Raw genomic sequence first — 72,089 nt, forward strand, 5'->3', positions numbered from 1 at the left:
ACTTTGTTACACTTTTAACTTACTATAAACGAAGAATATTTATGTTGTCTGCTATAATATAAGGAACATATCCTTTAATTGGTTTATCTTATCAAATTTTATAGTTGGTTTTATTAGTTCTGTAGAATATTAATAGAAATCATGCTTGTTACTTATTTATTGGTAATACCCCATTCGAGCAGCAAACGAAGGACTTTTCTCACAAATTTTTCCTTTAACCTCTGTGTTTGCTTTCGTCCAAAAGGTGTGTTTTAGTATGGAAATTATCCTCGTACGCTCCTCGGTGAGATGGTATGTGTGAGTCCGACAAAAACGGGTTAAATGTTGTGGCGAATTTGTAATTAGAAATTGTCGCTTGGCGCATTTCGTTCTGTTTGCTTGTCCCGCTGTTTGTTTGTTTGTTTGCTGGCTGGTTTAGAAGATTCCCTTATTTTCGCTTACGGCAGGCATTAAATATTTTATTTAAGTTGATTGCTCTTCTGCTGTAATTGCAAGGACAACACATTTTGGCAAGTGTCCAGCTATTCTCTTTTACTATGGGTTTTGATGGATTAATCAAAGAACAACAAAAGCAAGGGCGATTGAACTATTTATTTGAAATTAAAGTAAAATTACAGTTAAAGAAAAAACTTTAACTATCGATTTTTCAGTGCGTAATTAATCGAGTGATTTACAACGACCGCTCGCCCACTCCTTAAATCATTTTTGTAATTCACTTGCACTGCGTTTCCTCAGCGACCTCAATATTTTCATTAAATCATTTATTTTAACAACGGCTCGGCAGCAGAAAAGGCGAAGGAAGCGAACGCTTTATGAATGATTATTGGTCCTGCAGAATCCAATTCCTGGCTTCCCTTAATGCCAAGGATGCGATAAGCAGCCTCGAGTCGAATCGGCTTCTCTCTTGGCCTGAATGAATTTATGGCAGCCCCGCATTAACTGCCTTTGTTCATCTCCATGTCTGGTATACCATACTCGTATAATGCTATTTCGTTACTTTCAACTTTACGATCATAAATGTCCCGAAAGGGTTTGATTTATATCACAAACTTTTGCGCAAATGCTTGACGCCGTACGAATGTGGTTGATTTTTTTTGTGGTGACTCAAGGTTAAAGTAAGATGAGTTCAGGGCTCGAGCTATAAAAGTAAAATAAAACATGTATGTACATTTATTTATGCCCCTGCTGAGGGAATAATGCTTCTTTTTATCTGACCTTTACTAGTGAATAAAAAATGTATTTAAAAACAGCTATAAAAAGAAGGATGTAAGCCAGATTTAAGCAGTTTAAATAAAAAAACCTTTCACTAAATTGATTTCTTTAATGTAAGAATGAACGTCCATATTAACGCGTCTGTTTTTTTTAACATACCATTATGGCGTTCCAATTTTCAGATTAAAAATTTTTGCAACAACTAAAAAGAAAAAATCATTTCCAATTCATTTTAATACTAACAAGCTTTATAAACTGTTAAACTAATCCAAAGTTTTCGGCAATAATATCAAAAAAATAATTTTTATTCAAATGCTTATGTACACCTCTAAAAGCTTTTTAAAACCCAAGAAAAGTTGTGTATTGAAACTAAATTGATAAGTTTTATTAAATTAAATTGTAGTATTTAGAAAATTCAAGGACTAAATTCAAGGTTACCAATATAATATTACGATTGCCATGAGAAATATTGAGATACATGGAAGCAGCAGTCTTATAACTACCAGTACTTGCAGTACTTGCATTTTAATCACACTTGAGGTGGCCAGTTGACGTGGCCAGGATCCGTGGCTTATGGGCGTGGCATGGCCGCTCGAAAACATTCCCGAAGTAATATATGGCCCGAGCGAGCGAGGTGGGTCTGCGTCTTGGTTGGTGCGACTGCATCTTGAGGCGTCCTTGCGAGGACACCGTCATCATCGCCAGCAGCGTCGTCATCATCTGCAGCCAGACATCCTGGGAGTCCTGGGAGGGGGACTCTGATCTATGGACTCTGGCGGTGGCAACGCTTTCGTGTTCGACTTGCCGGCTGACTGTCGTCCTCTTCCGCCTTCCCAACACTTCTCTCCGGGAGAATTTTCTTCGGGGGGAAAGCGGTCCTACGGCTTGGAATTTATGTGCATCCCACATGGAGCCTGCAAGCCGGGCTTTTGGGGCTGTTTTCTCGGTCTCGCGTCTCTGAATTTTTCTATTTCCCCCTTTTTGTTGCCCTGCTTTTTGCTTTGTTTTTGTATTTATGGATTTTCATTGGCGCAGCAGCTCGTTGCAGGATGAAAAGGGGGGCGGCGTGTCAAAACGCAAATGATTTATTGAACTGACAGCCAGCAGTGAATTTTGTCGAGTCAAGTCGCAGGACAACGATGCGGCATCGTCGTTTGCTGAATGCGACACCGTTGAGGAAAAGGACGAGGCGTCCTTCGAGCGATCTCCTGCACCTTGTCCACCACCCCTGCACTTTGCTATACACAGGGAAAAACATTTCAAATAATCAGAAAACCAATCAAATATATATCTTTGAATTAAATAGTGGACTTTTGACATGTGCTGTCATATTTTATTATTTTAAAATATATATTACTACATATAGTGCAAATAAAGATGAATCTGTTATTATAGAAACGTATATCCTTTACAAAAAAATACCAATATAAAGCCATAATTTTTTTCTGTGCAACGCTTTCCATCTTTTCCCCACCGCTTGGCTACATTTTCTAGTTTTGCCGCCATTTCTTGTTTCGATGTTGTGCACTTTTCCTCGTCTCGCTTTTTGTTGCACGAGGGTGGAGTTTTCGCTCAACTCAACTGAAAACTGAAAACTGAACACTGAACAGTGAAAACTGAACCGAACTCAACTGAGGCCCTGGCGCAAGAAATGGCACCGATGTGAAATGAAGTTTTGATTTAGTTCAAAATTTTTATCAAAAGAAACGCGTTACTGCTGCTGCTGTGGCTCTTGCTGCTGCTTCTGTTTTCCTTTCGCCCCCCTCCTTTGGCCCCTTCTTTGGGGTTTCCCTTGCAGTTTTTCTAATAAATCACAGCATGGGTTGTCTCCTGATATGGGCGGACCTTTCGGGCGTAATGGTATTTTGATTTATGTCTCCGCCAACCATAATGCAAAAGTTCGCAGCTACACACTGCCACGCATCCGTGAAGACACACCTATAAAATAAAATACCTAACGCTTTCGAAGTGCTCGCCAGTGATTCAATATGCTGAATGCTTGACCAACCGTGCGTATGCGTGATATCAATGCCGATCTATTGCCCGATTTCTAATCAAGGAATACCTGAAAACTCTGTAAGAAAGAGATTCTAAAATAAAGAGAGAGATTATATAAATTTATATTCTGATTTCGATTCTGATTTGGATTAAATATACGCGGGTTATTCCAAACCAAAATTGCCTATTTTTGGGGTAAATAAAGTTCGAGATACTAAGGATTTCCTTTTTTATTGTTATTTTTAAAACAAAATAATTATCACTCTTTTTGTTAGGAATATATAAATATTAACTTCTTTTAGATCTTTTGCTTAAAATGTTATTAAAACAAATAGTAAGTTAAAGTAAATGTAAGTCTATCACAAAACCTACTTTTAAAATGTTAAAAATATTTCATAAATTTTATAATCTCATACTTTTAACTTCTATCCAGACTTTATAACTTACTAACTTGTTCTTTATTATCACAACCGCCGTTGATCATCTAGGCGTTATAGAAATCATCAACCCATTCTCAAGTGAAATAATTACAAAATGGCAATTACAGGAACAGACTTTCCACGACTCCCAGTCCTGTCTCTCTGTCCCGCAAATCCGAAGATTTTTCAGTTTTTCTTGGCAAAAAACGCAGGGCAGACAGCTCGAGGAACGCCCACCCACCACCGGATGAAGAATCGGATTCTTATTCGGATTCTGATTCGGATTCGGATTCAGATCCACACGACGATGCGAGGGACGTCATGATGGCGATGGAGCAGCCGAGAACAGAAGCCAGAAGCCAGAAGCCCGGGAAGGACTAATGAGACTGCCACAGGACGCAGGACGAGCGCCTGCAGTGCAAAAGTTTAGCAAAAGTGTCAGAAAATGTGAATGCGATTGTGTGGGTGGATGGGTGGTGGGTGGTTCATGGGTGGTTGGGTGGTGCGGAGTGGGTAATGTGCCGAGGTAAACGGCAGCAAACGAGATGAATGATATCCAGACGAGTGATGCATGAGTCGCTTTGGGGGTAAGTGGGTGCTTCTGGGTGGGTGGTGGATTCCGACGCTTCATTCGCCAGGATGTGTGCGCTACCAAAAAAAGGGGGCGGTGGGCGGTGGGCGGAAGAAGCCTCCTCGTAAGCGAGACGCAGGCGTGGAAGCAGCAGCGAATGAGCATGCGAAATGCACACAACCATTCACGTTTATGTACACACACTCACACACACATACACACCAACACTAACACACGGGCAGAGGGAAAACATATCCAACTCGAATCTTGTCTACAATAAATCAAATTTTATTACACTTTTCTTTATGCATGCCACAGGATATATGGCAAGCGTATGGCTCACTGATGAGCACACACACTTACACACACACACACACACACAGACACTTGCTCAGGGAACTGAGATTTTCGCAAGCTCATTTAGTGGGTTTCGTCCTTTGGCGGGAGGATTTGGGGTGGTGGAATTATCACACGGATTGACATCGTGGCCACACATCGCAAAAGAGTTTAAGAGTTTAAATATAATACATGTATATTTAATAGGAAACTTAACTTAATAATGAATAAGTATTTTTTAATGCACAATTATACAATAAGTAACATATGAAAAAAAAATTCACTTAATAAATAAGTTTTTTTTTATAATAGCTTATTTTATAGGGGAGGGTGGTCCCATACCGACCGGTCGTACCATACCGACCCCCCCATGTTTCTCAGAGATGGCGATGCTAGCCGAATTGTCGGTAACTTCAGTGAAAAGCTGTTATAACACAGACATTTTGGAGATAGATAGCCACTTTGACTTATTTTGTTTCACTGCAATTTTTCCGTTTGTTTTGTTTCAACGCCTGTGACATTTATTTTTGAGCTTTACTGAACTTGAGCTTAAAGTTTTTTTTCTCCGCATAAAAATCGGAGAGTAAATATTTCTGATCGTTGATAGTCCTAGCTTTCACTCACATAATTAGAATTACATCGCTCTTCGCGTCTTTAGTTAATGCCGAGCAGTTAATCAGAAAAGGTCGTGGTGGTCCGAAACCGACCGCGAAGTGATGGTCCGAAACCGACCCCCATTTATTGGCAGCTTAATATGTCATAGCATATTTTTTTTTGGAAAATATGAAAAAGTAAACAAGATTCAGTAAAGAAAAGTAACAGAAACGGCAAAAACATCAGACAGCAAGCGAAGAGACAGTCATCAACGAGCGGCTTTCGAAAAACAACGCGAAAACAACACGAAAACTTACTATGAGAAACAGGACAACTCAGACTTCATCAATTGACTACAGTGCCCTTTATTTCATACATTAATTTTTATTTTCTGGAAAGAACCTTCAATATATTTCTTAATAAACGTCATAATCATTAAATTCTATTTTATGTTATTAAATTTTTCTGTTAAGAAATAGGGGGTCGGTTTCGGACCACTACTTTTGAGTACGACCAAAAAGTGGAGTTTTATATTTTCCTGAATATCTAACGCTTCAAAGCACCTACGCACTTAATAATCATTTAGATGTATAGTAAACTGATCCCTCTACATAGTAAATTTTTAATCTGAACTGAAAAATTGATTTTTCTCACCTTTATCGCCTTTGCCTTTTAGGGGGTCGGTATGGGACCACCCTCCCCTACACAAACAAATATCTAAAATTATATATTTGCTATAGTTATTTTACCTTTTAATTAAATTTATTAATAAGGTTTTCATTTTGATCGACGTTTTTTCTTATTTTATTTCCTTACATTTAAAGCCATTGAATGAAATAAATGTTTGTTTGGTTAATATAGACATTTTGTTTTCTTCTGTACTTCCAGATAATTACCTAAATCTAATGTTCAAATATGTTGAATTACAAATTTGGGTTTTTTTATGCTGACATTAAAAAACGAATTCTATGCAACGTATTGGTTTATTTTTGCGATTGAATATAAACGAACGGTTTGCAAATTTTACTCGGTAAAAATTAAATATAAATTAACGATTATTATGCCTTTCATAAGTCTCCATACTTTTAATTTCTGTTAAAACTTTCCTCCGTCTTGCGATCTTGACATTTTGGCCATGTAAATTTGATTTCCTTGTCTATTGCCCCGGGGCTCAGGAGTTAACTTTGCCCACACACCCACGCCCACTTTCGCTCCAACACACCCCGCCCACTTTCGCCCTCCCACCCACTTAGGCATAGAGAGAGTGTCAGTGTCGGCAGTTTTGTTGGCTTATCAAAGAGCAAAAAAGTAAACCGTTATGTGCGATGCATGACACTTTTCAGAATTTATGTGTTTGTATCTCATTAAGCGGAGCAGCGGTGGAAAAGCGGACGAGTTCGGGGGGTGGGAGGTCAACCCAAAGGTGTCCCGTGCGCAACTTTCGGAGGCAAGAAAAACCGCGCCCTCCCCCCGAAACCCCCCATAAAACGCCCGAAAACCAAGCCATCAATGAAGCCAAACTGAAAACTGAGGCGGGCCAGAAAAGTTGTTCGGAACATTTTCCAAAAATTATCTCTTAACACAAATGTGACACCCAGCACATGTCCCCCCTCATCCCCCACTCCCTCGAGGCATATCATGTATGTACAGTATACACCGAAAAAAATAATATACCTAATATGACATTTTTGGAATTTGAAAACAAAGATTTTATTGGTTTGACAACCATTGAATTGGTAAATGAATGAAAAATACAAATTATGAAATGGTAAACCATTGCACAATCTTGAGTATGAACTAAAATTGCTTAAAACTAACTGTAAACAAATAAAATAAATTTTTATTGAATTAAAGAATGTTTAAACAAAGTCATGTGCCTAAAAACAGATTTATACTTAAACAAAACTCACGATCATAGAATGACTGTAAAGGATATACATAGGTTTTGTTTTCTGCTTGTTTTTTTTAATTTGATGACCCATTTAGGTGATTTTCTCTCGGTGTATGTAAGAGCCCGCCCACAACGCGCACACATCATAAATTTTAAGTGAAAATGAATCCTTTGGCAATTGAAGTTTTCGAGGAGATTTTTGCTGGCGTCGGATCGTCATCAACGTCGACCGAAAGAGAAGGCAATAGACGGGGGAAGAGAGGGAGAGAGAGAGGGAGAGGGGGATAGGGTGTGCGTATGGGCATGAAGTTGCTATCGGAATCTGGATGTCGTTGTCTTAATCCTTTGTTGCCCATAAATCAGCGAATCGCGTTCACATTTCGCGCATGTTCCTGTTCCTGCATCGTCCTTTCCCCCTCCCCTCCTCCTCCCCCTCCCCTAATTCACCACCCAGCGGAGTTAACACAACCATTTGCCCCATAATTCAGGTTTAATTAACTCGGCGTGTTTATTAGCAAATATTAGTTTACAATTTGATATGCCATGTTTTCGGGCAGCATCGTTCCACAATTAAATGGGATTTTGGCTAGCCCCAAAACTCGCCCGATTGGGGAGCAATTGAAAAGCCGGGCTAATTGCAGATTAGGCCACTGCCCAAGGCTGGCTAAAACAAAACACAGCCATGATTAGCTTATTGAGCAACTGCTGGGAGATGGCCAACCATTTGGGCATATATTATATAAAAGCATATTGAAAAACTAAAGTCATAGCTTAAAGCAATTCCTACAGTGACCTTTTATTTTTGAATATTTTGTTTGAAAAGTAAATGTGCTGACTGTCGTATGAGTGGCATATAAAGTCATGCTTGGAAAATTTAAAAAATATAGTTGTTGCGTCCTATTATATATTTCTTATATTCTTTTACCAAAGAGTGGGGATAAGTTTATAGAGATTTATTTATAGTCGCCTTAGGCTTTGGAAACTTACCTTGGTTATTATTAACTAATTGTATGAATAATATTATAACATAATCATAATAGTTGGGGACTTGTCTCTCTTTCACTTACTTTTTTTTGGTTTGGCTTGTTAAAATGTTTACTTGCAATGAAAAAAATATAATTACTAATTATAATTCTATTGCCGTCTATTTTTCAAAACACAGAAACTTAGCTCCGAACAGTTGTTTAAATGATATATACTGTCATCAGTTTAATAGAAAGGAACAAAGGAAACACAAGCACTTGTTTTAAAAAAAATTTTAATCAGATCCCAAAAAATTAATCCCACCCACTCCCATAAACACCAAAAATAATCTTTTTAAACGCTTAAATCGGAAACATACAACTCTTTATTGAACTCTTCGCTTGCTTTCTATTAGTTGGTAACTTCCTTTTGAATTGCAGATTTTTGCACTAATTTGGAATCAAAGTTTTCAATTAGATCAAGTCCAGATTCGGTTTATTTCGCTTTTCGCGGAGAGAGAAAATCATGTGGGTGTATTTTGAGTGATGCGCCTTTATTGCATTTATATAACTTACACTTACGATCTAAAGGGGCGGGGTGGGGGGTTTACAGGATATATAGGGGGTTTTGGGGTCGTGGCGAAAAGGAAGCGAACGGTTTCGTTTTAAAAATAATATCACAAAAACTCAAATACAAGTCGTATACATAGTTGCCATATATCATAGATATACTATAAGTAACTCCCGACGAGAGGTGACGACAATAATGATTGTTGTTGATAATGATGAAATGTTTTACATTCTGCAAAGTTCCCTCCTCTTAGGTTTAAATCTTAGGTTAGATATTCAAGATTCTTAGTTATTGTTGAGATTGGAGTTGCTGGTATACATGGGTGTATATGTATATAGTTCGTAGGTGTATATATATAATTTTAAAATTGTTTCCGTATACATGCGTTGCTGTGGCTACATTTTGATTTCGACGTTCTATATCTTTACGTAAATATTGATAATCTTTAGACATATGGAAGGAAAGTGCTATTGGCTAAGTATTTACATTTACTGACTGCATTATCTCGTATAAGGGCTATATATGCATCGCTAAAAGGTTCCTTCGACCGTAAAATGCATCCATCGATGAGGTTAACTTTTTAAGTGTTTAGTTTTACGTATACTGCGTTGCGTTTGTTTTGTAATTGCTTAGACGTAGTGATTTAATGGTTTAGTTTAGCCTATTAGATTTAAGTATTTCGAATTTTTTGGCACGCTTTTATTCTTTTCTTTTGACCAGGAACTGCGGCATAATAAATAAATAAGTAGTTTTCGACTCGTTTCTGAGTGCACTCGAATCCGATTTGCACTCCGATTCCAATCCAATTTGCACTCAATAGTGGCGCTCACTCACTCTCTCGCTCTCTCCCCACCCACCGGCTGTTGCTGTCTCTCTCGCCCCCATCCAACCCCAGTTTGACGAACTCGTGTCGTCGCCTTTCGTCACTCTGCTCGTATCGCCGTCTCTGTCCGACGCGTTTTGATGGACAGCAGTTCGTCAAAGTGGTGGTAATTGAATTTCCAGCTGGCTAGCCCGCTCTCGCTCGCACGTCCGACTGCGAGTGTCCGATTGGGAAACAATAAAAAGCGGACCACCGTCGCCGTGACGTCACTTAACAAGGGGAAGCCAAAAGAGAGAGAGAGCTGAGAAAGTGGGGAACTGCTTGGCGAATTCAGCAAAGTAGGGGAAATCCCTGCGCCAGTGTGGGTGTGCAGCGCTGCAAAGTCTGCTTGAGATTGGCGAGAGAGCCAAGTGGAGAGAAAGAGCGTAAGTTCTCTGCAGATCAGAGAATGATTTTGAATTGGGAATTACAAATCGTTTGCAGATTTCAGGGACATTTTTGAAATCAGTTTGGATGACTAGCGACTACTTTTAGCGAACAGATCACTTTCAGATATACTTTTTGTTCATTAACAAATATCCTCTGGATTCACTATTTTTCAGTTAATATTTTGAATACTTCAATGTTGAATAACATTGCCTGATATCGGATTTCGCAAAATTTTACCTTTAAAGTTCTATCAAATTAATAAAATTCTATTAAATTAATAAAATATTGCTGTCTGTTTTGCTTATGCTTTGGATGCGCTGTTTTTTAAAGAGTCACTATATAGTATTCTGATATAGTATAAACTCAATGCCATTCATTGTGAGGATCTATAATCTTTTACAATTTTGAATCAATCTGTTCGCTAAAAGAGTATTCACTGTCCCATTATTCCTATAGATGACCTGACATCTCTGTACGTTTTTAGAGTTGTAGTAATTTTTCCGAATCCTTAGCTCACTTTTCTCGAACCTGCCGGAGATCCTTAGGCGTTCTTGGAGGACAACTGCTTGGCCAGCTCCGTGTACTTGAGGAACTTGGACTGGGGGCTCTCGTCGTAGGGATTGATGGTGGGCGACGGAGGCGGCTGCTGGGATCCTGTCGCCGGACTCCTGGAAGCGGACCTCTTTGGCGAGGCCATGGGCAGCGACTTGGGGCTCTGGGCAGCCGGGGACTTCAGCCGGGGGAGTCCTCGCCCGTGTCCTTCACGAAGTGCACCTTGGACAGGTGGTGGCGATAGGCGCCCTTCGACCCAAACGGCGTATCACAGAAGGAGCACTTGATGATCGAGGGATCCCCGCCGGAGCCTCCGCTGCTGGCACTCAGAACCGCCTCGTTGCACGCCCAGCTGAAGGCCACCAGGTCGCTCCCGTTCGCGGACGCGGACGCGGATGCGGATGCAGACCCTGCGGATGCGGATCCGCTGCGGGGATTCGAGGCAGGGGGATCCGTGGTCTCGCACAGTTTCTGCAGGGCAGCCAGGGGATGAGCCTTGGGCTTCTTCGCCGAAATGCTGCTCGACGTTGTGTTGTTGTTGTTGTAACAGTGTCCTGGAAACAGGAATAGAAAGGAACATTAAAATCGTGTTTTAAGCAGATAGAAATGAGCAAATGACAATGCCAAGTATTCTTTCCTAAGCTCCTAAGCTTATTGCAAAAATTAAGTTGCAAGAACAATAGGATTATTTTGACTTCAAATTCACAAGCAATATTTTTAATAAAAAATATTTTTAATAGCTTGTTTTCTGAGCTATTTGGGCATAAAAAAATATTACAGAAACTACCATGTATGCATTAAACAATTTAAAAGGTTTTTTACAATTTAAATTTTGTACGTTAGTGACATTAATAAAAAATCAGGACAAAGAAAAACCCTAAGATGATTTTACTCTAACCAAGAAAATATTTTTTCTTGTTAAAATAAAAAAATATACTATATCATAAAAAAAATAAACTATTATTTGTCTCCAGAAAAATGTCACATGGAGGAAACTCCAGCCTTTAAGTTTCGTTCTCCACTAGTTTCAAGCATGTCCATTAGATATCTCTCCACTTACCCGTATTGTTGTTGTTGTTCTCCACGCCGCTCAGCTGATCGAACATGGAGTTGAGGGCCAGCAGGCTACCGTTATTCGGGGCAGATCCCTCTTGCTGCGGCGCTGGAGACTCGCTGGTGGAGCGGGGACTCTCTCTGCTCGCCTCCATGCTGAACTCCTTCTTCACGTGGATCTGCTGCCGCGGACTGGAGTCCCCGCCCACTGCGGCCTCCGCCTCCGGGGGTTCCGCCTTGATGGTGGGCGGTGGCGGAGGGGGCGGGGCAGGGGTGTCCGGGGTACGGCGGGGCGTGGCCTGCTGCCTGTCCGGCGTGTAGGAGGACTCCACCCGACTGGCGGAGCTCGACTCGCTGGCACTGCGATCGCGGGAGGCGTACGAGGATCGGAGCAGGTGCATCGACTGGGCGTCCATCAGTGGCTTCGTGTAGTCGCTGCTGTCATCGATTCCCAACCGCTTAAGGATGCTGGCTCCTAGTGGGGTTCCAGTTTCGGAGTATCCACCCGGGGTCATGGTTCTGCCCGCTCGTGACTCGAAGCTCTTCTCGATCAGCTGCTCCAAGGCATTCAGCACCGAGGGAGGCTTCTCCCCCTCCCAATCCCGCACTGGGACTCTGGAGGCGCTCTGCTCCTGGGTTGGACCGCCTGGGAGGGATCGGGATGCTCTCGCCCAGGCACTTCCTTATGTGCTCCACAAACAAAGCGGTTTCGATCTTACTGCCGCACTTTTCACAGGTGATTTTCGTGGCTGCCGCGAAATCCCTCAGGGGTTTCAAAGCGGAATCCAAGCTGGAGTTCGATCCGGAGCGCTCCAGCTCGAGGAGCTTCCGCACCGGGAGCGACTTCTTGCGCTTCTCGTTGCGGTTCTGCCTGCCTCGCTTGGAGCTGCCCGAGTTGGTGGCGGGGGGGCGAGGAGGCGGAGGCGGAGGAGGAGGAGGTGGGCGACTCCTTGTAGTGCGACTGCTGGGCCATGTGGCTGCTCAGCTCCTTGAGGGTTCCGAAGGCCTGGTCGCACACCTTGCAGGTGAGTACGGCACTCACCGATGGAGCAGGTCCACTCGAAGGAGGAGCAGGAGGAGCACTTGGATTAGTTGGAGCTCCTCCGTTCGAGGGCCTCTCCCGCTCGTCGCCCGACTTCCAGGAGATGATCTGCTCCTGCGAGATGATGTTCGTGTAGTGCTGCGTCTCCTGCATGTGGCTGGTCATCTCGGCCAGCGAGCGGAAGCTCTGGCCGCACCACATGCACTTCAGGATCTGGCGCGTCTGCTCCGCCCCCTTGCCCAGCCACACGTCCTGGCCGCGGACCAGCTTCCTGGGCAGCGGCATCGTCTCCTTGATGAGCATGTTCAGCTCCGACTTGGAGGAGTTCGAGGAGCTTGACGTGGAGCTGCTGCTGGAGGAGCAGGCCGAGTTCGATGCGGAGGCGGGCAATCTCGAGGGGGGCGGGGCAGAGGGAGCTCCGCCTCCGCCTCCTGCTCCTACTCCCGATCCTCCCGAGGGAGAGGGGATCTGGACGCCGCAGTGCTGCGTCTCCTTCATGTGGGTGGTCAGACTGGCCAGCGTGGAGAAGCTCTGCTTGCACCACACGCACTTGAACACGTCCTTCGCGGCATCGGCTCCTTTGTTCAGCCAGTGCGACTGCCAGGCGCTGTGCCTTCCCCCTGAGCTGGAACTGGACCCCACTCCTCCTCCTCCTCCCGCTCCTCCTAATCCAGAGGAGCTCCTGCCCACCGGGGGCGGGGTTTCCAGGCGGCTCATCTCGCTCATCTTCTCCAGCGCCTTGCTGGCCTCACTGGGCGCCATCTTGGAGCTGCCCAATCCACCAGTTTTGGCCGCCACTGCCGCCAGGTAGGGATTTATGGGCGGCATCCAGCTGCCGGGTGGCAGGGGCGACTTGTAGTCCGCGGAGATGCTCCTCGGCATCTTCCTCGCCGGCGGGGAGTCCTGACCCTGCCGCTTCCTCGTGCTCACCGAGAGGTCCAGGGGTCCCTGGCCATCCTGGTCGGGCTCCGCCTCCTGCTCCTGCTGCTCCTCGCCCTCCTCCTCCTCCTCCTCCCCCTCGCTGGAGCGCCGCTTCCGGCTGAAGTCCAGAGCGGGCGACTCCGGCTCCCCCCTCCTCCGCCGCCGCCTGCTGCGTCGCCTGTTGCACCAAGGAGGCGGCCGCCGCCAGGGGGATTCGTGAGGAGCAGGTGGTTCTGCTGGGCGGCGGCCAGGTAGGCGGCCATCGCAGCGGACTGCGGGGGGCAGCAGGGCGGCTGCAGCTGCGGGGGGAAGGGTTGCCGTCAGAGGAAGGCCCACCGAGTGGGGCGAGATGGGCGTGGCCGTGGGCGTGGGCGTGGCAGCCGGGGTCAAGCGATCGTTGGCCGAGCAGTGGGACTCATTGGAAGGACACCGCACGTCGCCGGATCCTGTGCCCACTCCAGCTGAAGCATTGGACTCCCTGGATTGGCAACGCGGACTTGCCAACTCGCTGGAAAGAAAAGAGAGAGAGGGGAGATTGGGAATGAGGAAAATGCCAATATGCCAAACAAGTTGAACGGATCACGACTAACTCAAAATCCAGTTAGCTCAATAATCAATGTTAAGATAAAGGTTAGTTGTCATTCATAGAAATGTGGGACTCGGTGTTAAGGTAAATAAATCATCCATTTTTAGAGCTAAAATATTATTGAATAGTTCCCGCAGTGTAAAATCCATAAGTGATTCCTAATTAAATAGCACTAAATGAGATCGAATATATACATTAAAGCTATTAGCCTTACACAAATTATCATTAAAAACATATCATTTTTACCATATTGTATCTTATTTAAAACTGTTGTCAATTTTAAGTAGTTGATACACGTATGTAATTCAAACAGACACGATTAATAATATTTTAATACGTTATCCACATTATGAACAAAAAGTAAGAGATTAATAATATTTTAATACGTTATCAACATTATGAACAAAACATACAAAGTGTTAATAATCACAAAGTTTTATTAAACATTAATCGACATTAAAAAAGATATGTTGATATTAGCAAATGCCAACTTAAAAAGTGAAGTTATTTTCAGGAAGGGTTTTAACAGGGCGTGAAGATGATTGATTTTAGACCATTCATACAAAGTGTTTTTACGAAGCATTTTGGCAACAAGTACCACTCAAGTTTTAAACTTTAAAACTTTTAGTTTCAACTTATTAATCTTTACTAAACATAAAATTGGTTGGTTTAACTTTTAAAATGCATTGCACACTTATTTTATATGTCTAATTTTTAAATAACATTTGACAAACTAGTCAGCAACAAATGTTTTGCCATCAAACTTTTTGTATTACTAACGAAACATGCCTTTTTGTCACCTTCATAAATAATACCAACAAACAGTATCAACATGAAGCTGGACCCCAAAGGTTAACAAAATGTAAACGTAACACTCCTAAACTAAAATTTGCGGTCAAAAACATATATCCAGACTGTTTTAGTTAACACATATAACATATATAATTAAAAGTACGTATTAATTTCAGTTGATTTTGAAAACTAATTCAGGGACCCTTTCAATACTGTTATTCTAATTAAAAAATGAGAAAGAATAATTTGACATGGAAAATCACTGACAAATTCCTCCTTCCACATTTTAATCACATTTACACTCCTCCCTCACGAAATAAAATAACGCAACTCCGAATGGAAACCCAAACAAAACGCAATAAAGGGGCGATTCGGGGGCGTGTATTATAGAGTATAGCTTTGTAGCTCACCTTGCACTCAACGCCTGGCGATAGATTTCCAGCATGACAGCCTCGTGTAGCATCATTTTGTGAAATTATTTGGGGCTCCGCTCTCGAAGGTTAAATTACTAGATTACTTGGCTGTTTGGCAATTAATTCCGGCTGTTCATTGATAGCGATGGATTTGTTTTATATTTTTCGTGTGTTGTGCCTCTGTTTCTGGTTCCCTTCTGTTGTCACACTTCACTTCAAACATACGCGAAAAAACACTGATTTTATTTTCGTTCACTAAATAAATTCTTTGGCAACTCAGTGAGTGTGTATGTGTGTGTGTCAGTTTCGTGTTGAGCTTCTATCAAAAACACACACGTCAAATAAATCAAATGTCACAATGGTTTCTGGATGGGCGGGGGTGGCGTAGTGAGGGGGAGGAAGGGGGCCCAACGGCTGATGACGAACGCGTGAGTGTGTTCTGTGTTTGTGTGTGTGTTGCAGGCGTATTTGTTATTGTTGTTGCGGTCAAACTGCCGCCAATTTCACTTCCTTCTGCTGCCTCTTCTCCTTCGTCGTCGGTGTGTGCGTGTACGTGTGTGTGTGTTGGTGGGGCTATTAATTTAATGATTTACTGACGGCTTGCCACAAGATTTATGTTTATTTATTTCGACGCGCAGAACTTTCGTTTCTCGTGTTATTTTTGTAAACTGTTTCTGGACTTGCAATTTTCGGGCGAAGCACCGTTACTGCAGCTTACTATTCCACCCTACCGTTCAGAGGGCTGGCGGAAATGAAAAATCCAGCAATAGCAATCTCGGAAAATGCAACCTCGGAAAATGCGACATGATTCCGTTCAGCCGCAGTCGACGACTAAAACATCTTTTTGACAACTGAAACGTCGACGTCGTCGAGGGTCGAAAGAGAGCGCGAAAGAGCGACAGAGCGCCTGCGCTCCCCTTATTTTTGATTTAAGAGCAGGCCCTCTCTTTTTGCTTCACTGGAGGGGGGCGAGTGACAGGTGTTTGTGTTTGTGTGTGGGGGCCGGTCTGGCCATTGTGTGTGTGTGTGGGGGGAGAGGGGGAGGCATCTGGTCAAATGCTGACTGCGCTGCCGGCGTCGACGTCGCTGCCGCTTAAATCAAGGTTATTTATTGAAATTGAAAATGAAGCAAGGCGGGGGTGAGTGCGGCGAGAGAGAGCGAGAGTGGGGAACATTAAAGAGTTTCCATTTCCAGCACTTGAAGAGCATTAATTTCTGCGCTGCTTTTTTGCTAAAAAGTTATTCTTGCCCCCTTCGTAGGCCATCTCCTTCTGGCATGCGTGACCCAGGGAACAATTGTTGCATGCACACCGCAAGAGGATAACGGGGAATTCGTGGAGGGGAGAAGGTAAGTGTTCTGAAAGGATGTGTGGTAGAGAGGAATGGGAGATTTCGAATTTGAAGCAGAGGAAGAGCTATGATTTCTTCGTGATCCATTCCTAAAATGAGTGCTCCCTCCATCCAACCCCCTTTTTCAGGTTTCTTTTCGCCTTCCCCGCTTAGTAATTATTTTCCAATATTTGTGCGCAGACAGCCATTACGCATCTTTATTAGTTTTGTGTTTCGTCTTCAGCGTTTGAAACTTGTCAAGAAAAAAATGGAAAATGGGAAAAATCGTTTTATTCAAGAAAAAATATGTACATATGTACATTCGTTTATTTTCAAACGAATAAAAATGTAACAAACGTAACTTTTAAAATTGTATACATTTGGTATGGGGTCTAACCTATGAAAGAATTTAAAATTTTCTACGAAGAAACCCTTTACTCTGATAAACTATGTATTTCAAATGAGGTGTCAATTTTTCTAAGTCACAATACGTTACGTAACACTACACGGACCTAAATCCCAATACTATCTCTTAAAGTTTTCAAGATCTCGACGCCTGGCTGAATCAATTGGTCTGATGAAAGAAAACTTTCTGATGTCTGTTACGTATTTTTCAATGAATGCAGTACTTTACGAGTAACGGGTATTACAATTACGTAAAGCTCTTGAGCAATTTCGATTCTTGGCTCGCACTATTTAGGTGGGATTATTCCGTCACCTCTCCCGTTTGCTCTAAATCAATAGAATATGTGTATGTATATCTGACTGAAATCGGATTGACAGGCGGTGGAATATCGCGACACCTGACAATTGTGGCCAAAATGCAGCACAAACTGCTGTCGGCCATCAAAACTTGGACACGTTCCACGAGCTCTTGTGTGCGTTTTGGTTTTTTGTGGAGTAGAAATGAGCCGGCTGGCCCACAATGCTCCAAATGGAGGTGGAAGTAGAGGGGCACGATTTAACACTGGGTTCTTATCCCACTCTGTATGTTTTTTCTGAATATTCCAATAAACAAAATATAGAAATTTCCAAGCAAATAATCAGAATCAGATACAACACTATATTATAATTTCTTTCAAACCAAAGAATACTTAACATACGTACCCACAAATTGATACTTTGATAGGATAGATATTCCCCAACCCCTGTTAATGCCAACTGCAAGCCACATGCGCAATCAGGAGATAAGCGGACCCGATGACCAGGGTTGCCAGCATCATTGGAAACCCGATGACGAAGAAGTGCCAGAAGGTTATCTTGTAGCCGTGCTGCAGGGCGATCAGGGCAATGATCTCGTTGGACACGGCGCCGAACAAGGATCCATTGCCCCCGAAACAGGCGCCGAAGGTCAGGGCCCAGAACATCGGGGGAAGTGGAATGTGGTCCTTGACGTCCATTTGGAAGCACAACCGCAGCATGAAGATGGTGACTGCGGCGTTGTCGATGAATATGCACAGCAGGGCTGTGGACCAGAGTATCGCCATCATGGTGACGGCCAACTGGTGTTCGATCTTCAACCTGGTCAAGAGCATCACGGCCCGATCCCCCAGCCACTCGAAAAGTCCCAGCTCGTACAGGACCTCCGTGAACACGAATATGGCGGCGATGAAGAGCAGGATGGTCCACTGGATGATGGCCAGAGAGGCGTCAAAGTCGTGGTTGTCACGCAGGATGATCAGAAGGATGGTGGCCAGAATGGCCACCCAGCCCAAGGAGGCGCCATCTGCGGCTTGGGGAATCGAGTGGAGCATCATGCAGATCAGTGCGAATCCAAGGGCGATGCAGCACTTGATGAGGAGGGGCTTGTCCCTAATCCGACTCTCCGCCTCCAGGTTGGCCAGCGTTTCCGGGAAGTTGTCCACCGGCTTGAGCCAGTGTTTCCCGTACTCCTTCTTCTTCAGCTGCTCTATCCGATCCTTGGTTTCCTGGCTGGGTGGCTCCTTCTCCTTGTTCTTTTTCTCCACCAGTTCGGTCTGATTTTGGTCCAGGACGAAGATGGTCTTCCTGTGGGTCACGTAGACTATGGCGAACACTACGAACATCGAAACCAGGACTCCCGGCGCCATGTGCACCACAAAGTTGACGAAGTCCACTCCTTGGGCCACCACCGTGGGATTGGTGGTAACTATCGCATTGGGCGGGTTCCCCATCGGGGTAAGAGCTCCACCCATGTCCGCGAATAAGGCCACCACCACCAGGACGTAGGTGGTCCGCAAGGACATCTCCTCGCACAGCCGAATGGTCATCGGGGTGAGAGCCAGTGCCATGATGTCGCTGTTCAGGAGAGCGGAGAGAAAGGCGGTCATCATGCTGAGGAAGAAGATGAGCCACCAAGGACGACCCCTGGAGATCCTGTAGGTCCACACGATGAGGTAGTCGAACACCCCAGTGGTGGCCATGATGTCCACGATGGTCATCAGTCCGAAGAGCAGCATCAGGGGTTCGAAGTTGATAAAGGAGACGATCTTCTCCACACTTGGTCGGTGGTTCAGGGTCGCCAGCGTGGCGATCGCGGTGGTGGCAATGATCAGAGCCGCGAACGTGTGGTCTATGATGTCGAAGATGATCAGCAAGTAGAGGACGAGGAGCAGGAGGGCGCCACACAGGACAGCCATGTCCGTCAGCAGAGCTCCAGTGTCCATCGTCATGTGAAAGGACACCGGCGAGTCGCTCCTGCTCTCCAGGGAAACCACTGCCTGGGCGCCCGCGCCACCTTCCCGCGGGATCCTGAAGTCCTTCGCCACCGCCTCGTACACATCGGGATCGCTCTCCATCGCGATGTTCCACATGGCGGTGCGACTGTAGGTCACATTAAGGTCCGAGCTGCGCCACTCCACCCGCAAACCCGCTCCGTAGCCCCCGTGGTGCTCCTCGGGATAGTTCGTGGAGTAAACGTTCACGGGTCCTTGGAGCGTGATCCTCACCGCCTCGTTGGGCAGCTCCACCTTCCTCAGGGCGGTCTTGTTGGGCTCCACGGTGACCATGGTGCTCTGTGGCTCCACCGCCGCGGCGAATGTGAACACAATGCAGGTGCAGACGAACCAGATGAGCAGCAGGATGCCCATCTTGACGAAGTGCACGATCTCCTTGCGCCGCTCAGAAGGCCCCAACGGCCACCCATGCTCCATCCCGACGTTGAGTGCTCCGGAGAGCTGGGTGGCATTCGACCTGGTTCGGCGGAGGTATCCATAGGGCCACGCCCTCCTTCGACGATCGGCTGTCCGCCTTGAAGTGATCGACAGAAGAGAATTACTTAGAATTTTCATTTGATATGTGAGTCGAGCGCAAGTGTGTTTTAAATAAATCTGTTTAAAAATCAATCTGGGGGATAAACTTTTCAACCCTTTGCATTAAAATTATGTGGTAAATTGTTAGAACTGTAGAGTTACAATCTTTACCTATGGATCCTTTGTCATCAAGGAACTATTTTCAAATCAAAAATCTAGGTATGTTATTGATTTTATATAGATTATTATTTAAAGGTTGAATGGAATATAAAGTATGCCAATTCTTCATATGGATCTCAGATGAGGTAGTATTGCCCTATAAACTTGTGAACTTGAAAAATGTAAGTGTACAGAAATCTAACACTTTGATTTTATTTATGTCTCTATTCTTGTAATCCCCAGAAAGCACAAAATCTGTAATGGCATATACGGTTCCTAGGTTATTAGGTTCTTTATTGAATGAAAATCAGATCTTTTTTAGAACCTCATAAATTCAGAAAATTTGTTTCCTAATAACCTTAGAAATAATATATAAGGAATACGTTACGTTAGGTTGAATACAAATGTACTAGAAAGAATTCAAAGCTGCTCTTTTTTAGCCGAATATTGAGTTACTAGAGAATCTTTAACCCTTGTTTAAGCTCAAGATTTTTCGATTTCACCACTGCACAAGGCAATCGCAACCGCAGTAGCAATCACCTCGAAAGCCTTTTCCCCTCCTCCCGGAAAATGGGTGGCCGTCAGTCAGATGCCGCAATTGCATCCAGCATCCAGCATCCAGCATCGAGCATCCAGCAGTCAGCAGTCAGAAGTCAGCCTGTGGAAGCTGCCAATTCGCTGCCACAAATGTCATGTAACGCGTCCGTTTTTCTATTGCAACAGAAACAGAAACATTTTTCGAGCCTGCAAAAAGTGCTGGCTTTGTTGTTGTTGTTTAGGCAGCGGTTAACGTCACAAATCGAATTGACACACGATTTTTATCACAAGTTGCAACTTCCGCGCGACTCCGCGGAATCATTTCCATGCCCCCACACATCTCCTGTCCTGTCCGTCTGTCAAAAAATGCGGAATGCAAAAAATTCCTGACACCTTTTTCCGCGGTGACGGACGGGTCCAGACGACAACCGAACCACAACGACGGGAACGGCGACGTCGCCAGAATGCCATAAAAATGCAGGCGCCAGCTCCTTCTCCACTCCATGTGACCATGTGCCCCTCCTCCTGAGCTCCTCAAAAATCGTATTCGCCTTTAAATTTAGACACAATTACGGATTCGGTTGCTGGGCACTCGGATTCGTTTTGCGGCAGTGCGGAGTACAGAACTCAATTGGCTTGAGTGGCGGCTACCTGGAAACTCTGTCCACCCAATCGAGGTGGAGTCAAAAGTTAAATGGAATCTATCCAACAATTTGCACACACAACAAATTATGGTTTTGGCAATGTTTACGAGTTCGGGGTTCAAAGTATCTGTCAGGGTTTTGGCCAAATTTTTGGAATATTTCTGCACAGCCGCGGGTGATTTTTTCCATGTTTTTCTGAGATTTTAATTAATTTGGCTTGCACCTGAAGATTGCCAAGGGAAAGGAAGTGTAGTTATTTGGAAAGACCATGCAAATATTGCACTCCTTTTCAATACTTTATTAAATGAAAAAAATTACAAATACATATATCGATAAATCAATCGCAATGGATGAAATAAGTTGTATTGCTTGCATAAGTTGCCCCTTGTAACTTTTCTTACGACAAAGATATATTTTAAAGAATATTACATTTTTAAACGCTTTCTAATAACGTAATCATCAGCGAATAAAAATGCTCATAAACAAATCCTACTTTGTGCCGGATTTGCAGCCACAACTTACAGCAACATTATGGTGAGCTTAGCAAACATGTGCCACCATTCATCAAACGGCGAAGGACTCGGAGTCCTTTGCGGATGAGCCATCTCGCTCTTCCGATCCATCTCCCTCCCTCCAACTGTCTAGCAGCTTCAAGCCAGACAAAAACACAACTCAAAATACAATTCATCTGCATAAACATTTGTGGAGCAATCGAAAAACAAACAGAACCAAACAGAACCCGTGCAACAACAACAAAACAAATAACCCACAGAAAACCCAGAGCTGAGTTCCAAAGTGCAAGTGAGTGATGCAGATAGATGAATTGCCACTTCCCCGGACCCTGCCCCATTTGGGTTCCTGCAACACCACTTTGGACCCCATCTATCGCCCAACAAATTAACAGGGACACGCCAAATCAAAAGCCACACGACGGCGGAGCTGAGAAAAAGTTGATGTTTTGGTAACGGATAAGAGATTGATCGGGGCCAAAAAGGGAATAACATCTTCAAATGCTTAATTGTTAAAAATATTTGAAAAATATGTAACATATATTTATTTGGAATACTGTGTGGTATTCGATTTATAAAATATATGTTTAAGATGGCAAATATATTTGGTTTAATATATTAATTAGTTAAGTATATTAATTTAAAGAAGGGTTTTCTGTGACAAAAAAATAACAAGGCTTTTGTTATTTAAAAGAATTTAAGTGTTATAAGCTTTAGAGTCAAAGGCTCAAGTGGTCTAAATTGTTTCAGCTCGACTATTCTTAAGCAGCTAGTCCACATTTTTTTTTTTTTTAAGACAGTACTAACTTTTTTAATATAAATATTTCCAGCAATTGAAAACAAACTGATAATCCTCTTTTTTAAGTGTAGAGTTAACGATAGTTGTGTGGCCGTTAACTACGCAATTGCCGTTGCCAAAAAACAATGAAGAGCCCAGTCGAAGGGGGAGAAAGTTTATGTTCGCACTGCTGCCTCAGAATGTGATGAAATTCAAATGGCGAAAAGGACGAGGATCAAGGGTAGAAGGAGGGGGAGGGAGGCGTAGTAGAGGTGGGAGGGGATTGGGAATTAGGCAGTGGGAGTGGCACATAACGAGCCCAAAACACTAAACTCCGAAACTGAATGAATGAGTGTCAAGTGTGATATATCACCGCAAAAACAAGACCATAAGCATGAGTGATAAACGCTGTTGAGCTTGGTTAGCGTTTGTTTGGTAGCAATGCAACGCACAAACACACACACACACCCATCACACACACACTGTCACAAACAGTATGTCAGCCACACACACACATATGCATGCAGTCATAGACATGTCAACATGTTGATGATGGTAACTAACTAGAGCAAGAGCCACCATGAGACTCCTGGCCAAAAGCGGGAGTTGGGCAGGATGGGCTGGATTCCGATTCGGATTCGGATTGGGAACGAAAGCGGGAGTGGGAGTGGATGTTGGCAGTGGGAGTGGAAGGGGAATGGGCATGGTTATGCCACTGAAACCGGCGCTCCAGGCAGGAGTTGCGTCTAGGCGCGATAAAGCGATGAGGACAACAGCCATCGGCGGCGGGGGGAGTTGCAGTAGGAGAAGGGAGCAGCTCTAAAAACATCCTAACTGTCGCACAGTGCAACCAGAAATGCGAAAAACAATTTCAAATACTAACTAGTTTTATTTTAAAATTGTATTTATTGCTGGACGAAGACTAATTACAGCACAACATTCGATACACAATACAAAAACTTGAAGAAAAGCTTCCTGCTTGCAACAAGTTTGTTTTAAAAGAAAGAGTTAAATCTCTTAAGATTTGAAAATTCTTAGTTTTGGCAATATTCATTGAAACTCCAGACTAAATAAACGTAAAAAAAATTTGAAATTCAGACCTGTAAATCCAATTAACTATGGACCATAACTATATGTATATTCAAATTAAATAATGTTTAGTTCAAATAAGAATATTTCATTATTTTAATATACCTACTATTTGGTGTTTTTTTTTTTTTTATTTGGTGTATATATATACTATATATATACTTGATATTCTATAATGTACTTCGTTACTTTTCTCTGATAAAGTGAAGGGGAATTAATTTCTTTCGGGGGATTTTCAATTTGCGACCCGCAAGTCTGCGTTTCTTCTATTTTGGTAGCATTTTCACTACACCCAAGAGCACTGTGCCCATTGAATGTTGTGTGCAACATACTGCGGCAATCACAAGTGATGAACTGCAAAATGTCACAGGACATGGGGGTAGGGAAATGTGAGGAGGGCGGGAAAGGGGAGGCGGATCGGGGAGATGGATTTGGGAAAAGAGGAACGCGCTGTGGCCGCAGTGCGATGATGCCCTCTGCTCCCCGTGTTGTTGTTCTAGTTGTTGTTCTAGTTGTTGGTGCTGTTGTTGGCCTTGTTGCTCGGTGGCTGATGTTGATGCTGGTGTTTTGGCAAAAAGGCGTCAAGGCGTTTAAGCCGAAAACAAAAACTGGCAACTAGGAATTCATTGGCCAAAAACAATGCAATTAATTTCACTTACCCGTCACCGTTATGCTGCCGCTTCGTCGGTGAGTGATGATGATGCTGCTGCTGTGTCGTCTGTCTCGAGTTGAGTGTTGCTGCTGTTGCTGTTGCTGGTGTTGCTCCATATGATGTTGCTGCCACTGGCGGGCGATCCAAATCCAGTCCGGACTTTATACACTCGTCCGAACTCCAAAGCGAGGCGGAAGTGTCAACGAGGCGAGGCTTTTCACCGAGCGGTGATGAATTTCATAGTTGTTGATTTTATGATTGCCGTTTGTTGCCTGTTTTTTTGATGCTGCCAGTTGTTGTTGCTGCTGCTGTTGGCCAGTGATGGGAAAGGTTTTGTTTCCTTACTAGGTAGGTTTATATATCGGGTGTTTTTTTTAGAGGTATAGAACTTTAAGTTGCAATAAAACCACGATGGATTATTCGATTGACATGAATTTTTTTTTTATTCGAAAGATAATCTTGTGGCAATTCATTTAATATATGATTTCTGGCATATGACCGCCACGGCTGGCTCAGATGTAGTCCAATCTGGACTCCAATTTTCGATGACTTTTCCCAACATTTGCGGCTGTATATCGGCAATAACACGGCGAATGTTGTCTTCCAAATGGTCAAGCGTTTGTGGCTTATCCGCATAGACCAACGACTTTACATAGCCCCACAGAAAGTAGTCTAGCGGTGTTAAATCACAAGATCTTGGAGGCCAATTCACAGGTCCAAAACGTGAAATTAGGCGGTCACCAAACGTGTCTTTCAATAAATCGATCGACATCCGAGCCAGCCGTGGCAGTCATATGCCAGAAATTATATATAAAATGAATTGCCACAAGATTATCTTTCGAATAAAAAAAATTCATGTCAATCGAGTAATCCATCGTGGTTTTATTGCAACTTAAAGTTCTATACCTCTAAAAAAACACCCGATATATATTTTATATAATTGTTTCGATATATTCCCTTTTAAATACCGTTGACATAAGCAATAGATATTATTATGATACGCAAAACTGAGTTATTTGGATTGAACATAAGAGGGGAGATATACTATTTAATTTTTTTCTGTTCCTTCCCATTTTAGCTTCTTCAATCAACAAATTGTATATCTGATCCAATGGAATACAAATTAGTACCACTGCTAATAGGACCACCTATGCCTTCTCATCACTGGCGGTTGGTATCATTTCGAGGCAGTCTCTCACATGTTCCCTGGCTTTTTACAATTGTCAACTTCAAGTTTATTGCCGCATGTTGTTGTCTTTCTATCCTTGTTGCTGTCAGCAACAGTTTCAGTTTTCTTTTTCGCCCGTGTTGTTGGTTGGCTGGTTTGTTGGTTGGTTGGTCGGTCGGTTTGTTTGCCGTTTAGCTGGAGAGCCGCATTATGGCCGCATGTCAGATGGAACGGTGGAGCGTTGTCACGTCGTGAATCCTTCAGCGCCGCCGCTTGACACCCATCTGGCCATCAGGCCATCTGGTCAGGTGCCTTGTCCCGTCCCCCGATTTGCGGTCCGAAGGCGAATCTGAGCCATTTGCATGTGGCTTCCGACCGTTGGCCTCCGATTCTGGCCGTGTTGAGCGACCGCAATGAGCCGCCCGATTGTTGCCGCTGATGTTTGTGTCACCGCCACTCGGAATCATCGTTCAGAGACGGTCTAGGTTTATGAGGACCTCCAACCCGATGGCATTTGATTTGTCAAACGTGAGAGATGATGCTGTGATGGTTCCATCAGACATTGAAGGGAGTACTTATCGCTTGAATGGCCAAAAAGGGTGGCACATAAATGGTAAAATATCTACTGCAAAGATGTTAAATAGCTTAAATTTTTGGGCACTACAATTAACAATTTTTTGTAGTTTTCTTTATTATTATTCCTACGCAAATAGAAAAATTCCAAGTTTTTTACTACTAGCATAGCAAGTTTAGCTTATGGTTAAATAAGCCACAACATCTGATAAGTTTGTTGATTTACTAGAAAAGCTTAGAGTACGAAAAAATGTTTCTTTGTTTATACAGAGATAATATCGTGTATACATTGGTTTGCTGCATTTTGTCTTAGCTTTGAATTCAGGCAATATAGTGAAGCTATCAAAGTCGTAGCTAGCCAAAGCATTTTATTTTAAGGAACACAAATATTTCTTAGCATTTCTACCAGTAATACAGCCACAACAAAGCATCCTCTTGGCTTGTGTTCACATAATATTTATAGTTAAACAGTTCCTCCCCCAAGACGAGTATTCATTTCAATCACAAGATCACCTCCGCAGTTTCTCAAAGAGGAACTGGGAGAAGGGAAGGTGATTTTTGACCAAGTCGAGACAACACAAAAAGGTGACAAATGGAGCGGCCGACTCAAAGTAATTTCTTTCAATTAGGAGGCTGCGCAGGCGCAACTGCACTGCTTGCTCCGCGGCTACCGAATGTCCACTTTTGTCCGCCACTGCGACATTGACATAGCGCGTGGACATGAGCGGCGCAGTGCGGCAGTGCGGTACAGTGGGCCCTCCTCGAACGGACACAGCCCACTCTGGCACGAATCAAATCAAGCGAGCGGTGTCAGTTATTAATGGTGCACATTTTGCGCCTTAATGGCTAATTCAAAGGTTGACAGATGTGCGTAATTTATTCGCACCTCTCTGGAAATCCCCTTCTCCCCTCCCTCTGAACATTGATCCTTTGGAGCGGACCCGCTTCTGTCTTCCTGGCCGCTTGATAAACGATCCTCGCATTGTGGTGTTGAAAAATGTTGCAGCGCAATAAGCCACGGGAGAATATGATGAGGCCATCACGATGCCGGCTGAAGATAGCCAATGAGACATGGCCACAAACGAAGAAGGATGTCCATGACCACCGATCACAATGGACCAGAATCAGAGGAAACGTTTCTTCCTGATGAGGCTTGACTTGAAGTAGTTTAATATAATTTAAAGCCTGAAGCAGATTAAGTTTTTCACATTCATTCACAATGAAATTTATGCAATGAAAGCATAAAAACATGCCTAAAATAAAATTATTTTTATGTTCACAGTCTAATTCCCATTTTATTAGCATTACCTACGACGAACCTTCCATACTCTCAGCTTATTTTTCAATTTGGGTTTTCTTTAAAATGACTGCGAATGTTCTGCTTCCCGTGAACTGCAGGAATATCTAATGAATCCCGGAGTTTGCGGTGTGTGGGGGGAGCGAGCTGTGGAAATGCTAATGATACTATCAGGGCCAGTTGAGGGTCCTGTCCAGCCACTCGCAATACACTCGAAGTGAAAACCAGAGCATACAACTTAAATTAAGACACTCAAAAATGATTAAGAAATGCGCAGGAGAACAAAACGAAGACGAGGACGAATGAAGCCGGGAAGACGTTTGCCACAAAGGGGAAGTGAGCATAAAAACCGATGCGAGAACCCAACGAAATGGGAAACGAGCAACGAGAAACGGGAGCCGGGAGCCAGGAGGACCCAGAACTAAGGCCAAAACCCGGAGTCCGAGCCACTGATGGAGCAGATGATATGCCCGCGGGAATCGTTGCTTCTCGGGAAGACCGAGATGGAGATGGAGACGGAGACGAGGCCAAGAAAGGAGCCTCTGAAGGAGGAAAAATGCAGAAGGCAAATGGTAGATGGTAGATGGTAGATGGTGAATGGTAAATGGTAAATGGCAAACGGAATGCCGGGCGAACAGGGCCCAAACCAATGGCAAATGAGCCAGGCAAGAGGAAAACATTTTGTAATAATTTCATTTTGCAAATGACGTGCGAGTAACGAAACAAAAGAAATTAAATTTAACATACAAAGGAACTGCTCGAATAGGAATGAGCTGCCTTGAGATGAAACCGGCAACAGGAGTGGGATTGGGTTTGGAGTCGGGAATGGGAATGGGAATAAGAACTGGTAATGCCACGGGCTGGCGCCTTATGCATTATGAATCGGATATCTTAGGAGGTATGCCCTCCGAATCCAAGGAGGAAGGGGGACGGGGAAAAAACTATTCCTGCAGATGAAGTGCCGAACGCGAATTGCTTTTTTAATGTCAACCCGAGTGCAGGGGGACATTGAGAATTATATTATGAATGAAATAGAGGCGGAGCAGCAGAACAGAACGGAACAGAACCAGAGGTGCAATAAAATTTTGCTCACTAATGTGCCCAGGACCCAGGACTCTCCTCTGACCCCGTCAGATGCCACTGGCGATAGCCGGCAGACAGACGTTGATAAAAACTCATTTCAACTGATGGCCCGAGTCCCAGGCCGAGTGCCCTCTGCCAGCTGCAACATTTTTTCTAGCCAGCCACACTGGTCCAAGTACCTGAAAACATGTGGGGAATATTTGTAGCACATTAAAATCAAAAACCTGAAACAAAAGGTTTAATTGACTTAATTTTAAAATGAAGCAAATAGTTTCATATTTGTTATTTAATAATAACGACTATCCATAGCTTACCATTTTCGTGAAATTAGGAATCTAGCTTTTGGAATTTAGGAATGCTGAAATGTGTGGTTTGGAAGAAAAAAAGCTACTTGTCTGGCATAGGTTTTATTGAGCTTAAAACTATTTTTAAAAAGAATAAATACATACTAATATGTAATAATAATGAGACAGTATATTTTTTTGATATCAATTTCTGCGAACAAATAGTAGTATTGCAAGAGGGGAAATTACATGCTTTCAAGATTAACAATGAATTGAACTTTATTTTTAAAGATTAATTACAAGTGATTGTGTTAGTTAAGCTGGTTTTTTCAATCAATATTTATTAAAATATTGTAATTTATTCTTTATTATTGACTAATATTAATTAGTTTTGACCTGATGGCGAACCACTGTGCGCTGGCCGCCAATGGAGCGTGGACTCCTTTCTCTTGACGTACGAATGCTGGCGAACACTTTGACGAATCCTGACATGACGAGTGTGAATGCCCAGAGCCAGACACCTCCTTGGCCACCACCAACCGGGTCAGAAGACCACTCCCCCACCTACCACCCCCTTTACCTCCCTGAGTTGCTGACGTTGGCAACGTTTCTCCGGGTCTCGTCCTTGTTTCTGGTCGTCGTCGCCGTCGTTGCGTTATATTTTAATATATTTGATACAGACCATTACTTTTAACGATTATTTTCTAAAGTAATTACGTTTCAAGTACGAAATATGAAGAAGCGAAGCGGGCAGGGTGCCTCCCCCTTTCACCACCCAATCCCCGCTCACATGGGCAGTAGTCGCATTAAAATGAAATGCTCACACAGTGCAGCCAGTCGACTTTTGGAGAGCTCAACGCGATAGCTCTGCTAACGACAGCATTACGAGGCCCAACCTTGCGACCCCACCCCCTCCTCCTCCTGCCACTCTCCCTCCCACTTCGACAACTACTCCCCCCAAAAACCCCTTTGACGAACAATGATTTTAATTCGTACCTCGAGTGGGAAACCGAAAAGAAACAAAAACGGAGAAGAACTCCTCATCAAGTTGGGCTCGTTTTTATGGCCATTTTTAATGAATATTGCTTTCGGCTTTTAATATTTGTTGGCAATGCTAAGAGGTCCTCGGATGAGGTGAGATCGCCGGTAAGCCGATGCCAATGTGGGGGATTACCTGAAAGCCTGAAACCCGAGGCTCCTAAAAACTAAGCTCAAATGCCTAGAGCGTATAACTTTATTAACTTTCAAATGGAATAATAAGCAGGAATTTGGCTTGTCCTTTCCTTTTTAAAATAGTTGCAGTGATGACTAAGGATCTAAGCTGCAGGTGTAAAAAAGATAATGGGTTTTATTATACGCATTTGAATAATTATTAACATTAAAAAATCAAAAAAATCTAATATTCAAAGAAGTAGATTCAAAAAGAATCAGCTTCTTTAGTTACAATTACTGAACATAGCATTTAGTCATTATTGACTCTTTCGCTTTACAAGATAACAAGTTAATATATAGAAATATGAGTTATTTACAATATGAGTTTGAAGTGTAACTAATTCAATTTAATACATCAATAGCTCAAACCTCTGAACTAAAAGGTCTTTTCTTTAGTTTACATTTAATGACTCTAGAGTGCAACCAATCAATGAATGTCTCGCAATATGAAATTATTAATAAAATACAAATTTTTTGTTCTTTAAAGCACTAAATCGATGTAGGCTATTGTGGAATAAGTGCACCAACCTTGACGTCCACCAATCTCTCAGCTGGAGAGCCAAGCGTGAAAACTCCGAATCGCCGGCCTCGTGGCGAGTTCAAGCTGAAGGTTCAAACTGCAGACGGAGTGGAAACTATAAGGGAAGTAATGTGTTGGGCTGGCGTGCATGTCTCTGACTTTGATGCAATGGGATGGCTCCAATGCCACACAAACGGGGCAGCAACAATGAGAATGTGAAGCAAGCAACTAAATTATACCGCTGAGAGTAATTTAGGTTGCTTTCCTTCTTTATTATATGTACGACGGCCAGTAGATGGCCCGAAAAACAAAGTCGACCAGAAAAAACTGAATATTTGGTGGGGTGTGGGCCTTTCGGGGGTTGGTTAACCCCTTTAGACCAGACTTTGTTCAGCATTTCATGATGTATTTGCCGGCCAGTCAGCCAGCCTCACCTCAAACGTCCATGTCGATGTCCATTACCTCGGCACCTAACCTTCCACTCCACTCCACTCCACTCCTCCCATCCCCCTTCCATCAATTCGAACTCGAACTGGATTTGTTTTGTTTTTGTTGGCCTGTGGGTGATTTACAGACACTTTGACGTCCGTCCGGTGACGCTTGACCCATTAGTGGGCGAATCCCCGAAAGAATCAACCCTTGAACGAAGTGAGAGCGGTGGACAGAGGGGCAAATCATGGAATCATTGTTCACGATGATGTGCAATACATTATCCATTCAAAGGGACCTCAAAGGAGATTTCTGGTTTTCGGTTTGGCCGCTCCTGTTGTTTTTCTTTGTCCCCTGCATTTCGGCTATGAGTGATTCCAGCTGGCGTGGGTCCATCTGGGACATATTCATCAATAATTTAAGCACACTTTTGCACCCGTTGGTTGTGATGGCTGTTATTCCTGTTGTTCTTGGCTGTGCATAAAAATTGCATCAAACTGTGGGCTCATCCTTTGGGGATGGAAGGGTGGAGTTCAACCACTCTGGGGTTTTCGGTTTCGGAACTTCCGATTGTTTTGTTTTGCAAATGGTGTGTATGTTAATCGTCTGACACCTTAAAGGGGAGCGTGTTTATTTTCAGTTCTAGTTTAGATGAATAAAAAATAAGACACAAAGTTGATTAGAATTTTTTCACTTAATGTCTAGTTGTTCCGATTATCAGTGTCAATGAGAATCATATAACAGGGTATATCAAAAACCTATCCACCTTTCAATTTTGGTATCTTCAGGAATCAACAATAACAATCTCTGATTTAATATGATCTGAACAACCTCTTTGACTGGGCAAATGTTTCATTACTAACAACATTATACTGATAAACAGCTTACCACTACAACTATTGGTTTAAGGCTTCAAAGATTCATCAGTTCTTATCCTCAACCGATTCGTCCTGCCCTCATATCATCATCACACCCCAAGTATTAAAAAATAAAATCAGTTCAAAAAGCCAGACAGGTCGCATAACAATTGTGCTTGAACTTTGACTGGGCTTCGGGCCGTGGGGTTCAGAGTTCGCGATTAAGGGGAGATTTGGCGTTTGGAGGAAGGACAATATCGATGGTCGTTGGCCATCTTCGAGTGCAATTGGCTAATTGATTTTGACTCGTTTGTCGCTCCTCGGTTCACACGTTCATGCCGTCATTACAGGCGAATAGCTAACGTTAGCAGGACCTTCGGCTTGTCATTATTTGTCCTTGTCTATCTGTGATTGTCCTAGCTTTTTCTCTTCTTCCCTCTTCTCTCCACTTCCCTTGGCTTTCCTTTGATTTCATTCTATTGCTAATTTCGAAAAGACGCAGACACAGCAAACCGATACCGGTCAAAAGTTATTAGTCTTCGGGGTTGCTCATTGATTAAAATGTTCTCGGGAATCGCAGGGCCCCCTGGTCCATCAACTTCCATTTACAATTGGCCGGAGGAATGTGTTGGCCCGAGTTTTTCCTTTAACTGAAATTGTCATCAAGTGTCCGAGCAATTTTCGATGTGTGCAAACAAGTGCGAGTCTCGAGTTGATGTTGCGTTCCCCTCGTTCGCTGTGCACTGCTTTTAATTACAGTCGACAACAACCCGATTCGCATTGGCCAAGTCCAAGTGGAAGTCGAGGTTGGAGTCGAAGCCGGGGTCCGAGTGGAGGTTCAAGACATCAGCGTCATCCGTTGCATCATCAGCAAAAGTGGCAGGAGCAGAAGCAGAAGTAGAAGCCGCCGACTGGAAAGACAGCTACAAAAATCAGTGTTGTTCTAAGCAGGCAGTGGCGGGTATTAAAAGATTGTCAGGGAATAAAATGGGGATTTGAGTTCCTTAATTCAAAACAAATTTTAAAAAATTTTAAAATAATTAATCATGTATAGATACCCCTCTAAAAAGTGGTAAACTGAATAAACATAGCTAACTTTGTGAGTTTAAACAGGTTTTGTAACTCGAACAATTATGTCAAATGTTATCTCCTTTAAAGGGTTTACAGAACTAAACAGAAAATTATATTACCTATCCAATTCCTAGTACACCTATTAATCTCCACCACAGCACTTGACAACAACCAAAAAGATAGATATGTGTTTTCAATTTCGATTCCAGTGCAATCTTTGTCTTTCGGTGACTTCTGATGGGAAACCAGAGGAGAGAACCTCCGCTGGTTACTTTCAAATGCTTCACTCGTCTTAGGAATTCCCACAGAACTTGCTTCTTGGGAGAGAAACGATGGGGAAGAGGGCAAATGGAATTGTACTTGTGCTTCACTTCGGACCTGGACATGGCATTTCATTTCACACAATACCCACGAATTGATGCGAAAATTGATTCGGTTGCATGTGACATGTTTACTGAATTGTTTCATTGCTGACAACAGCCAATGGAGGAAGGAGTCGCAACTCGCTGTAATTATTGCGAGAAATGCAGTCCTCCCCCGCACTCTCACTCCAAGGACCCAAACTTTTTAAGGAATCGCGCGCAAATCTTTTACAAATCAAAAGCATACCAAATGTGACTTTGAGGCTAATTAGTGCGGTCACTCGGCTCGTTTGGTTTCGTTTTTTTCCTCTTTTCCTTTGAATACCCTAAGATGGAGTATTTCTGGTAAGTGATTGTCGACCTAATTTGAGTTAGAAGACGTCTTGACTCTTGAAGAAAATTTTAGATATAGGAAAGCTTCTTATTTAGAAGGAATACGAGTACAAACTTATTTAATTTGTTTACTATTATTTTGATTTGTTTTATACCAAGTTTCAATCATGGTATGTTAAAAATAAATAGTTAAAAATTATATAGTATTAGATATGAATTTAATGAATTTATTTTTGGGGTATTTTTAATTCTTGAAATACATTTTTCTAATCTAACAATGATCGAACCTTCCATTTCTTATACCTTTTAGAGTATTCTATCTTCGGTTTGTCGAAGGTGGCTCCTCTTTTTTAATTAGGGAAGCGAAAGGACAAAGATGCGTTAGGACAGCCGCAGCGTGAGGACAAACAAAAGATATCAAGAATTTCATTTCTTGGCGGCCGCGGAGGCGGCAATTGAAGCCGTGAAGAGCCGGGCCAAAACTAAGGCTAAGAAGGGATGGCCGAAAGACGACAACGGTCATCACTGGAAGAGTTGGGGGCGACACAACGCATTTGGCTAAAATAAAGAAAATGCCAGCGAATTAGCAGGCGGCCGCAGAAGGAGCGCTATGAATTGCCCATGTCCGAAGTCGGCTCACATTTCTCTTCTCCTTTTTTTTTTCCTTCCAGCGCTCTCCTTTCATTATTTTTTTTGTCAAGATGCGCTTTAAAATTCCGCTGATAACGGCTAACGGCGACGGCGGCCAAGGACTAAGGACCAAGGAGCAGCAGAAGGCGTCAGTGTCACTGGCAGGCATAAGAAATGTGTCCCCAACAATTAGTGTCCCGGATTTTCTACTTGGATTTTTAGAGGGTTCTTACAAACAGCGGAACTTCGAATTTTGAATTGGAAGAGATCTACAGTCGTACATATGATTGAAAACCTTTAAGTTAATAAAGTAAAAAAATTATATAACAATATACATGATAGAAATTTTTAATGTAATAATGTCGTATTAGTTAAATAAATTATGAGGAAGCATATCACAGCATTCATTAATTTAAAAATTGTATTTTGTTTTCATAACATTATTACATTTCTAGAAATAAATTTTTATTTCTATAATCAAATCCGATCGAAATCTATCAGCATCATCGAATCGCACACTTAATGATTGATCTACTCGAGAGGTCAAAAATTGAAATTGTTATTTATTTTTGTATTATGTGTGGGCACATTCCGCGAGAAAGATCCGTTTAATTGCTGTTGTATATCAAAACGGTGGCGAAACTTTTTGGCGGCTGAAATGTGGTTGCCAATCGGGCGAATAAATTATAATTCATAAATTAAAAAGCAATACCGTTCGCACTTTCGCCCTGGGGTGGCGTTGCTCCAAATATACATTGCTCCAACCGGCAGACGCACACAAATATTGGCATAATTTATTTCACTCGGGGTGCGAAGCGATCTGCCCCCTTCGCAGCCCCTTTGGCGTATATCAAAACAAACAAATCATCAATCAGGCGATCGGCGAGATGCCCAAGTGGAGGAGACTCCGCCGCAAGCTGGGATATCTTTGACAGTTTGCCCAACCAAAATAAGCAGCTGAAACGATCGCGCATCCAGCAGCTGCGATACTCAATTCCACTCGGGCAATCAACAGGCTCGCCTGAGTCCCGGCAAGAATTCTTCTCTATCCCTCTCTCTCTCGAGCCGCCCGCAATTCTTCCTCGGATCTGCCCCCCTTTCTCCCGCCCCCCGGATGCTGCTGTTCGCTCCACAGCAGTTGGCGTTCTTGGCAGGCCTCCCTGATAGATGTTCGCGATCTATTTCGAACAGCACGGAGCAATTACATACAACACCGAAAGTGTACAGAGTTCAAGGACTGGTTTATCAGCAGAAATTTATAATCAAATAGCAATTAAAAACAATTTTAAACATTAACACAAGTTATAATCTTAAATAAGCAATTTAATTAAAACCCGTTCACAGACATATTTATTAAATGCAATAAACTCCTCCTCAGTTATTAAAGGTTGACTGGCAATATCCAATTTATTTACTTAATTTTTAATACTAGACAAATCTAAAACCTTTTTTCATTAGTGAGACAGAATTATAAAAATTATAGGAATATTTATATCAATGTATTGACAGTTTTTAGAAACTGTTTACCTGTATAATTACACCTTCTCGATAATAAATATATATTTTTGTTTAAGCAGGAGTTACATAAGAACCGATTCAATAAACTAAAATCGGGTTTTCTGGCTCATTTAGTTACTTAACTGTAACTTCCCTTACTTGGTATATAAATTGATGAAACTAATAGATGAAATCTTAAAATGCCTAAAGTTGTTCCGAGCATAGAAAAAATATAATTTTCAAAAATCACATTTTAAGACTTTTGTAAAGTTTTTAAAGCTCACGAACTTATAGTTATGGCCATCATTGTTAGGGATTCGTGCAGTTGCGGATTACACACAAGTAAACACATGTGAGTAGTGGGAGATTCTCCCCTCGCATCCCCACCTTCATCTGCCCCAAGTTGCATTCCCCAAACGATTCTCCTCCGAAGACATGCAATTATGAAAACTCAAATCAAGTGCCTCGACGGTTCGCAGTTGGAAATTGGATTGGAAAGGGAGGAAGGGGTGATGGGGAGGATGGGGAGGATGAACCGGGGGTACTGGGAGGCGGGGGGAGTTTGGGGTGGACCCACCTCGCAACAGGCTTGACAGCCCTGCGATCGAATCAATATCGCCTCGTATGCGGGTGGCCCCAACTGAACCGGAGGAATTCTTGGCCCGACTGTCTTCGCGGGTGTTGGCGAAATGATTTGTTTATTATTTCTTATGGAGTGTTTTTGTTTGGCATGGGATTACGTTTCTCCTCCGTCGATTTCCCGCTTTTTCCTCGTTTTTCCCTTCTTTTTGACACGGCGACGACAGGGACAACCAGGCAAGTCCATATAGAGATCGCGGGCAACGAAGAGCAACAGCCAAGTGAACAATGGCCAACTGGCCCGGTGGATCCACCAATGAGACGACCAGGCCCAGTGGGAACATCTCAAAAGTTGACATTTGGGCTGGCCCCAAGCCCAACGAGACAATGGGTCCGGGATCCTCCGCCAATGGGCGAAGTGCTCCGTTTCCTCGGAGGAGGTGGATCCCATTCCCCGATCCTCTGAGCAAAGCCCTGACATTGATACATTGCCGGGCTGTAACTTTGATCACTCTGCTGCCATTGTTACAATTTCAGCTCGTTTTTTTCTTCGGCTTCACAAAAGCAGCTTAACAGGTTTGCCAGTTCGGTTTGGAGTGGAAGGAAGGCTTCTGTTTCGCTGCCCATTGGTTGCCTGAAGCAACAAGGTGTTCGGGGTGAAGGTTCGACTGTGGTTAGAAATCGCTGGGATGTTAATCTCCTGCTTTAGAAAGTCAATGTCAACGTTGTGTTTCAAAAGGAGGTTTATATACCTACTACTTACAATCAGGAACAGTATTTCAATCCTTTACTATATATATATTTTAATGATTAAACAACTTACTCCTAATCTGACTCCCAACTAATATTTTAAACATAAGCCATTTCAAATTCAATGTTCATAAAGTTGCTAAGCTTACGACAATCAGTAAGAATGCCTAAAGGATCACGTCTGTTGATTAATAGCAATAAGAATAATTTTATTAGCATCTGTAAATTAAGCTTTGTTTTCACAATGAAAAACATGTTACACAGTTCTAGCAAATTATAAAATAAATTACTTGGATAGGGCTTCACTCTATTAAATCCGTTTAAACATTTACACAACAATTAATCCCAGAATCTGGCAATAATATTGCCATTTGGAGCTTAAATACTTAACCCCCAGCTGCCGGGGTTTTTATTGTTTTCGCGGAAGGCACTTAAGAACTCTCCAGATTGATTGTTTATTTGGAGCACTCGCTAATAGGTCGCTGGTGGCGATGATGCAGTTCCCCGTGTCCAGGCAACTGTTTTGACGGATTGTAAACCCATCGACAGCACATTAGGGCACTCAGCGTCCAATTGATTTACAACAGCGGGTCGGAAGGGCTTTGGGCCGAGCCCGTGAAGCCGGGAGCCGGGAGCCCGGAGCCCGGAGCACCGGCCACACAATTGTGGCCAAAAAGTGGCCCGCAACAGAATCACAGCCCCATCAGCAGCCACCGCCCCTCCGACTGCACCGCCCGTGGGGCAAGTGGCGATGGAAATAATTCAAATATCGACAAACACTGGCAGCAGCGGAATCAAAACACCACAAATCGCGGCTCGTTCGCATCCCAAAGATACACAAATGCAGGCAGTGCTTCGATATCCGCGGAGGGCAGAGATTCGGATGGAATCGCATCCGATGTTTATTTGTTTGTTTCAAGTGTAAAATTGGTCGACTGAAAGCGAGAGTTGCCCTCTGCGACTGTGTCGCCTTAGATGGAACGATGAGCTAATATTCAACCTGATATAGGGTTGCCACTTAAAATATTTAAATTTATATATTTTTTATGGCCATTTTTATGGGTTGGGAAAATCCGAGAAAAGTGCTCCATGAACATAAGCACAACACTTTGAAGAATAATGTTTATAATTAAATTGACAAAGTTGGTTTAAGATTTAAATTTAATATTAATATTATTTAATTTAATATTATTTTATTAATAGCTGATTTTAATTGCATGTAATTTTTCTTTTAATTTATTATCAAGGTATTTTTCTCTAATTGTAAGCTCTTGAAATCTTCCATCTTGTGAAATTGTGCAACTCTTCATATTCGTTTGCTTCGACCTCTCGCTTTCGGCCAATAAATTGTGCATCGTAAAAATTATTATTTAAAATGCGAAAATTCGAGGTGTCTGGATCCATTAATTGGCATCGCCCCCTCCTTTCCCCTTTCCCCTTACCCATTTCCACTTCTCAGCCCCCAATCACTGGCGATAGGATATTTTCTTTGCCTATTGTCAGAAGAGATGACGACGGCAGTTTAGCTGAGACTTTCCATGCACGAAGTGTGCGAAAAAAATAAATTCTGTTGTTTTATTTATGTTTACAAACTGATTTATTCCGCTGCTCTGGCTTCGTGCTCGTTCCATGCCTCAAATTTATTTTGACAGAGACGGACAGCAGAGTATGTATATATGTATATATCAAATAGCATATGTATCCGTTTTGAGTCAGCTGGGAGTTTCTTGCCGCTGGATTGCGGAGGAATTGCAAATTGAGTTTTGCCAAGGCAAGAATTTCTATTCAACGGATCGCAGTTGCAGCTCGAATCGCTGGCTAATGCGTTCTCAAATTGGTTAACAATAGATTCCGGCCGACTTCCATATTTATCTGTTGGCATCTGCGGCCGAGAATCGTAATCAACTTTCTTTCGCCGAGAGCACAACAATGGAAAATGCTTTCCCCTCCGGAGTTAGCCATTAAAAGAGTTAACCATCATAAAGTCGGCGAGGGGGCAGTTCGGTTCGGTTCGGAGTGCGGAGTGCGGTTGGCCAGGCGACACAATACAATGGACAATGAGCACATAAATCAGTGTAATTAATAGAAAACTAGCCAAAAGTCGGGCCGATCTCTTCGCTGATCCCCACGCATGAGCTGGCACTCGACCACGTGTGTTTTGGGTCCGATTTGGTCACTCGGTGCTCGGAATGGGAATACCAAATTGCCGAATCCCCGAACCTCATTAGGAGTACGAAGGAGGGGATCCACTGGATACTCTATCCATCAGTACTAATGCCTCCTACTTCCCCTGCAGTTCGCTGGGGAAAGTGTAAACACTTCGCGTCGATTGGATTTTCTGCCCATCCATCTCACAGTTTGGGGCAAACGCATAAATCTCTCATCGGTTAGCGCAACGCGATATTTCAGCTCCGAATTAAAACAAATATTTAAAGGCGTGCTCTTAGCCGAATTCAATTTATTATCAATAAAGAATATTTTTGGATGTGGACCTTGCCCCAGAACATCCATCAACGGAGCCACGAGGTCGTCTCCAAGGAACTAATTCATTCATTTGCCCGGTGCCAAATCACTGGTCATTCATTTGCCAGATGTCCGGCCGGAGAACGGACCCCAAATGGGCCAGAAACTCCGGAAAGGGTTGGCCGGAGTGGGCGAGTCGTAAAAAGAGTCACCTGCAATAAGTCAGGGCGAAACTCAAGCAGTTTGATGGCCAACTGCTGGCCTGTCCTTCAAATTACAGCCTGATTAGACTCGGGGGACATCCGCCGGGAGCAGACCACTCTCATCAGTTGTGGCCGACTGGAGATACATCTTGTCGAGGGGAAGGGATTGGCGGCCAGATTGATGAGCTCTGCGGCCGCCTCTAAATAGCCAACCTGAGCAGCGAAAGTGATAAATACATGGCCGGCATGTGTCCGCAGTGATTTTAGTTAAATGGAAATAGAGGAATATAAATCGGGGCAAATCATTTAGTGCGAAAGAAAGCCCGGCGACGAACATACTCCCCCTATTTATATGTTAATTAACCCACTCGATCCATCAGCATTACGGAGCTCATAAATAAAACTCAAACTTAAGAGATTTTCGGAACTAATCAAAGGGGACTCATAAATCTAAAACGAAGAGCATCACAGAAAAGAGATTTAAACATCTAATTAAAATATATTTGTTATTTAAAACACAACATCTGAAAAGGAAAAAAAACTCGAACTAAAAAGGATTTTAGAACTCATCAAATAGTAATAAAAATTAAGAATGTTTGAAACATGATTTTTTAGAACTAACCAAAATACATTTATAACTTCAAAATATAAGAATACTTTTACAGAATCTAAAAGTGGAAAATATTATCAATCAATAAAAGGAAATTAAAAGGTGTAAACACTTCTTATGCACAATCTTTTTACAAAACGTATAATCCTTAAAGTTGACTCATTTTACGTTGAGATGCAAAATTTTTGTAGACCCTAAAACAGTTGACTTATATATGGAAACTAGTACAATTATTGTGTAATTTATGCACTCTACAAATTTAAAAAGCTATCGATGAAGTAACCTACTACTCAGACCCGAACATAAATTGGGTTTGGCCAGCGATCGTGTGACAGAAGTCTAAAACTTATTGACAAGGCCGGGGCATAAATTATGGGCCCGGCAGCGCGTTAATCGCACATTTAACTGGCAGGAATTGGACTGCAGGCCGGGTAGCTTAAACGTTTGGCAAATCGCTGACTGGGAGCCACTGCGACTGCTGCCTCGCGGAGAAGCAACAACTTTGTTCCCGCGATAAGAATCGTGAATGCAGGAGCAGCAGGAGCAGTCCCATCGATCCCAATCCCAATCCCAATCCCAAAACCCAATCCCTATTCGCTCCCTCTCCGATTCCGTGGAGAATCGGGATCGAATCGGAGAACGCAGTGAGAGATGCAACGGCCAGAACATAGTCAGCAACACAAATAATTCGCTTTAATGAGATCGCAATCTTGGCGATTTGCGACAAAAACACACGCGGTTTCATCTCCATAAACTCGGCTACAGATGCAGATACAGATACAGCATGTCGGTCTGTGTATGTGTGTGTGTGTGGTTGTTGTGCGTGCGTGTGATCGCTGCAGAGATGAAGATGAGCCAAAGTCGAGAATCTCGATCTCGATCGAGCCACAAATCCCCAATGACGATCATCGAGCCCAGCATCCAATCGATGCAGCAACGTGGAACGATCGCTGGCTACCAGTGTGCACTGCGCGAAAAAATTGTTACTTTTATTATAGATTTATTTTTAACTAAGTGTATGATATGTATTATATCTACTAATACTTAGTATATGATATCTTTGGTTTGAAAGGATATAAACAAGATTAAAAAGGTGACTAATTATATTACACAACATTGATAATGTAGTAAAAATATATTATACTGTAAGAATCTGTTTACAAAGAAACTAATATTGTATGAGCATTAAAACAGTTTGCGTTGTCATATAAGTTTTCTACATTAATAATAGTTTTTTATTTAATCAATATTTTCACATTAATTGGTTTAAGTTAACACACGGCTAAATAAAGTCACTTGAAGTTTGTAATGAATATGTACACTGAATGGTGTAGTAAGCTCCCTCTTTCGAACGTTGTTAACTACGAATGAGAATAGTGTAAGCGAAACTAAGTAACTTGCAACATTTTTTTCCAGTGCACGCCTTGTTACTGCTGTTCTCCGCTGCTGTTGCGCTCATGTTGGCTGTCAGCGCGCTTGACTTGTTGCCCCTTCCACTCCGCTCCACTCCGCCCCTCTGCTCGCCACTCGCCCTTCTGGCCTTCTCGTTTTCTTGGCTGTGTGTAGAGCCGGCTTGTTGACATGCTCAGCATGCTTAGGCTTACAGCCAGTCCGCCAATAAGAGCAACTGCAGCAGTCAGAAGAGCGTCCCAGAGATGTCAATGTGTCGCGGAAGGGCCTCCCTTTTGGCCAGAAGAGGAGACGCGACCACGACACATGGCTCTGGAATTTCAATAATTTAATGTAGACCTCTGGTCCAATAGACTTTCCCCAACCAGCCAGCTCCCGCTCCCACTCCCCCTATTCCCCTCCCCCTCCCCCTCCCCCTTCATTCCGCAGGCTTTCATCAATTCACAGCCGAAAGTTTTGCTCATCACGTGCCATGCCACGAACATTTTTTTCGGACAATTAATTGCTGCAATTAGTGCGACATGGCGCTGATTAAAGGCGGCGTGGCAAGAAAAGGAGAGCCGCAAAATGAAAGTTGGTCCTAACTGCATGGGAGATGATGAATGCTCGACAATCCCGGAAACTCTGCAACATTTGTAATACAAGACGAAGGGGAGGAATGCTAGAGTAAAAGGTTAAACAAGACATCTCAGATGTATAAGCTTCGAAACGATGAGGTGTACAAACTTTCGATTCAAACTTCAATACTGTCATTCTTAACCAAGCCTTAAAATTTTAAATTTATCAAAAATTCAACTGCCTTTTATTTTTTTTGAAAAACAAATGCTTAAATTATTGTTCCAATTTATAGCAAAAGAGCGCAGCCTGCGAAACCTACAGAAGACCTTTCCCTCCCAGTTCCTGAAATCTCTGACCATGTCACAACCCAAAGCGTCGGTGAATCGGCCCACGGACATCAGTCGTCCAGTGATCGAGGAACCAAATTCCAGGATCATTTATCCGGAAGTAAGGAAGGATACCAAAGTCGAGGAAATGATACATGAGTACAGAGTGCGAGATGCGTACCGATGGCTGGAAGATCCCGATTCTGAGGAAACCCAACGATTTGTGAGTGCCCAGAATAATATTAGCCAGCCGTTTCTGGAGAGAAGTGAGGAGTGGGAGGGTATCAACGCCAAACTGACGAAGCTCTTCGATTTCCCCAAGTTCGGGTGTCCCATGCGACATGGGGATTACTACTACCACTTCAAGAATACTGGGTTGCAGAATCAGAGTGTTTTGATGCAACAGAAGACTCTGGAGGATCCCGAGGTGGTTTTCCTAGACCCGAATACTTTAACCGCCGATGGAACTACCGCCTTGAGTCAGAAGACCTTCTCCGATGATGGGGCCTACATGGCGTATGGTCTGAGTGAAAGTGGTTCCGACTGGAACAAAATCCGCATTCGCAAGGCAAAGGAGCGCACCGATTTCCCAGAGACTCTGGAGAAGGTGAAGTTCTCGAATATCTCCTGGACGAAGGACAACAAGGGCTTCTTTTATGGTCGGTACATCGATCAGGCTGGCAAAACTGATGGATCCGAAACGAAGCAGAATGAAAACCAAAAACTCTACTACCATCGCGTGGGAGAAAGTCAGGATCAGGATAAGTTGATCGTTGAGTTCCCCGAACATCCTTTATGGAGGCTCCAAACCGATGTATCCGACTGCGGAAAGTATCTGATCTTATCCATAAGTCACACTGTTCGAGACAATATGGTGTACTATGCGGACTTGAAAGAAGATGAAGCAATAACTTTCAAGCCCATTGTTGATAAGTTTGAGGCTGACTACGATTACATAACCAACGAGGGATCCAAGATGTACTTCCACACGAACAAAGATGCCCCCAAATACAGAGTGATTGTGATTGACTTCGACAATCCGGCGGAGGAGAACTGGACAACCTTAATAGCCGAACACGAAAAGGACGTTTTGGAGTGGGCCAAGTGCGTCAACGAGGATAAGCTCGTGGTTTGCTACAACCGGGATGTGAAGAACATCCTTCAGGCACTCGACTTGCACACAGGTCAGCTCATCCGGCAGTTCGGCCTGGATATTGGTTCCATCAATTCGATTTCCGGGAAGAGGAAGTACTCGGAGATCTTCTACGGGTTCTCGTCGTTCCTCACTCCGGGAATCATCTACCACTACGACTTCAGCAAGCCAGTTGAGAAGCCAAAGGTACTGAGGGAAAGCACTCTAAATCTGGAGGGATTCAACCGGGACGACTTCAGTGTGGAGCAGGTCTTCTATAGGAGCTCCGATGACATGAATATTCCCATGTTTATTGTGAGGAGGAAGAAGGACGGCGTGGAACCGAGACCCTGTCTTCTGTACGGATATGGCGGCTTCAACCACAGCCTGATGCCCTCGTTCTTCATCACCGGTCTAATGTTCGTGGACACCTTCGACGGAGTCCTCGCCTTTCCCAATATTCGAGGTGGCGGGGAGTACGGAATGGAGTGGCACAACGGAGGCAGGTTGCTTAACAAACAGAACGGCTTTGACGACTTCCAGGCTGCCGCGGAGTACCTAACCAAGAACAACTACACCACCAAGGATCGGTTGGCCATCCAGGGAGCCTCGAACGGAGGCCTTTTGGTGGGGGCCTGCATCAACCAGCGACCGGACCTCTTTGGGGCAGCCATTGCTCAGGTCGGAGTGATGGACATGTTGCGGTTCCACAAGTTCACCATCGGACACGCCTGGTGCTCGGACTACGGAAGTCCCGATGACAGGACGCACTTCTCGAACCTCTTCAAGTACTCTCCGCTGCACAATGTGCACATTCCCCTGAACCCGAACCAGGAGTATCCCTCCACTTTGATCCTGACTGCCGATCACGACGACCGCGTGAGTCCCTTGCACTCCTTCAAGTTTGCTGCCGCCCTCCAGGAGGCCGTGCGACACTCTGAGTATCAACTGAATCCCATCCTGCTGAGGGTTTACACGAAGGCGGGTCATGGGGCTGGAAAGCCAACCACGATGCGAATCAACGAGGCCACCGACATAATAACCTTTCTGAGGAAGACCCTCAATGTCGACAGCGTCAATCTGTAGGAGAACGAGCAGCACGCTGTTGTATTTCTGAAAAGTTTTTGCATTACCACTTACAAATACTTGATTGTGAATGAATTGGAAAAATTATTTAAATACATTTGGAACATTACCTCTGAAACAATATTTTCCGACGTTTTGAAAACATTTAGCTTTGTTGAAATATAAATAACCACTGTTGTATATTTCTTGTAGTTTTTTTTAACATTTAACATATTTTTTTTTCCGTTGAACGTCAGACAACTCAAAGGAACACCTGACATACTGCAATTACCCTTTGACTTTTGCGCCTCAAGATCAAGATAGATGCCGCTGATTTTAGTTTGAGACCCGAAGAGACTCTACCTGCTGTCGTAAATCAAATGTTTAATCAATTGAATTTAATTAGAAAAAGGCGCCCAAACACGGGCTGTCAAGGCGGAGACGCTTCCACTCCGAACCAAGAACTTCTGCTACTCCGTAATCGCATGATAGTCGGGCGATTAACGCTCAATACGGTCGCTGAGCATGCGATTTGAGGGGGGTAAAGGGGGTTCATGGGGGTAAAGAGTGGTTAAGGGGGTACAGAGGGGTGGAGAGGGTGTGCGGTTCAAGGAGGGCCTGCGGATCGAGACAGAAGCCCCCAGCTTCTGCCCACTGACATTGGGCCGAGAGCGTTTGGTAGTTGTGTAATGTCTGCTGCCAACTTGGGCTCCCAGCATGGGTCTTCTTGGCCCTCGGGTATCGGGGAACGCGATCGAAAATGGATTTGTATCAATATCGACTCACTAACATGATTCCAATAAATTAATATGCATACATGGCAGCACACAGACATCGACTGTTGTCTGCTTTTAGCCAGGTCTGCAGTCTGGCTGCAAAACTTTAGCAGTTTTCAGTCCGCAGTTTACAGTCTGGTCTGAGATCTCGATCGACATCGCAACACGATGATGCATGTGCAGTGTCTCTGAGTTGTGATCGTGTTAATGTAAATAATTGCCAGCCAGTCGGACGAGGCCCAGTCGAATGTGGCTATATTCGCACAGTGTGGCATGGTAGATGTAATTAAAATCTCTCCGCTTCTCACTTTCCGCCTGCATTTTGTCCGGCTTGTTCGGCGTTGGCCAAGAGAGATTCGTCTTGACTGATATGGCAGTGCGCGACATACACGCAAGGCAGTTTCTTCTCTGTCTCCGCCTGTTTCTGTTTCTGTTTCTTTTTATTTTGGGAGCTTGATGCTGACAATTCACGAGTTCGGCTGGCATCTGCTGAGATTTGCGGGATTGAGTGAGGCGAGAAGCTCTGAAGCATTTCGATTCAGTTGGCCAGCCGTCTAATTGGCTTTGTTATTTGCATTAGGCGGAGTGGAAAACATTTTTAGTGGTGGTTGCTTTAATTGCAATCGCCTCTATCAGCACTTAGTTTGCAAAAATGCCTTAAAATTAAATAGCGCTTGATTTTGCCTAAACAACAAAAGAAAAGTTTTCTTTTCTACTGGAAATCTATACAAAATCCAATTCATATTTAATTGTTGTATGCGACTCCCTTTATTACTATTAAATTAAAAACAAGGATTAAGTTTTTGATCATTTTAGCGAACAAAATAAATATATTTGAAGAAAATGTAACAATTTGTATTCATTCCATTTTTAAACAAAATTGATTTCAAAGTCAGTTCTCGATCCTCCTGGAATCCCGAGAAAAGCCAAAATAATCTGCTATCGATTGGCTGCTGCTGCGAAATGCCATCCACTTTGAATGCAGATTGTGCACGTGACCCAAGCCCAAAAAAAAAACAAAAAGAACCAGGCACTGGAATACTGGGCCTTAAGTTTGGCTCCGGTTGCCTACTTCACTTACTCGTATGTCAAGATGGCCAAAAGGCTCCAAGACGAGGCCCTTGTATCGAAACATTCTACTGTCCCCGGCTTATTTATGGCCCCAGATGCTGAAGATATAGCGCCAGACGAACGAAGACGAGCGGCCGAATAACCAAGCGACTTGCGTGGATTATTTTAAAACAGATATCGGCGAGCGATGGTGACGGCAGTTCACAGGAACAGCAACACAATAATACCCACTGAAAGAAATAGCTAAGGCTTAAAAAAATGCTGTATTTTTGTAAATAGTGGGTAGTATATACTTACCTACATATTTAGATGAACTAAAAAATAAAATAAATTGTCTAAAATTAGCTATTGCCATAACACCCATTAATTTTTTATTATATCACTCTTATAGTTAACAATAAATAATTGAAATGTACACAATATATTTTAATATTTTTTATGTAATAGTTAGATATTAGGTAATATTTAAGTATATATTTGTATTAAGTAATATTTAGATATTTAGTAATATTGCGATATTAAGTAATATTTCTATTTTTATTTATTATAATACTATTGATGATATATTTCGTAATATGTATGTATTTTGTAACACTTAGTAATTCTGTAATATATATATATTTTTTTAATTTTTATAATATCTGTAATATTTATATATTAAGTACTATTGAGATACTTAGAAATAATTAGTTATTGATTTCTCTTAGTGCGTACTGAATCGAAACTGAATCCATAGCTGAAAGCTTCCATTTTCCGTATCGATGCATTGTTGATTAGTCCAAGCGATGTGGCTGCAGAATATTCGGGTTGCATTTCACCTGGCTGGAAAGGGAGTCACGCACGCACTCCATTGAATCCACGGCGATCGGATCCAGATCCCCCTCCCGAGTCCAGATCCCAGTTGAGATCAGTAAAGTTGTCAATCAGAGTTACCGATCCGCAGACGAGGCCCCTTCAATCTTGTCCGTTTCGCCAAAGTCGCCATGTCATTATTTGTGGGAACCAATCCCGAGGAGAATTCTTGTGACTCGCGGTCTGCGCAAAATCGAAAATCATTACTTGAGATACATGGCCGGGTAAAAGCAGCCGAGAGTCGCAGTCGCAGCAATCAATCAATCACGGCCACAAATCAAACATGTCAGCCCGAACTCGAATCGAGTTTCGAGTCTCGAGTCTTGAGTGGCTGCGGAATCGAGTTCAACTGGCACAATGGCGCACATATATGACAGATCATCGGCGCACGGATCGGATCGATACTGTATAGCTTGGCGATCCCATCGAAGTACAACACTCCTCTCGAGAAGGTTTCGCTTGGCTCGGTCTCGTTTTCCCTTATTATTGTTTTATTATACTCGCTGGTTTTCTTGGCTCGTAATGTGTCTCAAGTGCACGAATAGTCGAGTACACAGATAAAGGTTAATGAGCTTTTTCTTTCTCTAACATTTGTTTAACTGGTTGATTGTCAAAGCAGAATGTTATTTCAGTATTTTATAGCAAAGAAATTTATAAAAAGAGTTTATCACAGAAAAATATTTAGAGACTGGGGAAGAATGAACATTACCATTCCTTAAACATTAATATGATTGGGATATTAATATGATCTCTTTAATATGATTTCTTTAATTTTGTTACACTGAAATAATTAGCAATATGTTCTTGTTGTCTATTTCTATATTTTAATTATTTTTCTCCGTTTTCTTATTATTATCTTATCTTATTATCTGTTATTTTGAAGTGAAAACCTCAGTAATGGTTTTCAAACCGCAACGTATCGATGATCGTTCACACCTTTCGATACTTTCGATACTTCCCCCACTTACGCATCCACCCCGCTGATCCTGCGGTGAAGAGATCTCCTCGTGGAGCGCTCCCATGTTTGTGTTCTGCAATTAAATTCGTATTCTCTTACAATTGAGGCGCTCAAGTGGAATTTCCACGAATATCATGGATATGGATACGCTGACAAGCAGATTGAGATGCAGATGCCGCCGCGGAGTGGAGTTTGAAGGAACGGAATGGAAGGGAATCGAATGGAATCGAAGGGAAGGGAAGGTAACTCGATTGCGAGGCAGCTGCAATCTTGGCCGGGAGTGTTGGCCGTGGTTCTAGCCCGTTTGTTGTTATAGGCCCTTGGCACTTGGACCAGTGCGTGTGTTTATACTATCCCCGCTCTGTGTGGAATTATCAATGGGGGCGGCTGCGGGGTCTCAAGCACCGTGCATATCAAAATAATCAAATTTTTGATTGAGTGCAGTTAGTGCGTCTGTGTTTACACATTGTAGACGACGATGATCGAGAGATCGATTCGACTCATATTCATTGCCCCGAGGAGTTCGCCTGCGTTTTCGTTTCGTTTTCAGTTTTCAGTTTTCAGTTTTGTGTCCAATCATGTTGTTGATATTGATAATGACATTGATGGCATCGAGTTGGGCTGAGTGACTATGGAGCTGCACAGAAAACAAAACAAGATCGCTTTCGTATCGTAATTCTTATGCTGGTCTACTTAAATATCAAATAGCTCGATTGGAGCTGTCTATAAAATTTTACAGTGAAAATTCATTCCGTTTCTAAATACTTTTCTCAGGCATTATAATAATTTTTAGACAGGAATTTAGTATTAAGTAAGGACTGGTTTAAAGAGATGTTTATGATAAAATGTAATAATATTATATATGGTATTCTATATTTAAATTATTTTTCTGAGTGTGTAGAGCCTCACATCTTAAATTCGATCAAAATCTCGAACACAATCTCGAGTGCGAATGCATTCGATTGTTGTTTGCGCGGATTTTTGATTTCGAATTTTTCCATGCTGCCTGATGGCTGTCAATCGGGTGAAATCCGGCACAGTTCGATGGAACTGGATCCAGCCCTCTTGGCATCCCAGTCGAATGATGATATTGACATTATCGAGACACTTAAAAATTTGTCTTCAGCCAGCAGAGTTTCCATGTAAGCGATAAATGCGCAAGTGCCAATGCGCAATGATATCTTCGAGACACTTGTGCTGGGTTGTTATTGTTTTCTCATCATTAGACATGCGATACTCTCGGCGATGCCCCATCGATACCTCGGCACATTCATCAGGCTTGTTGGCGACTCGGTCTCGGTTTCGGTCTCGAATTTGATGGATCCAATGCACTTGGCAGCGGAGATAAGCTGATCGGACAAGTGAAAGCTGAGTTTGGGATTGTTTTATATTGATTTGCCTTCACAGTTTTAAAAAGCCACTCACAAATATTTATATATTTTGTTATGAGTAACTTTAAACAGCATAAATTATATTTAGGAGTTCAAAAATCACTTCTACATGTATACATAGGTATCAATAATGAAGTTGAGTTTGTTATTATCCTTTTAAGGACCTATTAATCTTTTTATTGCTTATCTCTCATCAACGGTTTTGAAAAACCCCCTAACCATTAAATCCTGGTCCAACATTCAGAAAATCAAACCATTTCCATACGTGTCTAACAAAGATAAATGTTGGCCTAAGCAAACAGTTTTGAAAGCCGAAAAAATGTGCACACTTAACGCTGAATGATGTGCACAATAGAATCGAATTGTCCGTCAACAATTGAGCAATTAATAGAACACCCCGAAAACAATTTACCATATTGTCGGCGACATTTGTGCTGGAAATTGGCGGTGCATCGGATCGCTCTGAGTGTCTGTGAGTAATTCGTCAGAATCGATGAAGGACAGTCAGCAGGCAGTCAGGAGAAATCTGAAATGGCCAAATCAGAAAAACATTTCCTTTGTTTTTGGCACGCGGCCCGAAGAGCTGCGATGTCAACTGCAACGTGACTTGGAACTCTTTGCGGTTTTCCTTTGATTGGCAATTTTTCAAAATCGTCACCATCTCGCCGCTGCTGGACAGACACGCCCCGGTTCAGCCACTCACTCACATACACTGAGAAAAAATAACTTTATTTTGGTGTTTATAAAATAAAATCATGATTAATAAAAATGACAAATGCCATAAATATCTTTGAATTTGTAATATAATATATTCTTTATGAATTTTTTTACTTATTTCACTAGAAAATAATTATAGTGATAACATTAATAAATAGTTTTATAATTATTACTAATTTAATTTAAAAAAGAAATTATTGTATACAATTCAGTAAGGAAATTTTTTTATATAATTCTTTCTGAAGACATTTTCAAAAACTTCAGGTTTCTCCAATTTTTCCTTTAGTGTACTCTCACAATCTGGCAATCGGTCGGCGGCCCCGAGGAGGTTTTGGTTATTTATAATTCGAAGCGATTGATTGATGGAATCGCTGCAAAGTCGGTGACACTTCGCACTGAGGCAAAAATAAATAACCGAGGCGATTCTGGGCGAGGCATTGACAGCTGATTGCGAAAGTCCATTAAGGGACTCCGGACGAGGAAACTGGACGAGGTGCTGGCTATTGGCCACACAAGCCCAGTACCAAGGATCAAGGCACATTGGATTGAGAGGGGGAGGGGGAAAGGGGGTGAAAGGGGAGTGGGGGAGCTGATGCATCTGCATTGAGGTTTTGTGGCCTTGGCAGCGGCATCAAAAGTGCAGTCAATCAAGTGAACAAAATTGGATAATTTCCCCCAGAACCGAAAAAAAGTAACGTTTCCGTTCGGCATTACGGGCCAAAAGCCACATCCCTGGCCACTCTGTGCGTGTCCATCTGTCCAGTGGCCGTTCTACCAAATCAGACAACACTCCCAAGTATTTCGGCTAATCCTCGCCACATCGGTTTTGTTGGCCCACCAATGTCTGCTGCGGACAGGAGGCTTAATAAAGAGAACCAAGATGCTGCATTGCCCTGCGTGAATTTGCTAAACAAATTAGACTCAGTTTTCGCATTTTGATGGCTGGCTGTTTTGGAAGAAATTAAATGTTCACCTGTCTGTTTCCGGTTAAGTGAATCGATCTGTTGCAAACCGCACTGCCGTGTAATGGGATTCGAAACAGTGCCAAGTTTTCAACTGGAATTAAGAAACCAAAAAATCAGCATATCCTATCCAAGAAATGTGATGTTCTAAAATAGTGTTTTCCGGTAACTAAAGAAATTATAAAAGATAAAATTGTATTTATCTGTTATTTTAAAACACAATAATAAAGCCAGTTAATCCAGATTCATTCCGCATTGACCCGTAGATACAGGTGATTTCCCCTATTAAAGTTCTTCTTTCAGTGATCTCTTTTTAAAGTGTATCGGGTGCACGTCAATATTATGACACGACATGATTTGTTTGATACATCGCCAGGCTCATCGCGTCGTTTCCTTGTATATCCGCACATATCTTCCATATTTATCCACTTGGCGCGTCGCATGATGATCGGCAATAAATTGATGCGGGACACGAACAGAATCGCCGGCTCAAAGTGGACTGAGTCAGCTAAAAGCACAATCCCTGACTGATGTGCCTGGGCAGCTGGGAGAATAAATCCGCTGGCTGCAGAGCTCCATTATTGTAATTCGAACAGCACGAGGAATAAAAGCGGAGCTCCCTTTAATTGCAATTAATGATTTATGGGCAGGGGATGCACATCAAATTTCCCAGCTAAAAAATCGGGCCGAAAAGTGGACGGAAGCCCTGAAAAGGAGGCCAAATAATTGCAGCTGAAGACATTTACACGCGCTTCTGACATTTACGACCATCCGACGGTGGAGTGCTCGACTTGCCGGTGACATGTGGAACTGGACTTTGGACACAGGACTCTGTACTTTGGACAGTGGACAATGGCAGTTAATGGTCGTGATGCTGCCCAGCTACACAGATAACAAACAACAACGGCCACAAAAAAGGCGGAGAAAATAAAACCGACTCACCAGCGCTACATAAATTTCAAAACTAGCCTGCACCGAATTGGGGCTGTGGAAAGGGGGAGTGGCACAGAGGCACTCACCCCTCACATCTGCCACACACATTTCACGCAGTGACGACATGAATCCGCCAACATAAACACACTCGGCCCAGGACAAAACCAGGACATCATCCCGGCCACACGAACGCACTAAAACAGACAAACAAAACATTAGACAAGACTCATGCACGAACAGAAAAAACCAAAACACATGAAGGCCAAAAAGGACAACTAACAAAATAAATAAAGGCGTAGTTATTCCTAAAAAATTAAAGAGGATAACTAGCAGACCCTTTAAAAGAAATATCCGCTCTCTTTATTTACTACTTAAAAACATTGAATTTTAAATTTAATATTTTAAAATACAAATCAAAGGCAAAGCTAATGAATGAATAAAAAATATGTAAGTATGTAATGTTTTCAAAATCGTAATACATTAATACCCTTGCATAAATACCGCTTAAAAGAATTCTCTACAATCCGAAAAATATTAGTGGGTGCGTGGATGAACAGAAGCGGCATTATTGCAGTGGGAAAAGTAGCAAGAGTAACATCCAGAGGCAGAAGAAAAATGTTTTTCAGAAACACTGAAAACAATTTACATAAACATAAGAAAAAATTATTAAATGCAAAACATTCTTGATTTGGTTATGTTTTGTTTTCATTAATATTAAAAAAGTATTTGTGATAAGAAACTAATGGACTACTTCTCTAAATTTAACTTTAATTCCAAACTACCTAATTGGTTAAAAACAAATTCTAATAATTCGGTTATGATTGTACATATTATTAAACAAAGCAGTAAAGGAGTAAAGATATTTATTAAAAATTTTGTTGTTATATTCTTCAAAAGAAGTAATTCTTTCTTTACGCTTCCCAACTCTATATTTATTTTTTAACATGATGTTTCCTTTTTGTTAAGTTTTTAGAGTTTAAAAAATATATAAATGTATATTTAAATAATATATAAATAAGTAATCCCGACTATTGGCAGTATGAGATTTGAATATGTGCATGCCTTTTTCCTAAGCGTAGAGAACTGGTCACTGTCATGATACTGGATGAGAGGCTGCCTCAGAAGGGGTCAGAAATGAAAGGAGGTGGAGATGGGGGCAGGATGGATGGTTGCATGGGACAGTCGGAGTGGGACACGAGGAAACCTGTGGCAACTGTGTGGCCTGGCGTGCAGCCGTGGCCAAATTGGTTGATAGCTCGAAAAACAGTTTTTGCACAGCTCCGTCAAATTGCATTTGGTGTGACAGACCGCAAAATGCATCATCACCAACATGAGCGATGAGTGTTGTTGTTCTAGTTGTTGCCGCTCCGTTGTTGTTGATGTTTATATTTGCCGGGCACAACCCATCCCCACCCCATCCTCCATCCCCCTTCCTCCGTCCTCCAGCTTCCTTCATCTCCAATCACCATCGCCACTCCACATTGTCCAGTAATTTACGAGCTTTTTTCGGCATGTCCCCAGGAATGGGAATGCAATGTGTTGCCTGCATTTCACTTTGGTCAGATGATGACGGGGATATTATAGGGAGTGCGGGGGCGGGGGCGGGTGAGTCGGAAAAGTGTTGGAAAAACATGGGTTAGGTCCAGGTCGCACTAAGAGTAGGGGTCGTTGGGAGGGTGGAGAGATCATTGCCGGGAAAGTGTTTCTGAGGTTAAACTTTTCAGTACACTATTTTGGGGGGTGTCTATGAAGAAGATGCGATACAGTGCATCGAATTTGATGCATTCAGGGTTCTATCATAATTTGTTTCTATCCTAGAGATAGGAATTATGTTTGTGTTTAAGACAAGTACAAGCATTTACTTTTAAAATAGTCGTCAATGTGCCATCTATGACCTTTGATCCAAAACTCAATTTGTTAAGCAACATATTTTTATTCCTTTAAAAATAAATGAGTACATGACAAAATTTGAAACAGTTAATTAGCTTTTTTTTAAGAATATGGCTACTGCCAAAGTCGTTATCGTCCGAACAACAGTTGCGAAACAAAGAGTTTCAAGAGTTAGCATATCGCGAACAGTGAAATTGGTGAAGAGAAGACCCAGACCTATAGAATTGTAAGTTGCAACCTGAAAGAAGATTTATATGAACGATTTTCAATTTTATTTTCAGAATTGCTGCAGAAATGCAAGACGAAGATGATTAAATTGATAAAGTGGTTGCTTCTTAAAGAGAATAATTTTACTTGAAGTGATTATTTGTGCAATGTATGTGACATTAAAATTTTTATAAATTTATCGTGGCGGACTGTTTAAGAAAGCAAACATTTTTGTTATATTTTATATATACAAAATATGTAGTTATGATACAAAATAAACTTTCTCAAGAATTCTTAAGTAAAATCTAAGCCATCTTAAATTTTCAAGAGTATTTAATAATCAAAATTTGAAATGTATTCTTCGTTGGCTCGAGACCACTGTGCCTGCTTTGAGCCAACGAACAACTTCATTCAGTTTCAGTTCACATTAATGCAGCGTGAATTAAGTGTCAAGGACATTTTTTGGTTTTGCTGCCAACGACGCAACATGTTTCAGTCTGTGGCACTGGAGCCGACTCCTCTTCCGCCTGCGAGTCTGTGAGTGTGTGAGTGTGCGAGTGTGCGAGTGTGCGTGTCCTTGCCCGCCAGAGGGTGGTGTTATGTTTGTCATATGTCCTGCGAGTGTGCCCGTGCTCGGGGTGACCGAAAATGCGTTGCAACATTCAAGTAAGTGACGTAAATGCATCACGGACACGGACACAACACTCGCACTCATAGCCACCCACAGTGGGCAGACATTCGGACGGACGGACAGAGTAAATCATCGTCATCATCATCATCGTCGTCGGGGCACGAAAGGACATTCGCATCCACACAGCCGCATCCACATGCACACAGGACGAAAGGATGGCGGGACGGCAGGACTCGCACGCAGGCATCAGAGGCAGTTATGGCTGTCAAGATGAATGCCATATCATCGCCGCACCGAAAATGGTGTCAAAACGTCACCGACGGCGGTTCAGCCCTTCAGCAGTAAAACTGCAAACAGAAAACAGGACCTCCACTGTTGTTATCCGGATGAATTATGAGTTGTGCCCGGCCGGAGCCGAAGGAGGAGCCTCTGACCCCCAGTTCCCAGTTCCCAGCCCCAAGTCCACCGCCCCCTGCGTTCCAGGCAATCTGTCACTGGGTCCAGCCTCTGTGGGAAAAACTCCCCATTCGCAATACGAGTGATTTGCCCCTTTCCTCCGTCCGAACAACCGCAGAAAATTAAATGCTAAACGAAGACATCTACCATGCAGGACAACTGGGAACAGGACCTCCTCGCAGTGCAACTGAGACTGAGGTTAATGCATGCTAAACGGAGATGAGGTCAAGTTGGTATGAGGGGGTACTGCAAACATTATTATTAGAATAACCCTTCATAACTTTAAAACCTTAAGTTGATTAGTATATTCCTTACTCTCCCCTGTAATGAAATGATCAACAAAGATAAGGCTTTACGATAAGTTTATTGAAGCTAACAAGTATTAAATGTTTACATAAAATATTATTTTGAATATGTGTAAGTGGTAATTAAAACTTCCCCGCAATCGGAGCATAAATAAAAAATAAATTATGCTTTACTATAAATAAATTTGCATTTGATTGCATTTCATTTCAATAAATCAATAGACCAAAATGGTGTCAATTTATAATATTAAAGGTTTTATAAGTATACCTACATAGTTTAAAGTAAATCTCATTTTATGCACAGTTCTCCTTCACTCAAACGCTGAACTACAAGCAACGTGAATTGTCAAAATAAATACATAATTGCGTAATATAATTTCCACTACTTATTTCGAAGTATAAAAGCCAAGAGCAGCTTGGAGCAGCCAAGTGCAGCTACTGAACCGCCTGTAATAGAGTCGTGATTTCTTTCCTATTTTGACAATCCAATTACACTCAACGTGCAACCTGGCTGCCACAAAGGTAGTGTGCCACTTCCAGTGGGAAAGGGGGGAAATGCGTGGGTTGTGTCCGCCTCTCAATAGCTGCTAACTACGGCCAGTCTGGTGTGGCAAGGCCCCCCCGGGGTTAATTGTACTGTGGTCGCCTCGAACGCGGCTCGATTAAGTGATCGGCATTACCAGTTTCTGCAGCCTGCACCGCTCTATTACCGCTGATGGACGCTTTTAGGGCACATTTGGATCTTGCCAGGGAACGTTTTCGTGATTTATGAACACAATGGCTATAAATCAGAGATGAGAGGAGATACTGTACAGCTAAACAGACCGTGAAGTGGCGTCGTTTACACTTGGCAGCAAGTGTCAGGCGGCATTAGAAGTCGAAAGTGGAAGAGTCCGAAAATCGAAAGGTAATTCGAGCCCACTAAACACTGATCGTTTGGCTACCGACGAGCATATTTCGGCTCGAAAATTTCGGTAGCACACAAATTCCATGTCGCTAATCGGAAATTAATAAATGCCAGCAGTCCGAAGAGGATTCCCCTCAGCTTCCGCGCTTCGCTCTGCTCCTCTGCTAATTGGTATTATTTTCCCTTTGTTTTTTGCCTTTTTAAGCCCTCTGCTCGGAAGAGTTAACTCTTTGATTGGGTGTCGTCTGCGTTCAGTTTGGCGTGAAATGTCCGAGGGAATTACTTGAGCCGTTGTCACAATTGATGAACGAGCCGTAAATTGTGGCATGTGGTTGGTTGTGGGTTTCGGCCGTTGGATCGAGTTTCAGCTAAGGATTTTGCCCGCAGAGATGCAAATGACAAACGGGAATGAAGTCTAAGAAGACTCAGTGTGAGTCGGCTGACTTCAGATGATTAAAGAATTGTTTTCTTAAGTAGCAAACATTCCAAGGAAAGCTTTACTTAATTTACTTTAGATTTAAAATCGCACTTTCCATTATATTTGCATTTTAATAACCATTTCATTGTAAGTTTGTAGGTCAGTTCGCTGGATTGTTGAACCCAAAAACCAGCAAACAATCAAGGACCCCTTAAAGCTCTTCAGCAGCCCACCAAGCACAAAGTAAATAAGGAATTTCCCAGCGAACTTTAAAGAAATAAAAGGGGAAAACAGACATTACGGCAAAATCGATTATTGATTTCTTTTTGGCCGCTGCCGGGGCAGCCTAGTTTGCCGGAAAAGCGAGGAGGAAAAGCGCAGGATGAAAGCCACGCAAAACAAACACAACGAAACACAGGGGGAAAACTGGGGAGGGGAAAGGGGAAAATGGAAAAGGAAAGCGAGTGCCGACCGGCGAGCGCCAATGAAGGGCGAAATTGGTTTGGTTTTTGCATGTGAATTTCATACAAAAATCAACAAGTTGCCATCGGGTTCGATGAATGGGGGTTTGCCAGTGGGGAGGGGTGGGGAGGGGAGTGAAGGGGGAGGGGGGTTCATTGGGCGGAGGGAGGGGAACTTGAACTCTGGGCCGGGCCAAAAGAAAAAGCTCCGGCAGACGGCAGGCAGACGCTCGACTCGCTGCCAAGGCCCACACGCACGCACACTTTGGCAAAAAGGAGGTGGTCTTTATGTGTGTGTGAGTAACTGTATGTGTGTGTGCTGGGGAAAACGTGAAAAAATCGCTATTCGGAGGTTTTTGTGCCTCGCCAAGGAAATTCAACTCCATACGAAACCGAACTGCTGGAAAAAACAATTTTGCCTCAACTTTTTTTACGGCTGCTCCTGCTCCTCCTTGCTTGCTGTTGCTTTGTCTCCTATTGAAGGGAAAGGGGAAGGAGGAAAAGGAGGAGGAGGTGGCATTGGGGGGGTGTGAGTGGTGGGTGGTTGGTTCGTGGCCTTTGCCACACGGCAGACTATTGCGATATAATTCCTTGATTCTGCTGCGGCCTTGTCCTAGTCCCATTTCTGTCTGGCACAATCGAAGGACCTTCCCATTGTGTATGTGTGTGGTTGTGAGCTTGTAGGCATTTTCCGAAAATTTTCCCAAGCAACAAGCGACTCTGCGCCGAACAATTCATGTTCTCACCTTCCCGCTGAAGGGGACGCAAATTGTTTGCCTCTCAACGTGAATTACGACGCCCGATTCGTCATCAATCAATCAAAACGCAACCCATCCCCTGCCATCTCGATTCGGGCGCTCATACGCCCTGTGGCCCCGACATCGGACGCACTTATCGTCGTCATCATCGTCGGTAACAGCTATACTTCACCCCCAACCCCCTCCTTCCCCCTGTCCCCTCGAAGTGATGTGTATTCCATCAAAGGGATCCCACTTTGCTGTTCGGAGTTTGATGCCTTGCGGTTTACTCAATTGATCTCGAGCAGTAATCTAGATAGAAGCTTGGTTCACAATCTCTGCGACAAAGGGATTGCACTTAACGCTCCTTAAAGCTTTAAGTATCCTTTGAAGTTGAATATCTATGATTTTTCTAAGAAAATATTACACTTACACCTTTTTGTGTCGAGTAGTTAGAGTGCAACTCAACCTGCCAATAAAAAAGTTTTTATAGAAAATAACGATTCTTGCAAAATATAGGATAAAGTGTTATTTGTTTATTTGGTAGAATATGGTAGTACAGACTAAACTTAAATTGGTGAAGCCTTAAAAATTGAATCTTTAACTCAATGATTTTCTTAATACTTCATCAGAGTTTTTAGAGTGTTATTCGAAAAGGACAAATTCCCCGGCCAAAAACAACAGAATAGGTTACATTATTTGATTTATTTGGTTAATAAAAGAGAGAGCATTAAATAGCTAAAGGTTAGTTCCAATACCTTACATGTTTTGACCTTCGCTTGCCTTTTTATTGCCAGAGAAATACTTTAGATTGTTCCCACACTTCTCGATCCATTCCAACCTAATTTTAAGCTGAGGTGGAGTCCCGAGCCCCACCCTTCAATTCGCAATTATAACTGAGCAGACGGCTTACAGAGACCGCCTTGTGAATTATGACACTTCAATTTTATTAATTGCCAATAAATCAGGGGCCATGGGGTATCTAAAAATGAAGAAATCGTTGCCCACGAGTCTGGGCCGAGAACAAAAGCCACCGACAATCATTCAGCTTGCAAATTGGCCAACATTGAAACAGACAGGCTAAAGCTGCAAGCGAATTGGAACAAGGCTCAATGCCGTCCTGACAGATCTTCCATCAAACGTGCTCTCACGTCAAACGTCAAATGGAGGAGGCCTTGGCCAGCAGATGGACGTGGACGTGGATTTCGATGGGAATGGGGATTGGGATGGGGGCTGGGAACGAGGATTTGGATGGGGGGGATCGAAGGCCAGCAGATGAGGGGGGAAAGGGGAAAAGTGATGTGAGTTATGACGAGGACGTGCGCAAGTTGATCCATCAAACTGTTCAAATCCGATGCCAGTGCACTCGATTTCATGCATTGAACGATGACTGCGACGAGGACGCCGACGTCACCGCTCATGACGGATGGCTGTGACTGCGACTGTGACTGTGACTGTGGCTGTGACTGTGGCCGTCACGGAATCGCAGTGACGGGTCGCGGAGATGGAAACCAAGGCGGAGGCCTTGGCCATGTCCAACTCTAGACATGACGAATGTCTCACGCTGCGGATAATTTGATTTGTCGATGCAAACGCAAATCCACCAACAAGGCGCATAAATAATATTTATATTCGCTTTTTTTCGCGCAAATGTGGCAGGCAACAGAGCCGCTCTATCATGGTGGGAAATCGAACATTGGCAACTAACAAGGACTTGGGCGGCGGCTTTGTAACAGGCATTGGGAACTTTTTCGCTGGATTCCATGGTTATTTATAGTAGGCCTTAATGTTGCACTATGCGAAATTAAGTCTGAGCTTAAGCTGTCTTGGTTTGTTCAAAAGTGTATTATATAAATTATCATAAACTTGACACTAAAGTAAATTTTCATGCTAATAGTTAAGTGAACATGATACTTTGATATTACAGCAAATTCTATGGAAATTATTTTGTACATTAGAGCTTAATATAAATCGTTTTGTTGATTTTAAGAGATCATGTTAGCTACCGTTCAAGTTCTAAAATTACGGATCGATTTTTTAAAAATACTAACATTTGATATTTAATAAAAATTTAAATTGTACTAAAATAAATATTTTTTTTTTTAACTTTAGAAATTTGCATAGTATTATACAAAATCATTTAAAATCTATTATTAGCTATTATTCCTTTATAAAATGGTAATATAATAAATACACTTTATAAACTCTTTTTTATTTCGAACTATAATTTTGTGCAACTTCTATTGAGTGATATTTTAAATATTTTACCAATGTAACATATGATCTTTGTTGGTATTCAAGCCCTGTAATCTGGTTGCTATTTATTTGATCTGTCAACGGGGTTCAAGCGGAAGTCGACGCCGAAAAGGAAACTATTGCGAAGGATGAGAACGAAGAGCTGTGGAGCGGAGCTTTCCTTAATTTTGACAAGACCTAAAGTCTATTAAGAAAGTCAATCAATGTCTCTCAGGCGAGTTGACTTCGACTTGCACTTCAAGTTGGACTGCGACTGGAATGGAGGACTCCGAGTGCCGGATTCAGGACTCGGGAGGATGAGAGCTCCGCAAGTAAAGTTCTGAAGTGACAGGCAGTTGGGTGGCAGAAGGGGGAGGGACAAGGGGAGGGGGAAGGGGGAGTGGCAAGGAGGAGTGGCAAGGAGGAGTGGCAGTGACGTGTGGGTGAAGGCGTCGGCCACTTGACTGACAGTTGGACGCGGATGTGGACGTGCGATTGTTGCAAGGAGTCCTGGCTCCTTGATTGAAAGGACGAGTTCAATGTGTGCGTGTGCACATCCACACACAAGCACACCAACACACACACACCATACAAATTATGAGAAAAAAGTGAATTCACTTCGCGCGAGTCGGAAGGCGAAGCAGAAGTTGGTTGTAAAAAGTTGACAAAATGGATTTCAAGCGGGAAAAAAAGAGTCGATGAGGAGAGGTCATTGAAGCTGACAAGAGCCCGGGGGCTGCTCCTCCCACTCCCCCTCCCCTCCCCTTTTACCAACCCCTCGACGTCGGACAGGTAAAAGTTTTCCCTTTTTTTCCCGGCTACATCAATTTGTAAAAGTGTTTTCATCAAACAGGAATTAATTAAGATGCGCCACCGACGTCCCCAAAGTTTCGCAACGAAAAAACAGAAGCCTGAATGGAATCAGAAGTCCCACCCTCCATCCAATCCAATCCAATCCAATCCGATTCAATCCCATCCAATTCCGATGCCAATAATAATTGAAAATCATCACTCGAGATTTTGCTAATTATGTGGAATTATCATCTCAATTATTTATTTTTCGATTTCCATGCATTTTTCCCACTCCACCGCCACCTCGACTCTTAGCCGCGTCTTGATGAGGCCCACTCTAATTACTTTTTTCCTCAGGTGCGATTATAATCAAGGTTTTTGAGGATTTGCGCCATCAAAGTCTCTTCGAACTTCTCAATTAAACGAATGCATAAATCATTGGACCTGGCACGTCTGCAGATAAGTCCCAAATGTCCCCCATTCCCCAAAATCCAATGGGCATTAGAGTGCGAAATGTATATGTGCGAGGACTCACATTCGCACACAGGACACTCATAAATCTGGGGAAATGTTGCTAATTAAAAAAATACGCATATTCCATCATCATTCAGCTCGCCTGGACTTTGGCTCCGTCCTGATAAAGCCCAACCGAGATTTATGCCCTCATAATCCATAAATATGCTTTTACCCATCGCACATATACGCATACTATATATACAGGCGATATCTCCACATATACATCTTCATAAATTTGCTCGCCAGCGTCGGTCTTGTCATTCCATGACGCATTAATTAATAGCCACATCAACAACTTACCAACAAACATAAGATGGTGCCCAGGAGTCACTCCCTCCCCCTCCCTCTCCCCATCCCCCTTTCGCTCCCCCTCTCTCAATGAATCCTCGACTGACGAGTCCTTGGGGGCATCCTGTTGGCATTCACGCCTCGCAACCTGTCAATTGCCTTCACTTCGAAAGGCGTTCGTGGACCTGTGGATGTGTGTTGACTTTATTTAGAGCGGTCGATCGGCAATTTATATATACTTACTTTGACTGAAAATAAGGCACTTCACTTTCCAACTAAAACTAATAAGCCTTTGAAGCTCTAATGAAAAATAATCCATACTTACATATATCTCCTCATTAAACACATATATTTATATATTTATTTTGAGCCACATTTTTATATATATTAAGATATATTGTTTGTTAATAAATGAATTTTAACTTGATGTTATATTCTCTCTGCAACTGAAATTGCATGGGTGAAAAACCCTCAAAATCAAGCGGCACACACTAATTGTGCTCCTGAAATAAATAAGAAGTAAACAAATGATAAATAATAATTCCGGCGAATACATCAGAGGACTGGCCTGCTAATTGGAATTGATTAGACTCGCAGAGCTCACGGAACCACAAATCCGTCCGCAGTTCTCCGCCGATGCACGTCTATGAAATTTATCTGCATCTAAGGCATATGTGCCGAAAAGTTTTGCGGATGCGAGGGCGTAATAACAAATGTGCTTAATATCTGTGATCGATGGGGAGTGCTTTGTTTTATTTCCCTGCCGAACAAGAGTGGGCTTGAGCAGAGGGGCTATTTATTAGACCGCCTTCCCTTCCCCTTCCCCCGATTTCCTAATAAGCAATATTGCATGGAGAGGCGTTGCACTAATCACTTCATTAGCAGGAACAGAAACAGTAGCTGTGGCCCTGACCAGACATATTTATTTAACCTGCACAAATCACAAATTCATCCATCATCCTTTGTGCCAGGCAGGACCCTCAGTGCCTCAGTTGCCAGTTCCTCGGCTTCTCAGATCCTGTGTGACTGACAGGCTGGCTGCCTCGGGCTTCCTTCGAAACGTTCTTCCGTCTTCATCATCACCGTCGTCGTCGTCGTCGTCGTCGTCGTCGTCGTCGTCATCGTCATCGTCTTTGACTGACATTTGACTTCGAGGCTGACGAGTACGGCGACGATGAAAGCGACAAGTTCATTGTCCTTGCCCCAAGTCGACTGGAAACTCCTTGTAATAAATCCGCCCTTCTGCTGAGCACAGAGCTCTTCTATATTTTTTCGGGGGCGGTTGGCGAAGGACGCACTTTGTTCGCAATTTGTTTTGTTTGCGTATTTCCAAACCGCACTCCCCTTTGCCCCTTTTTGCTCCGTCTGGAGACCCTCGATTTCGGGTGTTCCCCGTCTGCGAATTCCTTTCTGGGTGTGTGTGTGTGTGTGTGTATGTGTTTGAGAGAGTTTGAGTCCTTTATTCTCCCGCTTCCCGCAAATGTGTGTCGTGTGCCGGAGACGCTTTCAATTTGGGTTAAAACTTAAAGTTATGCTGCCCTTTTAATGTGCGTTTAAGGATTTATGATTGCGCTGCAGCAGTTAAAGAAAGGAAATTTTGATTGTTAGTTTCTTTAGAGCGAAAATCGCAGTGTTAATTATTGTCTGACGACCAGCAATATTACGTTTTTCGCAATCTATTTAATTTAATACGAATATTTATTTAACATGTGGTAATGGCAAGAAAGGAGTCTTTATACATTTTTAATTACTATACACTAAATGGTTTTAACTTGGCTATTTTTTATGTAACATATAGCTATCATGTAAATAATTCTTTTTTTAATTTGTATGACTAACCCATGATGGTATCAGTAATTAGTTATATATATTCTATACTAGAACCCGAAATCGTTTAAGGTGCTTGAACTTCATGGGAGTCGTCCCTTTTAGGGCCTTTAAGCAGCTGACTCAATCTGTTGCTTGGTACGTGCGATTCGGCCCTGCTAAGTTGATATGCAAACCGACAATGAATCAATTGCCGGCTAAGACCGGACATGCACACACACACCCACACACACCCAGGCGCTCACACACACATACAGCGGAGTGGCGAAGCGCATTCCAACTCATAATTAGCTGTTCATGTGTCACGCAGCAGCAGCAGCTGAGGCGATGGAAATGCGATGGGCGGACGGGCTCCACTTGGGGGCCAAGGTCCTTTTTGGGGCCGAAAACTGAGAATGTGGGATCCGGCGTCAACAGCCAATTTGGGGCATTAGCGAAAACCGTTGGGCAATTACTGTCAGAATGCGTCGTCGCCTTGGGTTTTGGACGGGACTGCAACGGGGATTACCCGGCAGAAATTGGCTAATCAAAACGCTCAGAGGGCATGGCCGATGGAAAAGCAATTGTCTCTTGATTACAACGCCCGGCTGACTGGCCTCCAAAAGCGACTACCAAGTGTCAACTTAATAAAAGTCTTCATCACTTATCAGTTGCATTCTTAGAGGTATTTTACTCTTCAAATTTTATTAATCCATCTTCCATTAAATTATTTATTCTTCACTATTAGGCAGGAGAAAGAAAAAATCTGCATATATTATGCTTAAAGGGGACCTATACTTTTTGAGAATAAAAACTTTAACTTTAAACCAGTGTGCTTAACAACAATTTCACGTTCGGAAACTCAAATGTAATTAAGTCCTTTAAGTTCTCAATTATTATGTATTTCTTCTATAGGGAAAATGATAATAATACAAAGATATTGGATTTCATTGATTAGTACTGGGATCGACTAGAATAAAGTTAAAACACAAAATCCTAACTCTAACTTCAATCTTTATTATCTGTACAGTCCTACCTATTTATCTCTAATACCCCGCATATCCTGCGATAAATGTTAATTTTCTACTCCTGTAATTACGCTAAGCGACCGCTTTTAATGCCGTGCAAAAATCCCTTTGTTTCGCCCCCGAAAACTTGAGCCGAATTAATCAGCGGCCAAACATTCGACATTGTTATCGCGACGTCATCGGCAGGAGCGGCATCCCTCGCTGTCCACAACAATGACTCCAAAACAGGTCCAGGAGCCCGGACAACAAAGGACCCACGCCAAGGAGTCGAGGGGGAGGGGGAGGGGGAGATCGGGATACTTCCCCATATCTGTCGTCTGCCTTTGATGTGCGCCTTTGACAAGTGAGTTGACAATGTCAACGTCATCAGTTGACAGCCTTATTATGGCATTATGCGACCACATACCCAAATGCACGTGAGTGGATGTTTGGATGTTTGCTGGAGACAACCCTCGGCTTTTGAGCCCGATAAAGATTCCGTTTTGTTCTCGGTGAGATGATGGCCAAGGGCGATCCAAAGCGATGAAGTGAAAACAAGGCCAGGGGCGAGGCTTGGCTTGAAATTCATTTTAGCCAGGCAGTTTTTTGCAAAATCATATGTCATACTTTGCATGCCAAGTATTGCGAGTATTGCTCATTTCACATATGGTTAAATACATTTCGAATTTTAAATAAATTTATTTTCTTAGTGTAATTAAATTCTGAACCAAAAAGTTTAATCAAAATACATTACATATGTAAAAATGCAACCCATTTTGATTATAACTTTTTGTTTGAATATTGCTCAAGGGTTTTAGAATTTAAAGTGAAAATTTATTGTTGTATAAACATTAACATTAAATAAATATATTTAGCTAGGATTTCGCCGGGATTTTGCCCAGTGTAGATGCCACCCCAGAAAGCTCTTGTCCTTCATCTGCCGCAGACGCTGTGATTGACAGACGAATCAATAATTTGGGACGGGCCGGGCAGTAAATTCCACACACACGAAACTAATTACATGACTCGGGAATTATGAATGATTTTCTCCTCTTGCCGGTGGAGCCGAGGCGTAAATAGATGTGATGGCTGCGCATTGTTATTCAAATGCCGGCCAGATGAAATGCGTCATTTCATATTTCATTTCCGACGACAATAAAAATTCCGCACACACGTTGCTCGTGCTTTTGGAGGATGGGCAGTGGGCCAGTCCGAATGCGTGTCCCTCATCAACACTGCGGTCTGTCTGTCAGCGGCCATTGAGGCCTCAAGTGTAAGACACGTCATGTCCACTCCAATGTCCATTTCGACCTGGCCGGAATGGGAATGGGGATGGGAGTGGGGATGGGGATGGGAATGGGAGATTCGCTTCGGCCCGCCTTTCTCGCCGGGCTGCACACACTCTCGTCCGTCACATCAAAAGCATCAAAAGTTTTGTCATGTCGATTGCGGATCTGGCCGTGCCACAGAAAGTTTTTGCACCTGCCGTCAATACAAAAACGTTGACATATTAATCCTTAATAGAAATTTCATCAGCAGCGGCAACAATGGACCGCCAGTCGAAGGGTATGACAATGACGGGAACCTGAAGTCGCAATCGATGGACGAGCAGAATGCTTGATGGAAGGACCTTGAAGTGGATTTTTTTGAAGAAGTGAAAAAGAAACAGGAACTGGGGATAGTGAGTGTTTCGGTTATACTTTCATCCCCAGGTGCCTTTGACTTCAAAGTATTCCAAGGCGTTTTCCTAAAGACGCAAAAAACTGGGCATAACTTGAATACTTTATAGGATTACTTTCAAATCTTGATAGACGAGGTTACAATTTCTGTTACAATAAAACCACACACTTAATTAAGATTGTTGTGCAAAAAATGTTTCTGACTCATTAATTGACTTGCCTACACTGACCAATAAATTTTTAAAACTTTTTAAATGCTAGAAACCGAATGCCTTTGGTTGGTTAATTTTATCTTATTATTCTTATCTCATTGGTTTTAAACAACTTATTTAATCTATTGTATTACCACAGGAATTTGCGTATCCACTACGATAGTCTTTTGGTTAGCTCTAACATATCGAACAAAATTAATCGCAGTGTAAGCCTTTTCCTCTATCAGCAACGGCAGCTCACAGGATATTGAAACTAGCCTACATAGGAACCTAATAAACCCAACAGGAACTCGGCTGAATCGGTTCCCCTTTCCGTTCGACAAACAAAATAGATCGCCCCATAAAGCGCGCAAACAAAGCCGCCATCCCGAAAAAAAGGTAAAAATTCGGCTGCACATTTAATGAACTCTGCGAGCGGTGGCGACTGCAATGCATATCTGCCATGCCCGGGAGTCCGGAGTGCGGAGTCCGTAGTCCGTGTTCCGGAGTCCTTTGGGGTCACGGGTCCCGGCGGACCCTGTGGACAGTCCGTGTGTCCGCTTGACCAGTGTGTTCGGGGCAACTCATTTGTCGCACCGCTCGAAGTGCGATTGACAAACTGTCAGGGAATGCATTCTGCCGGTTTCGCTGCGGCCTCCAATCCCCAATCCCCGAGCTTCCAGCTCCGAGCTCCATTGGATGCAATGCAGCTGGCCGAAAGAGGAAAAAATGGAAAATTAATTGAACAATTTAAAGTCACTTTTTGTTGCCTTCGGCGAGCTGACTGGATGGCTGTTTGGCTCGATGGCTCGATGGCTGACTGGCCGTTAGGCTAGTGGACATCGGCTGTCAGTGTCAAAAAGGACATGACCGAACATTTGGCGGCGAATGAGTAAGTGAATGAGTGAGAGATTGTTTTATTGATTTTGCATAATAAAAACGTCACACACACGCACGCGATACGTGACCGTGTGTGTGTGTTCGTCTGTGTGTGTGTGAGTCGACAATACAGCAACAATAAATTAATTAAGCCGATAGAGACAGTTTAATGTCATTTAATAAAATATTGACGTGTCACTGACGCTGACGATGACACAACGCCACACACTTACACACACACACACGTACACAGCAAAGTATGCCGGTTCGGCAAAGCCCGTAATCTATGGGGACGCCATTTTGTTTTTCCTTTTTGCGACACTGATGTCTGATGGGTGTTAAAATCAATTGACGAAATCAATTGGAAACGGCGGTCAGTCGGCGAAAAGGGCGGAAGCTGATTGATTGATTGACGTCCGACAGATTGGCAACCGTTAGTCCCAAGATTGATGGGCCCCCATGAAGGACTGGAGCCGTGGAGCTCGGGAATTGCATTTGAAATGCATCAAAGTGCCACTACACAAACGCAGACAAATTCGCATAATGAAATGTTAATTTTGACACGTCATTAATATATTTTGTCTGCCCTCGAACCACCGAAGTACGAAACCAACCCAGCCAACCCAACCAACCCAACCACCCAACCGATCCGATCCGACCGATATGCCAACCACCCAACCACCCACCCACCGACCACGCCCACTCTGGCCAAAACAACCTCAACGTTTTGGCCAGGCTCAATTGACGTGCAGCGATGTCGTAATTAGTTTTGACGTTTCTCGTTGCACAAATTAATTTATTTGACATGCCCGACGCGACGGTCATCGGCAATTGACAATCGACAATCGACAATCGCCGACCACTGTGCTACAGGCAACTGGTTCTACTGTATATAGTATATAGTAAGTGACGTGGCCGCATGTCTCTCATGGTTTTTCAAACTGTCACATTTATTGGATGAGCCGCAAACACACGAAATTATACAATCGCCCATTGTGGGCGAGGGCATGCATTTTCCATTGGATTAATCATTAATGGCAATCAATCCCAAAAATTGATAGTTGCCCACTGAAATGAATAGGGCAGACCGCCGGGGAGGAGCCCAATTCAACTAGGATTATAAAGGCGGAAGCTAATAAATTTAACAAGCCAGGGATTTAACTTTATCGTAAGTAAGTTGGTTGTCACTAAAATAGCCATTTAGTGATTAATATATTCATCAGGGTATTTCTTATACAGTCGAATCCCGATAATTCGTACCCCGCTAAATCGAAAATCGCGATAATTCGTAAAAAATTCTGTTCCCTTAAAAAAAAAACCCTTGAAAAAAATCTCGATAAATCGAATTCCCGTCTAATTCGTAAAAAAAGTGATCCCCTTGCCATTTCGAATTATCGGGACTCGACTGTAAAAGGATACAATCCTTCAAACATTAAATAAAACAGGATACCAATGCGTTATAGCACTTCTAAATAAAAAGTTTATTCCTTCAAACTCAATATAAAAATGAATTGAAAAATATTCATTTTAGTATTCGAAACTCTTATCAACTTGTAAATCCATTGCTTTCTATGCATTCTGGTATCCAGTACATGATAATTAAGTGCTCGTTTTCCCCACCCCGGATGTCGCCTTCTCCATCGATGGTCACTTCACTTTGAGCTCCGGATTTCCCCGCATTCCCCTCAGTACTCAACTCCGAAGGGCCCCACACCATCCCGGATCCTGCCCCATTTCGCTCGCTTTGGAGCCATCAGTTGACACTTTGCATCTTGTGCAATCACCAAATATTGCCGGAGAATGTCAACGTCGTCGTCGCCGTCGTCAGCATCAACTTTGTATCGAAGTTTGCACACAATCAGTAAAATATTTTGGCCAACCCTTCGGGGGACGACCTCGTTTCGTTCGTCTTTGTCTGCTCCCGGGCTCCAAAACCCCCGATCCCCGACCTCTGACCCCTTTTCCCTTTTTCCGGACCGGGCTGAGCTCTCCAGTGTTTTTCTTTTGCCATGCACATTTTCCGTTCCGCTCCTTTTTTAATCTTTGGCTCCGGCTTCTGGTATTCTTTCTTAGCAGCCCATTGCCATTCCATTGCGCCCTGGCTGAGGGCAAACTTTTTTGGCGTTTCATCTGCAGCACATCAATTTTTGTTGCTGACGAGCAAAAGTTGCAATGGCCGAGGCATCCACCACCCACCCACCGAAGGCCACCCACCGAGGGCAACCCACTGAACCACCCACTCGGCACCTAATGTTGTCTCACTGTCCCAATGTTATTTCTCCTTGGGTGGCAGCCTGTCCGTCCGTACGTCTGTCCGTTTGTCCGTCAGTTTGTCCGTCCGTCTGTACGCTGCTGATTGACGGCAACTGACAAGTTTCTCTTCGACTGCGCATTGACTTTTCTTTTGCAGTCGTTGCATTTTACGAGTATGTGTGCTCCAACTTTTCTCCACCCCTTTGGCTCCCGCATAAGCAGAAAGAAAAGCATTTCAGTAAATTTCTAATCCTTAAGTATATATGGCAGGAAGCGTCAGCCGACAGATGTGTGTCTGTCTCTGTCTCTGTCTCTTGGCCTGTCTTGCTTCCGTCCCGCTCGCTCTGTCTTTTTCGCCTTGCAGGATTGCATAACCACACTGGGAGAAAAGAGTGAAGTTTCTTTGAAAGGAAAACATTATATCGTTGTAAGAAAATAAATGTGAATAACGTCTTCACCTTATACAGAGATACTAGCCATAAAATAAGTTTGATAATTCTGATAAACATCTCTAATTTTTTAATACGATATACGACCTTTAGCTAGGGTCGGATATGGTTATAATATATCACTAACAAATTATAATACTTGTAGTAGTAGGTAATAAACACTAAGCACTTACTAAAATCAAAAAAAAAAAAAACTGTATTCTCTTTATATTGAATATTTTTGATCAACTTTATGTTAATGGTAATACGAAGAATTGCACTTAATAAGCTTGACTCAAAATTGTAATTTAGTTGCTTAAAGTTGGTACCTTTGTAACATGTACGATTATAAATAATATTTTGCAACTCGTTTTTTTAAATGCTAATAAATTTTCTCAAAGTTTAGAATTACATGTGACCACATTTTTATTTAAATATTGACCCAATAAATTTCCGATTCTTTTGAGGATTTTTTTAAGTAAGTACATTTTTCTTCAGTGCTCTTCTTGTATTGCCACACTGCATTTGGGGTAGAGAGATGCTGGTCATCTCGTCAGTCTGTCAGTTTGTCAGTCAGTCAGTCAGTGGGCGAGTGGGCGGTGGGAGGTGGAAGGTGGGTGGGAGAGTGGATTTGGCTCTGACAATGTCGGGAAACGACAACAACAATGAACTCAGTCGAGTCTTTATTGCATTTTGGCGACAAAACTCCTTGGATCTCGTCGTAGCTTTCAGTTCGTCTCCGCCTTTTTTTGCCTCCGCTGGCTTCCTGCAAAAAGGATTTTGCATGTTTCACTGACAACTTCTAAGCAAATTTCTTTGAAATGGACAATGTTTGTCTCTCCGACTGGACGGGATGTGTTCGAGCTTATTTGCTGTTTCATGTACAATTTTGGATTACTTTCTTGCCGACTGATGAAGTTGTTGCCTCCTGTTAAAAAGGGAATTCCGGAAGAAGCTGCGTTTCGACCATCACTGAAATATTTTTCCAATTCCGCGCCATCCAAAAATAGAGTTTCTTCCCTGCACTTTGGCAGCACTTCATATCTTCATCAATCAATACACAGACATCTAATGAAATATACATAGTTCAAGAGATGAGTGTCTGCAGCTAGAAAGAAATGTGCTGGCGTCTTGTCGCTCCTCGGAAGCAGAGCTCAAACCTCAACCTCGTCGCCAGAAACTTCCAAACTTGGACGTGAGCAAAAGCCCGTCTATATCCTCGACCCTGGAAATCGGACGCACAACAAATAGCGCATCAGTCAAAACTGTTTTTGCCTGTCATCGGGAGACGTGCCACGTCCAGCCATGGGGCACTGCAGTAGCAAAAAGTTGGAGGGACAGTGTGGAAAGGTGAGGAGCTTCAGCTGAGTAAGAAAACTCAAGATGACCCGAGCCAATACGCTTGGTCAAGATAGCTTGGCATAAGCAGACAGGGAGATACGCTGAATGGTAGTGCAATCTTCCTTATTTTCCAGCCAAATATAGTTAGGAACTTATAACAAGAACAATAATACCAAGATCATATTGAATATTTTAAATATTTTAAATTATGGGAGTAAAAGTTGCTTCTTTTGCGAGTTATGATGTCTTTTTTATTTGTAGTGCTATTCGGGAAAATTATTCATGAACTATTTCTGCTGGAAATGGTAAACAAATAGTTAAAACGAACAAGTATGGTAAAGGAAGATAGTTATATTTAGTAGATTTAAGCACTTTAGTACATAGTCGTAATAATAATTTTATTTATATAATAGTATGTTATTATCTGAGTTAGGTAAGTAAAGGCTACAACCCGTTAAGTATGTATCTAAAAAAATATATGCTTTTAAATAAAAAGAA

General features: G+C 42.8%; 3 protein-coding genes and 2 long non-coding RNA genes across 5 annotated transcripts; 3 read left to right on the forward strand and 2 right to left on the reverse strand.

The window, feature by feature from the left end:
- Positions 1 to 8,520: 8,520 nt before the first annotated feature.
- LOC108094388 (protein tiptop) lies at positions 8,521 to 15,983 on the reverse strand. Its single transcript, XM_017194953.2, is given in 9 exon segments — positions 8,521 to 10,550; positions 10,553 to 10,912; positions 11,419 to 12,004; positions 12,006 to 12,320; positions 12,322 to 13,524; positions 13,526 to 13,585; positions 13,587 to 13,655; positions 13,657 to 13,882; positions 15,163 to 15,983. Coding segments are annotated over 9 exon segments (3,078 nt in total). The 5' UTR covers positions 15,219 to 15,983; the 3' UTR covers positions 8,521 to 10,347.
- LOC108094389 (P protein) lies at positions 13,780 to 19,812 on the reverse strand. The gene is made up of 2 exons (XM_017194955.1): positions 17,602 to 19,812; positions 13,780 to 13,882 (listed from the first exon to the last, which is right to left on the reverse strand). Exon 1 carries the CDS (start codon positions 19,761 to 19,763, stop codon positions 17,646 to 17,648), a length of 2,118 nt encoding a protein of 705 aa, XP_017050444.1. The 5' UTR covers positions 19,764 to 19,812; the 3' UTR covers positions 13,780 to 13,882; positions 17,602 to 17,645.
- LOC108094390 lies at positions 16,998 to 17,548 on the forward strand. The gene is made up of 2 exons (XR_001771548.1): positions 16,998 to 17,137; positions 17,195 to 17,548. It is a non-coding gene; the product is annotated as an uncharacterized LOC108094390 (long non-coding RNA).
- A 22,354-nt stretch (positions 19,813 to 42,166) lies between the features above and the next one.
- Positions 42,167 to 44,648, forward strand: LOC108094396 (prolyl endopeptidase). The gene has a single exon (XM_017194964.2). It carries the CDS (start codon positions 42,246 to 42,248, stop codon positions 44,523 to 44,525), a length of 2,280 nt encoding a protein of 759 aa, XP_017050453.1. The 5' UTR covers positions 42,167 to 42,245; the 3' UTR covers positions 44,526 to 44,648.
- Positions 44,649 to 54,055: 9,407 nt separating this feature from the next.
- LOC108094366 lies at positions 54,056 to 54,565 on the forward strand. Its single transcript, XR_001771545.2, has 2 exons — positions 54,056 to 54,280; positions 54,336 to 54,565. It is a non-coding gene; the product is annotated as an uncharacterized LOC108094366 (long non-coding RNA).
- The last annotated feature ends 17,524 nt before the right edge of the window (positions 54,566 to 72,089 follow it).

Source organism: Drosophila ficusphila, unplaced genomic scaffold, assembly GCF_018152265.1.
Source record: "Drosophila ficusphila isolate 14025-0441.05 unplaced genomic scaffold, ASM1815226v1 contig_607, whole genome shotgun sequence".
Lineage (NCBI taxonomy): Eukaryota > Metazoa > Arthropoda > Insecta > Diptera > Drosophilidae > Drosophila > Drosophila ficusphila.

What these genes read in the sequence shown, in the direction of transcription:
- LOC108094389 (XM_017194955.1), bottom strand. Translation starts at nt 19,763, where the DNA reads ATGAAAATTCTAAGTAATTCTCTTCTGTCGATCACTTCAAGGCGGACA.
- LOC108094396 (XM_017194964.2), top strand. Translation starts at nt 42,246, where the DNA reads ATGCTTAAATTATTGTTCCAATTTATAGCAAAAGAGCGCAGCCTGCGA.